This window comes from Cherax quadricarinatus, chromosome 59, assembly GCF_038502225.1.
Source record: "Cherax quadricarinatus isolate ZL_2023a chromosome 59, ASM3850222v1, whole genome shotgun sequence".
Lineage (NCBI taxonomy): Eukaryota > Metazoa > Arthropoda > Malacostraca > Decapoda > Parastacidae > Cherax > Cherax quadricarinatus.
Window position 1 is genome coordinate 17,683,188 of NC_091350.1, and position 72,089 is coordinate 17,755,276.

Genomic DNA, 72,089 nt, shown 5'->3' on the forward strand with positions numbered 1-72,089 from the left:
CATTCTTGTAGGGTTGGATGGTCCTGTGGTTTAAAGCATCATGTGGTTCTCGCTTACCATGAGGCAGGCCAGTACAACATGGGTTCGAATCCTTGGCTAGCGCAATGTTGTTATTGATCAATACCACTCGTTCGTGGTTACAATAATATATATATTTATATATATATATATATATATATATATATATATATATATATATATATATATATATATATATATATATATATATATAGTTTTTTCTAAATCTTTTAATCAACGACTAACTTCAGAATCTTGCCCAAAATTTCCACCAACTGCCAAATTCTGCCAAGGAGATGGAGGTCTGCTCTTGAAAAAAAAAACATGACCGACATTTTACTGATTAACACAAGTTTTACGTGATTAACTTGAACTGCTTTTCAGGTGCTGGGTCTGCCTTAACTAGTAGAGAATCTGGCAACTTAAGAGAAAGTAGTTTGTGTGGGTGTAGTTACTTGTTATCAAAGGCACTTGTCGATAGGCACTCTGCCTGTGTTGGTGTTTTGTGTATGTGTGTGTGTGTGTGTTGCAGGGGTCGAGTCACAGCTCCTAGTTCTGCATCTTTGCTGACTGTACCATTCTGGGCTCTGCCATACTTATTCTTAAAGCTGGAGGAAAGGGAGGAAGAGAAAGCTAGAGCAGGAACAAACGAAAATGAAAAGATGAAGAAATACGCCTAGATGAAAGAAAACAAGAGACGTAAGATCAGGTGGCAGAACTTGGGAAAGACAAAATCAGTAAATATAGATAGAACATTTGCAGATACTATACAAAATGTATGTGCCTATATGGCAGAGCTTGCTGGAATAAACAACAGAAAATGTGCGAACGTGTTGAGAAAGGGAAGTTGTCTCTTTAACAAAGAGTGCAGGTACTCCACCCAGTGATGTGAAAAACTTCAACATAGTTCACTGTTCAGAATGTTATGACCTGAACTGCCTAGACCATCATGTAAAAGGAACGCGGCGCTACAGAGAAAGCAAAGAAAGAGAAAACGAACAGCAGTCTTTTTTAGACATAAAGAGAAACGATCGGACCAAAAAAGGGGCAAAGAGAGGAAATGCTACAGTTGGTAGAGATGGGCAGCACAGTGGGACTTACCAAACCAGGCATCAGCTCATCAGGGCCGAATACACAAACGCAAAGTCAGTACTGGAGAAACCAGGGGTATGTAGACCAGGGGCCATACCAGATATTACATCACCAGTGGTACTAACGAAAAAGTAGTAGTAAACAGAGCAAGATCCAGCATCAGCGAGGTAAAAAGCTCAGTGTCCCGAGGCACTGTCCTGGCACCTCTGCTGTTTCTCATCCTCATAGCAGACATAGATAAAAACACCCGTCACACTTTTGTATCATCATTTGCAGATGACTCTAAAATAAGCATGAAAGTCACTACGGTAGAAGACACTGAAAAATTACAGGAAGACATAAGCAGGGTTTTCCAGTGGGCAGTGGAGAACAACATGACGTTCAATGGTGATAAGTTCCAGCTGCTTAGGTAAGGAAAGAATGAAGAACTCAAAAGGAACACTATATACAAAACTCAAGAGGGTCACCAAATAGAACGAAAGGAACAGGTAAAAGACCTAGGAATAATTATGTCAGCTGACCTTTCTTTTAAAGACCATAACAAGACAAAGATCACGACAACCAGGAAGATGACGGGGTGGATATTGAGAACTTTCAAAACAAGGGAAATAATACCGATGGTGACATTCTTCAAATCGCTAGTGCTCCCTCACTTAGAATATTGTTCAGTGCTAATGGCCCCGTTCAGGGCAGGAGAAATATCGGAGCTGTAACAAATAGAGAGATCGTTTACAGCTCACATTGAGCCAGTAAAGCAACTGAACTACTGGGATCGCCTTCAAGCCTTGAACATGTACTCATTGGAGCGGAGGAGAGAGATATATTTGATAATATATACCTGGAATGTACTCGAGGGTCTGGTCCCAAATTTGCACACTGCCATAACAACATACTGGAGTGAGAGATATGGGAGGAAACGCAATATAAACCCAGTGAGGAGCAGGGGTGTTGTGGGAACAATAAGGGAACACTGTATCAACATTCGGGTCCCAAACTATTCAATATCTTACCAGAAGATATCAGAAACACTGCTGGAACAAGTGTAGAAGCCTTCAAGAGGAAACTGGACAAGTATTTTCACCAGGTGCCAGATCAACCAGGCTGTGATGGATATGTGGGACAGCGGGCCACCAGCAGCAAGAGCCTGGTTGACCAGGCAAGCACCAGACGAGCCTGGCCCATGGCCGGGCTCCGAGAGTAGTGAAACTCTCGAAACTCTTCGAAGGTATATCAAAGGTGCGAATGAAGGGAGCATCCACCACACCTCAACTACCTCATTCCAGTTTTTAACCACTCGAGAATAAGTATTTTCTGACTTCTACTTCGCGCTTGCGTATTTAGCTTGTCTCTACCCCCGATATTCCTGCTGGTCTTCACTCGAGCAACCTGACTTATTGATGCCTATTTCGGAAACGGTTGTTTACAGAAGGCCTGGGGTACTTGCAAAGGCAAACGCTGAAAGTAGTTTTTTGAGTACCTATATATATTCTTACTAATATTTACAGTGTGTGCAAGAGAACATGGTAGACAGATACTCTACTTGTAAGTGCTGTACTGAGAGAGCAAAATTGAGTATACTTATAGCCATTGGCTCAGACTCGTACGGAGTGACCTATGTGTGTAATCAGAGTTACCTAGGTGCAGGTATGAAGTTGGAAAGTCTGGAGTTCAACCCCCCCTCACCCTGAATAGCTGACGTTTATAACTTATCAGCTATTCACATTATGTGTACATGCATAGGGCCAAACGACTGTACGGCAAACTATCAGGCTCTGACTGATTATAAAGGACATGCAAGATGTAACTCTGATGCAGCCTAATTACACGTGACGTACTCGGTGCACGCCATAATACCTCTCAGAAATTTACATTTTTGTGATCATATCATTCTTTGGTCTTAGGCCTACCGTACATTATAAGCAATCTGTTTAGCATATTTTCATCAGTATACTTAAAGTTGACATGTGAACCTAAGAATGGAGGAACCTGCCCATACCTGGCAGGTCCTCTCAGATTCACAAATTCTCATATTTCCTAGAGTTAGATAAGCTAAATCAGCAAAAAATGTAAACACACACACCATTAGTAGTGTGGAAGTGACGTTGAAGAAACACCATGAAGTGGTCTTCCTTATGTTTCACGGAGCCCAGATGCTCTACGCGCAGTTCTATCGATCGTTAAGTAACCTCTGAGAGAGGAGACTTCCGCGGCCGCAGTCGCTAATTACCAGGGGGATTCCTGTGATTTGTGAGGAAAGTCGTTGCCTGGGTTATTGATGAGCCCCACTGGCCACAACTCTGTTACTGGGACCTCCCTCCATAAAACCCTGATTCACACCCACAACTCCTAACTCACACCCACAACCACTTCCTCACACCCACAACCCCTAACTCACACCCACAACCCCTAACTCACACCCACAACCACTTCCTCACACCCACAACCCCTAACTCACACCCACAAACACTTCCTCACAGTAATAAATAACTTGAAAATTAACCTCACCGTTTCATCTTTTTCAAGATTGACATGTTTGGTCGTGTTGCTCCGGAGGTTCACTTTGTGAGTTTAATTAAAATAAAACATTTTCAGTAGGATATTGTTCGGATGTCTCCCTCACCCCTCAGTGTCTCCCTCAACCCTCAGTGCCTCCCTCACCCCTCAGTGCCTCCCTCATCCCTCAGTGCCTCCCTCACCCCTCAGTGTCTCCCTCACCCCTCAGTGTCTTTCTCACCCCTCAGTGTCTCCCTCACCCCTCAGTGCCTCCCTCACCCCTCAGTGCCTCCCTCACCCATCAGTGTCTCCCTCACCCTTCAGTGTCTCCCTCACCCCTCAGTGTCTCCCTCACCATCAGTGTCTCCCTCACCCTTCAGTGTCTCCCTCACCCCTCAGTGTCTCCCTCACCATCAGTGTCTCCCTCACCCTTCAGTGTCTCCCTCACCCCTCAGTGTCTCCCTCACCCATCAGTGTCTCCCTCACCCTTCAGTGTCTCCCTCACCCCTCAGTGTCTCCCTCACCATCAGTGTCTCCCTCACCCTTCAGTGTCTCCCTCACCCCTCAGTGTCTCCCTCACCCTTCAGTGTCTCCCTCACCCCTCAGTGTCACCCTCACCCCTCAGTGTCTCCCTCACCCCTCAGTATCTCCCTCACCCTTCAGTGTCTCCCTCACCCCTCTGTGTCTCCCTCACCCCTCAGTGTCTCCCTCACCCCTCAGTGTCTCCCTCACCCATCAGTGTCTCCCTCACCCTTCAGTGTCTCCCTCACCCCTCAGTGTCTCCCTCACCCCTCAGTGCCTCCCTCACCCCTCAGTGCCTCCCTCACCCCTCAGTGTCTCCCTCACCCCTCAGTGTCTCCCTCACCCCTCAGTGCCTCCCTCACCCCTCAGTGCCTCCCTCACCCCTCAGTGTCTCCCTCACCCCTCAGTGTCTCCCTCACCCCTCAGTGCCTCCCTCACCCCACAGTGTCTCCCTCACACCTCAGTGTCTCCCTCACCCTTCAGTGTCTCCCTCAGCCCTCAGTGTCTCCCTCACCCCTCAGTGTCTCCCTCACCCCACAGTGTCTCACTCACCCCTCAGTTTCTCCCTCACTCCTCAGTGTCTCCCTCACCCCACAATGTCTCCCTCACCCCTCAGTGTCTCCCTCACCCCTCAGTGTCTCCCTCACACCTCAGTGTCTCCCTCACCCCTCAGTGTCTCCCTCACCGTTCAGTGTCTCCCTCACCCTTCAGTGTCTCCCTCACCCCACAGAGTCTCCCTCACCCATCAGTGTCTCCCTCACCCCTCAGTGTCTCCCTCACCCCTCAGCGTCTCCCTCACCCCTCAGTGTCTCCCTCACCCCACAGTGTCTCCCTCACCCCTCAGTGTCTCCCTCACCCCTCAGTGCCTCCCTCACCCCTCAGTGTCTCCCTCACCCCTCAGTGTCTCCCTCACCCCACAGTGTCTCCCTCACCCCTCAGTGTCTCCCTCACCCCTCAGTGCCTCCCTCACCCCTCAGTGTCTCCCTCACCCCTCTGTGTCTCCCTCACCCCACAGTGTCTCCCTCACCCCTCAGTGTCTCCCTCACCCCTCAGTGTCTCCCTCACCCCTCAGTGTCTTCCTCAGCCCTCAGTGTCTCCCTCAGCCCTCAGTGTCTCCCTCAGCCCTCAGTGTCTCCCTCACCCCTCAAGTGTCTCCCTCACCCCTCAGTGTCTCCCTCACACCTCAATGTCTCCCTCACCCCTCTGTCTCCCTCACCCCTCAGTGTCTCCCTCACCCCTCAGTGTCTCCCTCACCCCACAGTGTCTCACTCACCCCTCAGTGTCTCCCTCACTACTCAATGTCTCCCTCACCCCACAATGTCTCCCTCACCCCTCAGTGTCTCCCTCACCCCTCAGTGTCTCCCTCACCCCTCAAGTGTCTCACTCACCCCACAGTGTCTCCCTCACCCCACAGTGTCTCCCTCACACCACAGTGTCTCCCTCATCCCTCAGTGTCTCCCTCACCCCTCAGTGTCTCCATCACCCCACAGTGTCTCCCTCACCCCTCTGTGTCTCACTCACCCCTCAGTGTCTCCCTCACACCACAGTGTCTCCATCAAACCTCAGTGTCTCCCTCACCCCACAATGTCTCCCTCACCCCTCAGTGTCTCCCTCACACCACAGTGTCTCCCTCATCCCTCAGTGTCTCCCTCACCCCTCAGTGTCTCCCTTACCCCACAGTGTCTCCCTCACCCCTCAGTGTCTCCCTCACCCCTCAGTGTCTCCCTTACCCCACAGTGTCTCCCTTACCCCACAGTGTCTCCCTCACCCCTCAGTGTCTCCCTCACCCCTCAGTGTCTCCCTTACCCCACAGTGTCTCCCTCACCCCTCAGTGTCTCACTCACCCCTCAGTATCTCCCTCACACCACAGTGTCTCCCTCACACCTCAGTGTCTCCCTCACCCCACAATGTCTCCCTCACCCCTCAGTGTCTCGCTCACCCCACAGTGTCTCCCTCACCCCTCAGTGTCTCCCTCACCCTACAATGTCTCCCTCACCCCACAGTGTCAGTGACCCCTCAGTGACTTCCTCCCCTCAGTGTCTCCCTCACCCCTCAGTGTCTCCCTCACCTCACAGTGTCTCCCTCACCCCTCAGTGTCTCCCTCACCCCTCAGTCTCTCCCTCACCCCACAGTGTCTCACTCACCCCTCACTCCTCAGTGTCTCCCTCACCTCACAATGTCTCCCTCACCCCTCAGTGTCTCCCTCACCCTTCAGTGTCTCACTCACCCCTCAGTGCCTCCCTCACCCCTCAGTGTCTCCCTCACCCTTCATTGTCTCCCTCACCCTTCAGTGTCTCCCTCACCCCACAGAGTCTCCCTCACCCCTCAGTGTCTCCCTCACCCCACAGTGTCTCCATCACCCCACAGTGTCTCCCTCACCCCTCAGTGTCTCCCTCACCCCTCAGTGTCTCCCTCACCCCTCAGTGTCTCCCTCACCCCTCAGTGTCTCCCTCACCCCTCAGTGTCTCCCTCACCCCTCAGTGTCTCCCTCACCCCTCAGTGTCTCCCTCACCCCACAGTGTCTCCCTCACCCCTCAGTGTCTCCCTCACCCCTCAGTGTCTCCCTCACCCCTCAGTGTCTCCCTCAGTGTCCCCTCACCCTTCAGTGTCCCTCCCTCAGTGTCTCCCTCCCTCAGTGTCTCCCTCACCCCTCTGTCTCCCTCGCCCCTCAGTGTCTCCCTCACCCCTCAGTGTCTCCCTCACCCCACAGTGTCTCACTCACCCCTCAGTGTCTCCCTCACCCCACAATGTCTCCCTCACCCCTCAGTGTCTCCCTCACCCCTCAGTGTCTCCTTCACCCCTCAGTGTCTCACTCACCCCACAGTGTCTCCCTCACCCCACAGTGTCTCCCTCACACCTCAGTGTCTCGCTCAGCCCTCAGTGTCTCACTCACCCCTCAGTGTCTCCCTCACTTCACAGTGTCTCCCTCAACCCTCCGTGTCTCCCTCACACCACAGTGTGTCCCTCATCCCTCAGTGTCTCCCTCACCCCTCAGTGTCTCCCTCACACCACAGTGTCTCCATCACACCTCAGTGTCTCCCTCACCCCACAATGTCTCCCTCACCCCTCAGTGTCTCCCTCACACCACAGTGTCTCCCTCATCCCTCAGTGTCTCCCTCACCCCTCAGTGTCTCCCTCACCCCTCAGTGTCTCCCTCACCCCACAGTGTCTCCCTCACCCCTCAGTGTCTCCCTCACCCTACAATGTCTCCCTCACCCCACAGTGTCTACCTCACCCCTCAGTGTCTCCCTCACCCCTCAGTGACTTCCTCACACCACAGTGTCTCCCTCATCCCTCAGTGTCTCCCTCACCCCTCAGTGTCTCCCTCACCCCTCAGTGTCTCCCTCACCCCTCAGTGTCTCCCTCACCCCTCAGTGTCTCCCTCACCCCACAGTGTCTACCTCACCCCTCTGTGTCTCCCTCACCCCACAGTGTCTCCCTCACCCCACAGTGTCTCCCTCACCCCACAGTGTCTCCCTCACCCCTCAGTGCCTCCTTCACCCCACAGTGTCTCCCTCACCCCTCAGTGTCTCGCTCACCCCACAGTGTCTCCCTCACCCCTGAGTGTCTCCCTCACCCTACAATGTCTCCCTCACCCCACAGTGTCTCCCTCACCCCTCAGTGTCTCCCTCACCCCTCAGTGTCTCCCACACCCCCTCACAATATCATAATTGCTTTCACACGAGCGCTGGATGTTAGTGTGTGAGGCTGAGTGCAGGTTTTAGTGGCACTCGAGAAGTTCACTCGCAGCTTTCCTCTATATTATTGCAAGGTTATTCAGCAGCCTGGTGAAAGGGTTTGTCGTGCTCTCATTGTAGGTTCCACAAGCATTCTCTGCTGGTAACCAGGGTCGTGGCTCCATTACCACCTGAACAATACCTTGTTCCTCGCTTCCAGCTACTATTCAAAATTGTGCTCAAGATTTTCTACTTCTTTTTCTTCTCCCCGGGCGTTTATTTTTCGTGGGAGGTGAGAGCAGGGGCTGTAGTAGGGGGAATAAGATTAATGCTTGTGGCAGGAGACTAATGAGTTGAGACTAGAAATGAGCTCATAGGCACGTTTGAGACGATGAGCTTTGCTTTGAATTGGGAAAGGGTTTTAGTAGAGGGGAAGTTACTTTAACTGAGAGAGCAGTGCTTTACAAGAAGTTATCGTAGAAATGAAGACACGGAGAATTAAATTGTATTTTGAATCTGAAGCGGATTCCAGACTTTATGCAGTCACCCTTGACAACTGTAAAATTGACATGTTTACAGGAATACAAATGATTTTGGTACCCAAGATATTGCTACAATATTTAGAAATATTGTTTAAGTATAGCTGAGAATCAGGAGTAATTTCCAATAACGTAATATAGTATTTTTTTGAAGGTCCAGTTGAATTTGACAAAGTTCCAAGTACTCTACGGAAAGATGAAATGTAGCGCTGACACATGTGAATAGGGGTAAAAGTGCGACAATGGGGAAAAAATGGGAGTGACGTGGAGTGTAATTTGGAATCATGAGCATTTGAGTGGGCAACGCTGGATGGGCTGTGAGGATCAATAGAGAGTAGTAAAAACTTGTATATGACAACATAACATGGTTCAGCATTACACTAGATGAAGTAAGATTCACAAGCGAAACCGTTTATACCAGAGATGTATTTATCAGAGAGGATGCTGGGGTATACAACGAGGAGAAACAGTGATGCCTTATGGCATGGAGAACCATTGGAGCTAAGGGACTGAACACTTTCATTCAGGACTAATAGACAGAACACCTTCAGTCAATGCTAAGAGATTGAACACCTTTAATCAAGGCTAAGATATTGAACACTTTCAGTAAAGGCTAATAGACAGAACACCTTCAGTTAATGCTAAGAGACCGAACACCTTCAATCAAGGCTAAGAGACTGAACGCCTTCAGTCAATGGTAATATATTAAACACCTTCAGTCAATGGTAATATATTAAACACCTTCAGTCAATGGTAATATATTAAACACCTTGAGTCAATGGTAATATATTAAACACCTTCAGACAAGGCTTGACCTTCCTGGTATGTATACAAATATTATGCCTGGGCATGACAGTGGCTATCTTGCTCCAATCAAATTATATGTGAACACACATTGTAGCCTTAGCAAAGAAATAACTTTGTATTATATTATTATTATTATTAGTATTATTAGGTGGGCATGGTACAGTGGTTAGAACACTAACCTTCTAGTTTCAGGACTAACTTACCATGGGTTCAAACTCCACTCTCCTCTGAGAGTTGTTTACGATTTCAAGAGTCAAAATGTTGTGTGCCCCCCTTGACTACAATATAGGTTCTTCACAATGGGTGCTTGACCACACTCCATCCAGCACCACTGTCAAGGATTCCTTCCACGGAACAGGAATAAGCCTCTTTCATTTCCTAACCAGGTCCAACAAGGAAATCTGCCAGAATGGAATAAGCATGCCACCACTTGAGAGCTTTCCTACCGTACCAGCTGTTGTCCTCGGGGAAAGCCGCTCTAGTTGTCCCTGAACTTGGTATATTGCAGCCTATGACAGAGCACCTAGATGGCAAAAGAAAGAAGGGGTTGATTGGAGCAGGCACTCGCAAGACAGCTTAGTTAAAGTGTACAGAGCTGTCCAGCTGTAAATATCTCAGAGAAAGACACTGAAAAACAATCTACATGCATATATAGATCCTGCAACCAAAATTTTAATATAACATATTGATCAAGCTTGTTAAATTTTACGTCATAATTGTCTTGTGCTTTTTCACTGCTCTGTCTACGACGCACAGTGCTAATGCAAGCATTGGTCTCCCAACTTTTTTCTTATTTTTCACAATTTAATTTTAGTGATTAGGTGGCTAAAAATATTTTAAAACGTTAACTCTTGCAAATCCAAGCTCATTAGATATAAAATTTCATGGTCCCCAGAAAATATTTCATAGGTATCACAAAGTGCTGCAGAAAATTTGGTGCTTTTATCCGGAATATCCCTAAGCTTTGGTAAAGCTACTTGACTATATGGTATGTTAAATTACGTGGTTTCTTGGTAGTTTATTATTACCGTTGATGGAGATATTGTTATGAAGAAACGTTTGTAATTACCGTAGACAATGTGTATGTCTTCCATTGCAAACACAGTGTTAAAGATTTATATCTCAATATAATGTTTTATGACCCGCCCCCATTCCTAGCTTGAGAATATGTGCCTGTCTGTAGGGAAATATCTGAAAAATGAGTTCCAATTTTAATAAACATTGCAAAGTGGTCAGATATTTGCCAGACGAGGCGGTGGGTGCAGCAACGTATTGCAACAGTATTGAAGGAAATGCAGATGTAGAGCTAGTAGCTTTTATTGTAACAACGAGTTGCTCTGTGTAGATAGAGCATTATTGTCAATGACGATAAAACTCTTCATAGAGCGAAACCTTTTTAATATAAAACCTGCTTCGCACCTTTCTTTTCTTCATTCGGACCATAAGATATTAGATGCTTCTGTAATCCAAGTTAAAATAACAAGATGATTTTTATAATTGCTGGGTACGTTTAAGGACCTTGGGGAAATTTGATGGCAGTCATTTGATGTTAGCCATTGGATTTTTTTTTAATGATTTGGCTTATTTTAACTTATGCTGATAAATTCTGTAATTGTTTATACAGTTTGAGTTTAGATTTTGCCTGGGAATGTTAAAATATATGCGTGTATAATACCTATTTATTGAAGAAGGAAAAAACGTTGCAGAATAATTTTTACTGGGACAACATTTCGCTTCATCAAGTCACTACTCGTAGAAAATGTTGTTTGTTACGATGCTTAAGGTTTTAGGAGTAGTGTGGTTGTTGATTTCTGTTCGTAATGCTTGCTCATTATGATTTTCTTAAGTACCTTGTATGAAGTATGCAAGGAACGTGTTGTTGCTGGTCATTCTCTCTAAGAATACAAAAATGATGGGTCGTCTAAGTAAATGCTTAATGTTGCTGCTGTGTCTTACAAGCCAGATCCAGGTATCTGTTGACAAGTCTGATCTAGAGGTCGGACTGCCAACAATAGTGAAGACAACACACACGTTGCAGATGTTTTGGGGGACAACATTTCGCTCTCTGTAGACTTGATAACGCTCTACACAGAGCACAAAAAGTTTTTCCAGCAGGTATATTTTTCTTTTTCACTGTTGTCTGCACTAAGAAAGTTGTATCCAACTCTGTTTACTGACAAACTTGCTGAATGACCCCTATATGTCCATAGCTCTCTGAATATTACATCTTAAAAAGAGCAATTAAAAAAAACGTTGATACATAGCAGCGAGTGTCAATGAATATATTTCTTGTCGAGTTGCTGGCTTGTGTGGAGGAATCCACTAGAAATTATTAACCTTGTTCCCATCGTTTTGGGATAGAAAAAAAGTCAAGTCATTGATGTACCTTTGTGAAAAACTACCGTAACTGTCAATATTTATTTTTTCAGAACACTTCCTCTGCCAGCATGAAAAAAAATCACAGATGTAATACTTTTACTACAATAAAAATAGTTTTACCGACCATAAAATTTCTCGCTGGAACCACCGGGTAAACCACCAACAAAAAATGCCGATCTGTTATAAATTTGGACAGATTTTTTTCCGTAAATAAATTTTGTTTTAGTGATTAACAATATAACTTAGCCTTAACGTGGGTTTCCTGTAGATTTGTATTTATCCAGGAAGTTGGAGCATAGTAGTAAATACCAGCAGCACTAGCATCAGCACTAGCACCAGCATCAGCACTAGCATCAACACTGGCACCAGCATCAGCACTAGCACCAGCATCAGCACTAGCATCAACACTGGCACCAGCATCAGCACTAGCACCAGCATCAGCACTAGCATCAACACTGGCACCAGCATCAGCACTAGCATCAACACTGGCACCAGCATCAGCACTAGCACCAGCATCAGCACTAGCACCAGCATCAGCACAAGCATCAACACTGGCACCAGCATCAGCACTAGCACCAGCATCAGCACTAGCATCAACACTGGCACCAGCATCAGCACTAGCACCAGCATCAGCACTAGCATCAACACTGGCACCAGCATCAGCACTAGCACCAGCATCAGCACTAGCATCAACACTGGCACCAGCATCAGCACTAGCATCAACACTGGCACCAGCATCAGCACTAGCACCAGCATCAGCACTAGCATCAACACTGGCACCAGCATCAGCACTAGCACCAGCATCAGCACTAGCACCAGCATCAGCACTAGCATCAACACTGGCACCAGCATCAACACTGGCACTAGCATCAGCACTAGCACCAGCATCAGCACTAGCATCAACACTGGCACCAGCATCAGCACTAGCATCAACACTGGCACCAGCATCAGCACCAGCATCAGCACAAGCATCAGCACTAGCACCAGCATCAGCACTAGCATCAAGACTGGCACCAGCATCAGCACTAGCACCAGCATCAGCACTAGCATCAACACTGGCACCAGCATCAGCACTAGCATCAACACTGGCACCAGCATCAGCACTAGCACCAGCATCAGCACTAGCATCAACACTGGCACCAGCATCAGCACTAGCATCAACACTGGCACCAGCATCAGCACTAGCACCAGCATCAGCACTAGCACCAGCATCAGCACTAGCACCAGCATCAGCACTAGCATCAACACTGGCACCAGCATCAGCACTAGCACCAGCATCAGCACTAGCACCAGCATCAGCACTAGCATCAGTATCAGCACTAGCATCAACACTGGCACCAGCATCAGCACTAGCACCAGCATCAGCACTAGCACCAGCATCAGCACTAGCACCAGCATCAGCACTAGCATCAGTATCAGCACTAGCATCAACACTGGCACCAGCATCAGCACTAGCACCAGCATCAGCACTAGCATCAGTATCAGCACTAGCATCAACACTGGCACCAGCATCAGCACTAGCATCAGTATCAGCACTAGTACCAGCGGCAGCACTAGTACCAGCGGCAGCACTAGTACCAGCGGCAGCACTAGCATCAGTATCAGCACTAGCACCAGCGGCAGCACTAGCATCAGTATCAGCACTAGTACCAGCGGCAGCACTAGCATCAACACAAGCACCAGCATCAGCACCACCAGTACTAGCACCACCACCACCACCAGCACCACCACAAAAATCACCATCACTACCACCGCCGCCGCCAAAACCACCACTAGCACCACCACCATCACCACCACTACCAACGTCACCAGCAACACCACCCGTCCACCAACACCACCACCCGTCCACCAACAACACCATCACCACCAACAACACCACCAACAACACCACCAACATCACCACCGACATCACCACCACCACCAACAACAACATCAACACCACTCGTCCACCACCACCAACACCATCCGCCCACCACCTCCAACATCACCAACACCACCCGTCCATCACCATCACCAACATCAACACCACCCGTCCACCACCAACACTACCCGTCGACAACTACCACCAAGAACATCACCACCCGTCCACCACCACCAACACCATCCGCCCACCACCTCCAACATCACCATCAACACCACCCGTCCACCACCACCACCAACATCACCAGCACTATCCGTCCACCACCACCAACACCACCCGTCCATCATCACCACCCGTCCACCACCAACACCACCCGTGTACCACCTCCAAGAACATCACCACCCGTCCACCACCACCATCACCACCACCATCACCACCATCACCACCACCACCATCACCACCAACACCACCATCACCATCATCACCACCATCACCACCAACACCACCACCAACACCACCACCAACACCACCTGTCCACCAACATCACCACCGCCACCACCACCCATCATCAACCGCACCTGCTGCGTTGTTAGGTGACGTGGCTGTTGACGTGAAAATTTGATGAATCCAGATACATAGAGAAGCATTGAGGATATACGGTTTAAATTAGGTTAACTGTGTCCTCACTACCTAGCTAGTATCATTATACCCTCAGTTCCTAGCTACTGTCATCATACCCTCAATACCTAGCTACTGCCATCATACCCTCAGTACCTAGCTAATGTCATCATATCCTCAGTACCTAGCTAGTGTTATTATACCCTCAGTACCTAGCTAATGTCATCATATCCTCAGTACCTAGCCAGTGTTACCATACCCTCAGTACCTACCTGGAGGAGTCTACCTGGAGGTTATTCCGGGGATCAACGCCCCCGCGGCCCGGTCCACGACCAGGCCTCCGGGTGGATCAGGGCCTAATCAACCAGGCTGTTACTGCTGGCCGCACGCAGCCCAACGTACGAACCACAGCCCGGCTGATCCGACACTGACTTTAGGTATCTGTCCAGCTCTCTCTTGAAGGCAGCCAGGGGATTATTGGCAATTCCCCTTATGCTTGGTGGGAGGCTGTTGAACAGTCTTGGGGCCCCGGACACTTATGGTGTTTACTCTTAGTGTACCAGTGGCGCCTCTACTTTTAATTGGGGACACTTTGCATCGCCGGCCCAGTCTTTTACTTTCGTAGGGAGTGATTTCTGTGTGCAGATTCGGGACCATTCCTTCCAGGATTTTCCAAGTGTAGATTAAGATATATATCTCTCTCTCTTTCCTGCATTCCAACGAGTACAAGTCAGGTGCTTCCAAGCGTTCCCAATAGTTAAGGTGCTTGACAGAACTTATAAGTGCAGTAAAGATTCTCTGTACTCTCTCTAGATCTGCGATTTCACCTGCTTCAAACGGAGATGTTAATGTACAGCAGTACTCCAGACTAGAGAGAGCAAGTGATTTGAAAAGGATCATCATTGGCTTGGCATCTCTCGTTTTGAACGTTCTCATTATCCATCCTATCATTTTCTTTGCACTTGTGATCGTGGCACTGTTGTGATCCTTGAAAGTGAGATCCTCAGACATTACCAATCCAAGGTCCCTTACATTATTTTTCCGCTCTATTGTATGGCCAGAGTTTGTAGTATACTCTGTTCTAGTTATTATCTCCTCCAGTTTCCCATAACGGAGTAGCTGGAATTTGTCCTCATTGAACATCATATTGTTTTCCGTTGCCCACTGGAAAACTTTGTTTATATCTTCTTGGAGGCTAACCGTGTCCTCAATAGATGACAGCCTCATGCAGATCCTAGTATCGTCTGCAAAGGAACGGTGCTATGGGTTACATCTCTGTCTATGTCTGATATGAGGATGAGGGACAGGATGGGAGCGAGTACTGTGCCTTGTGGAACAGAGCTCTTCACTATGGCGGCCTCCGATTTAACTCTGTTGACCACTACTCTTTGTGTTCAGTTGGTTAGGAAGTTGAAGATCCATCTCCCCACTTTGCCAGTTATTCCTTTAGCACGTATTTTGTGCGCTATTACGCCATGATCGCACTTGTCAAACGCTTTTCCAAAGTCTGTGTATATTACATCTGCATTCTGATTTTCTTCCAGTGCATCCAAGGCCATATCATAGTGATCCAGTAGCTGTGAGAGGCAGGAGCGATCTGCCTTGAACCCATGTTGCCCTGGATTGTGCAGTTTTTGGGAATCCAGGTGGTTTGCAATCCTGCTTCTTAGCACTCTTCCAAAGATTTTTATGATGTGGGACGTTAGAGCTTTTGGTCTATAGTTCTTAGCTAATGCTTTGCTGCCACCTTTATGGAGTGGGACTGTATCCGTTGTTTTAAGTGACTGTGGAATTTCACCCATGTCCAAGCTCCTCCTCCATAGTGTACTTAGGGCAGGTGAGAGGGGTTTCTTGCAGTTCTTAATGAACACAGAGTTCCACGAGTCTGGGCCTGGGGCTGAGTGCATGGGCATGTTGTCAATGGATTTTTCAAAGTCTATCGGAGTTAGGGTAATTTCGGAAATCTGGCATACATTTATGGAGTTTTGAGGCTTATTCATGAAGAAATCATTTGGGTCGTCGATCCTCAGTGGCTCACTAAACAGAGTCGTACTGGGATTTCAGTATTTCACTCATTTACTTATTGTCATCTGTGTAAGTCCCATCCTGTCTTGAGTAAGGGCCCGATACTAGATGTGGTATTTGCCTTGCTTTTGGCATATGAAAAGAAATATTTCGAATTTCTTTCAATTTCTCTATTAACTTTAAGCTCCTCCTGTCTCTCCTGGTTCCTGTAAGAATCTTTTAACTTAAGTTCGATAGTTTCCACTTCCCTGGTCAGCGCCTCCTTCCGTGTATCAGATATTCTAGCGTTCCTGAGGAGCTCAGTGATTCTTCGTCGTCTTCTCTAGAGGGAGCGTCTTCAGTTTACTCCTGCTCTTCTTCTTTCTTAGGGGAACATGCCTAGAACATGCTTCAGCTGCCAGGAAGTTGATCCTTTCAAGGCACTGGTTTGGATCCATGTCATTTAAGATATCTTCCCAACATGTTTCATTTAAGACATGGTTTACCTGGTCCCAGTTGATGTTCTTGTTGTTGAAGTTGCATTTTGTGAAGACACCTTCACAGGTACATGGATTTTGCTGATCAGGACCCCTATGCATGTACGTCTGGACTTTGATTAGATTGTGATCGGAATTAGTTGTTTTTGATATTGTTATGTCTCTTACCAGGTCCTCAATACTTGTGAAGATATGGTCAAGTGTGTTTTCTAGTCTTGTTGGTTTCACTATCTGCTGGCTTAAGGTGTATTTATCGCAGAGACTTAGTAGCTCGTGTGTGTGTGTGACCTTTCATCTGCGCTACCTCCGGGGATTGTTTCTGCTATAACATTATTCGTTACATTCTTCCATTTTGTATGCCTTAGGTTGAAATCACCAAGCAGTAAGATGTTTGGGGATGGAGCTGGAAGGTTTTCCAGAAAGTAATCAATTTTCAGTAGCTGTTCCTTGAACTGTTTTAAGGTTGCATCTGGTGGCTTATATACAACCACGATGACTAGTTTTCGATTCTCGATCTTTATTGATAGAACCAGCTACATCATTTGTGGTGTTCAGCAACTCCGTGCAGATGAGCGACTCTTTGACATACAGGTCAACCTCCCCTTGTTGCCTGTTCTTTCTGTCGCATCCATATTTCGCTGTGAAAGTGATCTTTTGTGTAGGTCTCTGTGAAGGCTACAAACATTGCATTAGACTCCTCTAGAAGTCCACTGATAAAAGGTATTTTGTTGGTGGATGGCTTAAGGCCCTGTATATTAGCAAATATGAATGAGCTTGTATTATGTGTTTGTTGGGGGGATTTTGTTATTGGCATCAGTAGTTGTAGTTCTGGAGGGCCATGGGTGACCACTGGCTGTGCCTCCAGTCCAACAAGGCTCCAAGGTGGTGGACTGTTTTTATTTCCTTCCATTTTCTTTTTCCATTTTCTGCCACTAAAAAATCACCTGGAGTTGGATTTTCGTAGCTACTATTGTCTTGTGGGGTCTGTGCCTCCTGGTCCCTTTTAGATGGTATGCAGGGCAGTTGATATTGTAACACCGCTTTTGGAGTACCGAGGAGTGACACATTTTTGGGTGAAAGAAAGTACAAGAAGAAGAACAACACACTCCTTTAGACATGAGGTCACTACATTTTTTGGGATGCTCAAAGTTGCATGTCTCCTTTTTTTCCTGATATTCCATGCTTACAAATGCCCCAAGCATAGTATTTGCACAATTTCACTTTTGGTTGGATAGAATTGTTGGGAGGTGTGTTATCAATTTCTGCAGGTTCTGGGACTGCACTATAATCCTCAGTATCCAAGGCAGGGCCACCCCGTCCTGGATTCCGTCTACTTTTCTCAATAGAGGAAGAAGGAGGAGACTCCCCTACATATGTACTGTGGGCTATGGTCTTGTGCAGTGATGGTTGTATATTTAAGGTTTTAGTGGTGGCTGTGGTAGGGCCCCTAGTAGAGTCTGGACTGGAAATAAGACTGAGACTGAGTCAGCACTGGGGCTGGGGACTGAGCCTGGGCTAGCACCAGCACTGTGGGTATTAGTGCTATGACTGGGGGATGGGTCTGGTTTAGCACTATGTAGGTGACTAGATAGTTTCGAGTCATCTGTTGTGGTATGGGCATTCTGCATTTTTTGGTTCACTCCTCTCTCTTTTTCCCATGTTTTATATATTTTTGGTGGACTATCCAAGAGGTCATCTTTGTTTTCTTGATTATTTTTATCATTTATTACTCTCCTGCCCAAATTCTATATCTTCGTTGCACAACCAGAAACACCTGGCTAGTTCGAGGTCATTTTTTGAGGCTGTATTTAGTCTTCTACAAAAGATACGAAGTTTGAAAGAGCAGAGGTTGCATGTGATTCTGGATTTCCTTCCAAGGATTTTTTTTACATGTCCCACAGGTATGCAGTGTCATATCCTCAGTACCTAGCTAGTGCAATCATGCATTTAGTACCTAGTTAATGTCATCACACCCCTAATACCTAGCTAGTGTCATCATACCCTCAGTACTTAGCTAGTTCCCAAACCCTCAGTACCTAGTTAGTTCCCCAAACCCTCAGTACCTAGTTAGTCCCCCAAACCCTCAGTACCTAGTTAGTGCCCCAAACCTCAGTACCTACCTATTGTGAGAGAAGAACGTTTCGCTCTGTTAACATTGAAGCTCAACAGAGAGCAGAATATATTATTAATGACTGATAAATAAGTCACATGTGCAACACCTGAGTTTATTATGAAGCTGCTGCTTGGCGAAACGTCTTCCTAAGACACCCAGGTGTTGTACGTGTCTTATTCGTCTCCAGGGCGAAACGGGTTACAATAAAAGTTTGTTGTGCCACGTGTCTTTCATTTCTGTTGTTGCTTTCACACTTCTTTGTTCCGTCCATTTCTAACCCCTTCCTTGTCGTTATTCATATTCTTCCACTCCTTGTTTCTTTTCTAAATCTAATACTTTCCCGCTCCCTATTCTGGTGCGGGTTTGACCCTCCGTATCAGGTTAGCTGGCTCGATCCTCCATGTTAGGTTAGTGGAATATCAATCACTCCGTTACAGTGTGAGTGGCAGCAGGGGGCCCTGATGGATGGTCTCTCTCTCGCTCTCTCTCTCTCTCTCTCTCTCTCTCTCTCTCTCTCCCCCTCTCCCCCTCTCCCCCCTCTCTCTCCCCTCTCTCTCCCCTCTCTCTCCCCTCTCTCTCCCCTCTCTTTTTTTTTTTTTTTTTTTTTTTTTTTTATTTTTTTTTTTTTTACACATGGTTTGACAAGGTTAAGGATCCCTAGCTTTATTGACAAGCTATTTACAGGTTAAGGATTCCTAACTTTATTGACAAGCTAAGAGCTGTTACCTACATCAGCTCATTTGAAAGCATTTTTATTGTTATGAGACATACAAGTAGGGAACAGGATGAAGTTGGAGCCATCTGTGGGCCAGCATTTTCATTTGATCAACTGACGTTATCTCGTTGACATCATTATGCTGAACGAATGTGTTCCATACTCGAGTCATCCTGGGTATGTATGATCTCAGATGGAGTGATGTTCTGGAGAAGGGTACAGCCAGAGTGAAGTTGCTGCTTTCTGCCCGTCTTGTGGCATAAAAGCTTGTTTCGCGCTGTCCTCGAAGTGGATCCAAGTGTGGTATTTTGACAATATTGGCCTTGTACATAACAGTAAGGCCACCCACATCCCTCCTATGTTGAAGGCTCTGCTGAAATGACAGATCCATCCAGGATGGGTCCAGGCGAGAGATGAGACGCCTTGCTCTGTTCTCTACTCTGTCAAGCAGTCGCAGATGAGAGGGGGGACAGGCAAACCAAGAAAGTGGAGCATACTCAAGGTGTGAGCGTACTTGTGCCTCGTACAGTATCTTGCAACCCCTACTGTCAAGCAGATGCGAGATACGGCGAAGTGCTGTAAGCTTCCTGGCTGCCTTGTTTGCAAGATTTACAACATGGTTCTTCATGGTTAGTTTGGAGTCAAATTTCACCCCAAGGATATCAACTTCTTCTCCAGGTGCCAACGTCCTCCCATTCATCCTTACTACTGCACCAGCATTACCATCATGGTGCCTAGAGACGATCATCATTTGCGTTTTCTCAGGTGCAAATGTTACTTGCCATCTATTTCCCCAAGCTGATATAGCTCTCAGCTGGTGATTGATGTAGCTTAGAGCAGCTGGCATTTCTTCTCTTGGATAAGTGAATGTCAGTGTACAGTCGTCTGCATATGCATGTGATTCTGGGATGAGATGAAGAAGGTCGTTGAAGTAGACATTCCATAACAGTGGACCCAGCACACTTCCTTGTGGAACGCTTGCCCCAATAGGATGTCTTGCTGATTCCGTTCCATTGAGGACTACACTTAGAGATCTACCATGAAGGTAATCACTGAGGAGACATAGCGTAGAGCCTGCAATTCCCAGTGCTTGAAGTTTTGCTAAGAGGCCCTGGTGCCACACCCGGTCGAAAGCGCCAGCAATGTCCAGTGCTACCACACAGCTGACTTTGGATTCATCCAGTGACTGGTGCCACTTAGTGGAGAGGTTTAACAACAGATCAGCAGCAGAGTAACCTTTCCTGAAGCCATATTGACGATCACAAAGTAGTGAGTGGTAGTCAAAAAGATCTGTCATTTGTCTTGAGATTATTGTCTCAAGGATCTTACCAGTGATTGACAGGAGTGACACTGGTCTGTAGTTGCTGATTTCTGCTCTGCTCTTCTTTTTGTGAACAGGGACTACATTTGCCTCTTTCCATGGAGAGGGCCATTTGCACTGTACTAGGCAGTGCTGAAAGATGCGAGTTAGAGGTGCTGCTAGCTGGTCTGCACATCTTCTCAACAATCTTGGGCTCAACTTGTCTGGGCCCACAGCCTTTTCTTGGTCAAGTGATTTAAGAAGGAAATGCACCTCCTCCTGCCTTATTGTCACCCCTGACAGTTTTGATACAGTTCTTGCAGCTAGCCAAGGAGGGTCCCTTGCTGGATCAGGAACTTGCATTTTGGTAGCAAAGTGTTCAGCAAAGAGGTCCGCTTTCTCTTGACTACTAGTAGAGGTGGTCCCATCCTGTCGATTTAGAGGTGGAATAAGTTCATCAGGCAGATAACCTTGTCTGTCCTTGACCAGGGACCACCAGGTTTTGGAGCCTACCCTACCTGATGCTAACTTTCTTTTAGTGTCCAACTCCCATTTAGCAATGGCCCACTTTTGAACATCACCCATATGCATACAGGCTTGCATGTGCAAGTTCCTGTTATAGGTGGTAGGATGTCTCTTATACCTTCGCCATGCTTTGTACTTAGCAGTAGCAGCCTCTCTACAACGAAAGCCAAACCAAGGCTGATCTGTAGGCTTTGTCACATATTGCCGGTGAGGAATGTGTTCTTGTTGCAGATTAAGGATGTGCCCAGTGAAGGCTTTCACTTGGTTGTCAACATCCCCCTGGAGAAGAGCATTCCAGTCGGTGGTGGCGAGCTCAGAGCAAAGGGCTGGCCAATTACCTCTTTCCCATAGCCAGGTTGTGCGTGTGGACTCCTCACCCCGTTCTGTTGGGATCTTAAGTGTGGTAAAAACAGCCTTGTGGTCAGACGATCCAACGTACCCGAGGGTTGACAAGTGACTATGCCTTCTGCCAGATCACTCACTACTGGGTCAAGGGAGGAGCCAGAGATATGAGTAGGGGAAATCAACAAAGTTTCTCATGTCAAACACTGCAAGAAGGTCATCAAAGTCCCTCTGTATAAGGTGCTGGTTGAGGTCACCAACAATTATAATATGTTGACAGTTGTGTTGTAGCAGAAGAGTCAATATTTTCCATTAGGAAGTTGATAGGGTCTGCATGTTGCCACTGAGGTCTGTTCCCCCTTCTCCTTCTCTCTCTCTCTCTCTCTCTCTCTCTCTCTCTCTCTCTCTCTCTCTCTCTCTCTCTATCTCTCTCTCTCTCTCTCTCTCTCTCTCTCCCTCTCTCTCTCTCTCTCTCTCTCTCTCTCTCTCTCTCTCTCTCTCTCTCTCCCTCTCTCTCTCTCTCTCTCTCTCTCTCTCTCTCACTCTCTCTCTCCCCTCACCCTCTCTCTCTCTCTCTCTCTCTCTCCCTCTCCCCCCTCTCTCCCCCTCTCTCTCTCTCTCTCTCTCTCTCTCTCTCTCTCTCTCCCCCTCTCTCTCCCCTCTCCCCTCTCTCTCTCTCTCCCTCCCCCTCTCCCCTCCCCTCTCTCTCTCTCTCTCTTTCTCTCTCTCTCTCTCTCTCTCTCTCTGTCTGTCTGTCTCTCTCTCTCTCTCTCTCTCAATCCCCCCCTCTCTGTCTCTCCACGCAGTGGTCCACATGGTCTCCCATACTGTGTGTTGGTCCCCTGTGGACCCCACGCACCACATACTGGTCATAGCAGCATAGCTCGGTCAGGAGTTTTATGACTCTGGTCGCTGGTTCTATCCCCACCCGTGGTATGGTTCATAGTGGTATAGTGTGGACTTTGTCCCGCCTTAGTGTAGTATGGCCCCGTGTGGCCTTTGAACCAACATAGTGATGTAGCTTGGTCCTTGAACCATCGTAGTGATGTAGTATGGCCCTTGAACCATCGTAGTGATGTAGTGTGGCCTTTGAACCATCGTAGTGATGTAGTGTGGCCTTTGAACCATCGTAGTGATGTAGTGTGGCCTTCCCACACCACTGTGCCTCACATTTCGTTCCATTTAAAATTTTCAACCCATCATTGGTTAAGATTTGACCTCGAGATATTCCGTTTGAATTGCTCTTCAATTTTCAGTAATATATATATATATATATATATATATATATATATATATATATATATATATATATATATATATATATATATATATATATATATGCAGAACTAACCACTGTGAAAGAATAGTGAAACTCCAAGTTTTTTCGTTTTGACTCACTCACATCATCATGGAACTATGTAATTCTTTGATAATGTGAGAAGTCACAGCGCTTGGAGGAATTTCACTATTCTTTCACAGTGGTTTGTTTGCATATTCTGAAATCACCTGTTTACTGTGATCTTATTGCATATATATATATATATATATATATATATATATATATATATTATATAAAATATATATATATATATATATCAATATCACTGCGACTAGCCAAGGACTCGAGCCCCTGCTGCTTTAGCCTGCCTCATGGTGGGCGAAAACTCATGACGTTTTTACCCACGGGAAAAAACAATCTTTAAGAGTAGCGCACCCAGCGGAACTGGATGTTGTAGTCGCTACCCAAAGACATACGTTGGTGTGAATGACTCTAGGCTAATTTCATTCTAGTCCCTGTTTGGTGCACTAGTACAACGAGCAGTATTTTATATTATTGTGCCCACGAACAAATGGTATTGATCAATAACAACACTGCGACTAGCCAAGGACTCGAACCCATGCTGCTTGGGTTCGAGTCCTTGGCTAGTCGCAGTGTTGTTATTGATCAATACCACTTGTTCGTGGGCACAGTAATATATATATATATATATATATATATATATATATATATATATATATATATATATATATATATATATATATATCCCGGAGCAGCTGGCTTCTGATAAGTTATTTCACCAAATCCTGTCACATGCACTGAACTTCGAAAGAGATTTTGGAATGATTAACAGCTCATAAGGGGGCGAAATTATTTACAAACATTATCTCTCAGTCCACAGCAGGATTCGATCCTGTTCCCTCTGTATGATGACAGCGCTGACAGTATTGAGCTATCATAATTATAATTATTTAGAGTTCTCTCACTATAATGATCAAGGGAGGTATCTCTCACTATTATGATCAAGGGAAGTATCTCTCACTATAATAATCAAGGGAAGTATCTCTCACTATAATGATCAAGGGAGGTATCTCTTACTGTAATGATCAAGGGAAGTATCTCTCACTATAATAATCAAGGGAAGTATCTCTCACTATAATGATCAAGGGAGGTATCTCTTACTGTAATGATCAAGGGAAGTATCTCTCACTATAATAATCGAGGGAAGTATCTCTCACTATAATGATCAAGGGAGGTATCTCTTACTGTAATGATCAAGGGAAGTATCTCTCACTATAATAATCGAGGGAAGTATCTCTCACTATAATGATCAAGGGAGGTATCTCTTACTGTAATGATCAAGGGAAGTATCTCTCACTATAATAATCAAGGGAAGTATCTCTCACTATAATGATCAAGGGAGGTATCTCTTACTGTAATGATCAAGGGAAGTATCTCTCACTATAATAATCAAGGGAGGTATCTGTCACTATTATGATCAAGGGAGGTGTTTCTCACTGTAATGATCAAGGGATGCATCTCTTGAGTCTTACCGTAGTATATCCGAAAATGTATTTTAATTATGAATAGTAAAACACATGCCTGCTATCTCTCTCTCTCTCTCTTTATCTATCTCTGTCTCCCTTTTCTTCCCTACTCCCTTACCCCCCCACAAGATTATATTGGCTTCTCTATGATGGGAGATGTATCGCTTCCATTATGTCTGGTCCAGTAATGTGACCCCGACCTGTGCGGCTCCCTACACTATGCTGTCTCGTGTCTTATTGAAGCAAACTAGTCATCTGCTGTTTCAGGTGGCCATCTTCTCGTTTACGCAGCAAAAGTTGCTGCTGTTGTTGCAGCACCATTACCACCCATTCGTCAATAGCAGCAGCGGCCACAGCAGTAGTGGCAGCAGTTCATTACGTTAATGATCGATGTTTATGATCTGTGAATCTTGCTTGGTTAAGACCTTCGTCACTTCAGCATTACATACTTGTAGGATCACAGTCGGTACTCCTGATAAAACCATGTCATAGAAGTGCTGCTTGTAAAATCATCCTCTTGTAAGCTCTCTGGTTGAGTGCATGCAACGTTGAGCATGCTCTACGCATTACGCATAGACTGCAGTTCAAGTCCCCATCCATTCATATATATATATATATATATATATATATATATATATATATATATATATATATATATATATATATATATATATATATATATATGTATATATATATATATATGTATATATATGTATGTATATATATAATGTCGTGCCGAATATGTAAAACTGGTCAATTAGCAAGAACTCATTTAAAATTAAGTCCTTTCTAAAATTTTCTCTTATACGTTTAAAGATATATTTTTTTCATTAATGTTAATGTAAAAATTTATGATTTTGCACCTAAAGGAACTTAGAAAACTTACCTAACCTTATTATAACAAGAGCAATTTATTTTAGCCTAACCCAACTAAATATATTTTAGATTTGTTTACAATAATTTAATACTAAACAAACACAGTGAAATATATTTTTTTCGTTAGGTTCAGAATGATTTTGACGAAATTATTGCATACACAAATTTTCACTTGTCCTATATGGCAAGATGAGCGTTGCTATTTAAGCCAAGATCGCAAGTTCTGCCTATTAGCCACGGCATATATATATGTATATATATATGTATATATATATATATATATATATATATATATATATATATATATATATATATATATATATATATATATGCAAGACTCAGCTAGAGGAGTAAGAAGAATGTGAACAGTGTTCACATTGTCTTGTATTAATGTTTCAGATTACCTTATCTTCTACTGTCTCTAGAACATTTCTGTAACGATTCTCAGCTATCTTATTTATCTAATGCATCGTTACAGTTAGAGTAAGTGACTTGATAAACTACATTTGAGAGGGACTGGTTTAACCCTGGCTTGGTAATTTCTCACTCCGCTCTTAGTCGGCACACTAGTGCAGCGGAAAACTTTCTAATCCAGCAGACGAGTACTCCGACAAGAGCCCACTAACTTGTCTTGGTTACGATCGCTTCTTTGCCAATTCCAGGTGCGGCCACGAACCTTCCTTTACAGTCCCCTGATGGCCACTTTGTTACCTGGCTTAAGATAAGACTAAGTAGAGACCTAATGTGGTCCAGGAGTAGTAACTGGACTGCACACGAATTAAGGCTTGAATGTGAAGGGATTTTAAACTGAATTATGATACAGGGATGGTCCTTGGAATGTGGTCCATGGAAAGGAACGGGAATGTTGTGAAAGAATATGAATTGTAATGTGGTGTAGAGAGGGAAATAAGAATGTTGCACAATAATGGGCTCTAAGTCTGGTAGTTATCTAGTAACTTACGATTAATTTCATTGACAGAATATAAGTTTCTCTTATAGCTGTGTGTGTGTTTGTGTATAGCGGTTCTTTAGGTTCTAACAGATGTACACATATGTACATGTGCTCAAATTGTCATATGTATTATATAACTAAAAATCATTTCGTCACAAAATACGAGCAAGTTCATTACTCCTCTGTACCTGCGTTACGTTACCCCCCCCTCCCCTTCCCCAATCATTGACAAAGTACCAGTCTCTGTACCTAAATTAAATACTCGCAGGTTATTCACAAAGTACCATCACGTATACCTAAGTAAAATAACCTCATTCATTCACCCTGTTTAAATATTCTTTTTTTTTCCTTTCAGGTGAGTGTTATGGTCAAGTTTTCCAGGTGTCCAGCATGGGTAGGTTTTAAAATGTAGTTACAAATTTTTGCACTTTCGGGATTGAGGTATTGATAAGTCACTCTGGCTTCGTTATGGTATAGGTATTAATGGCGGATAAAGTATAGTGACTAAAATAAATATCCAGTGTGAAGAAACATTTGAATTTCAGGTGAATCTAAAATAAAATTATAGAATAAATCACTAAATACTTTTTAAAAAAGAATAAATTGAGCTTTTATACGCCTATTCCCTATAGTGCGACTTTTTTTTTCCGAATGGAATTAAAAAAGTGCATCTACAATAAAACAGAACGTACTACGAAGGCCTTTTCGTATGCTGTTCAATTTTGGATGCACTACTTCAATCGCATGTACAAAAACGCCGCAGTGTATAGAGGAACTTTGTGAGAGAGGTTATGCCATAAAAAAAATTCAGTTCACTGGAAAATCATTGTTATAAATAATTTGTCGTCGTCACTGATGAAGATACCAGAGTGGAGGTCCAGTAGCAGCAGGAGACTCGACCAGACGTGTACAGGCAGTTGCACTCTGGTAAACAACACTTGTGCACAGTTCACAACATTTATTGAGGTAAAGTTTATTGTCTTAAACTGTACACAAGTGTCCTTATCTGCAGTTTCTTGGCATCATTATGCCAGATACAACCAGGAGTTAAGAGGCGCCTCAGTTTAAAGGTCTCCTAATATCATGTTTATTTTTCCCCTATAATCTACCTTTTCCATAATTACTATCGCATTTGCTTTGTCTGATTTCTTAAGGTAAAGTCTAGGATCTTTCCTTAATTCATGGTATAACTTAACAAATTTTTGAGGACTCAGGCCTCTCCAACACAGTTGTCCTCAAAGATTTGTTAAGGTATACCATGAATTAGAGTTCACCTTACGAAAGCAAAGCAAATGCGATAGTAATAATGGACAAGGTAGATTATAGGAGAAAAATAGCATATTAGAAAACACGGAAACTGATGTGCGTCTTAAACTGCTGACTCTCGAGGGCAGGATAGTGCTGTTTACCGGGAATATGACATCCGTGTGTATGGACGTGGACAAAATAATTTTTGATAGTCTTGAAACAAGTGTTCCAACAGTATTTCCGAAACCCAAAATCATACATTGATTCCTGAATGAAAGTAGTGACGAGAAACTCTCTCTTTAATGAAAACATGGTATGTGGTATACTGGTCTTGTTACCCGGCACGTGGTATGTGGTATACTGGTCTTGTTACCCGACACGTGGTATGTGGTATACTGGTCTTGTTACCCGACACGTGGTATGTGTTATACTGGTCTTGTTACCCGGCACGTGGTATGTGGTATACTGGTCTTGTTACCCGGCACGTGGTATGTGGTATACTGGTCTTGTTACCCGGCACGTGGTATGTGGTATACTGGTCTTGTTACCCGGCACGTGGTATGTGTTATACTGGTCTTGTTACCCGACACGTGGTATGTGGTATACTGGTCTTGTTACCCGGCACGTGGTATGTGGTATACTGGTCTTGTTACCCGGCACGTGGTATGTGGTATACTGGTCTTGTTACCCGACACGTGGTATGTGGTATACTGGTCTTGTTACCCGACACGTGGTATGTGTTATACTGGTCTTGTTACCCGACACGTGGTATGTGGTATACTGGTCTTGTTACCCGGCACGTGGTATGTGTTATACTGGTCTTGTTACCCGACACGTGGTATGTGGTATACTGGTCTTGTTACCCGACACGTGGTATGTGTTATACTGGTCTTGTTACCCGACACGTGGTATGTGGTATACTGGTCTTGTTACCCGGCACGTGGTATGTGTTATACTGGTCTTGTTACCCGACACGTGGTATGTGGTATACTGGTCTTGTTACCCGACACGTGGTATGTGGTATACTGGTCTTGTTACCCGACACGTGGTATGTGTTATACTGGTCTTGTTACCCGACACGTGGTATGTGTTATACTGGTCTTGTTACCCGACACGTGGTATGTGGTATACTGGTCTTGTTACCCGACACGTGGTATGTGGTATACTGGTCTTGTTACCCGACACGTGGTATGTGTTATACTGGTCTTGTTACCCGACACGTGGTATGTGGTATACTGGTCTTGTTACCCGACACGTGGTATGTGGTATACTGGTCTTGTTACCCGGCACGTGGTATGTGTTATACTGGTCTTGTTACCCGACACGTGGTATGTGGTATACTGGTCTTGTTACCCGACACGTGGTATGTGTTATACTGGTCTTGTTACCCGACACGTGGTATGTGTTATACTGGTCTTGTTACCCGACACGTGGTATGTGGTATACTGGTCTTGTTACCCGACACGTGGTATGTGTTATACTGGTCTTGTTACCCGACACGTGGTATGTGGTATACTGGTCTTGTTACCCGACACGTGGTATGTGGTATACTGGTCTTGTTACCCGACACGTGGTATGTGGTATACTGGTCTTGTTACCCGACACGTGGTATGTGTTATACTGGTCTTGTTACCCGACACGTGGTATGTGTTATACTGGTCTTGTTACCCGACACGTGGTATGTGGTATACTGGTCTTGTTACCCGGCACGTGGTATGTGGTATACTGGTCTTGTTACCCGACACGTGGTATGTGGTATACTGGTCTTGTTACCCGACACGTGGTATGTGGTATACTGGTCTTGTTACCCGACACGTGGTATGTGGTATACTGGTCTTGTTACCCGGCACGTGGTATGTGTTATACTGGTCTTGTTACCCGACACGTGGTATGTGGTATACTGGTCTTGTTACCCGGCACGTGGTATGTGGTATACTGGTCTTGTTACCCGACACGTGGTATGTGGTATACTGGTCTTGTTACCCGACACGTGGTATGTGGTATACTGGTCTTGTTACCCGACACGTGGTATGTGGTATACTGGTCTTGTTACCCGGCACGTGGTATGTGGTATACTGGTCTTGTTACCCGACACGTGGTATGTGGTATACTGGTCTTGTTACCCGACACGTGGTATGTGTTATACTGGTCTTGTTACCCGACACGTGGTATGTGTTATACTGGTCTTGTTACCCGACACGTGGTATGTGTTATACTGGTCTTGTTACCCGACACGTGGTATGTGGTATACTGGTCTTGTTACCCGACACGTGGTATGTGGTATACTGGTCTTGTTACCCGACACGTGGTATGTGGTATACTGGTCTTGTTACCCGACACGTGGTATGTGGTATACTGGTCTTGTTACCCGACACGTGGTATGTGGTATACTGGTCTTGTTACCCGACACGTGGTATGTGGTATACTGGTCTTGTTACCCGACACGTGGTATGTGGTATACTGGTCTTGTTACCCGACACGTGGTATGTGGTATACTGGTCTTGTTACCCGACACGTGGTATGTGTTATACTGGTCTTGTTACCCGACATTTGGTATGTGGTATACTGGTCTTGTTACCCGACACGTGCTATGTGGTATACTGGTCTTGTTACCCGACACGTGGTATGTGGTATACTGGTCTTGTTACCCGACACGTGGTATGTGGTATACTGATCTTGTTACTCAACACGTAGTATGTGGCATACTGATCTTGTTACCCGACACATAATATGTGGCATACTGGTCTTGACCGACACATGGTATGTGGCATACTGGTCTTGACCGACACATGGTATGTGTCATTCTGGTCTTGACCGACACATGGTATGTGGCATACTGGTCTTGACCGACACATGGTATGTGTCATACTGGTCTTGACCGACACATGGTATGTGGCATACTGGTCTTGACCGACACATGGTATGTGGCATACTGGTCTTGACCGACACATGGTATGTGGCATACTGGTCTTGACCGACACATGGTATGTGGCATACTGGTCTTGACCGACACATGGTATGTGGCATACTGGTCTTGACCGACACATGGTATGTGGCATACTGGTCTTGACCGACACATGGTATGTGGCATACTGGTCTTGACCGACACATGGTATGTGGCATACTGGTCTTGACCGACACATGGTATGTGTCATACTGGTCTTGACCGACACATGGTATGTGTCATACTGGTCTTGACCGACACATGGTATGTGGCATACTGGTCTTGACCGACACATGGTATGTGTCATACTGGTCTTGACCGACACATGGTATGTGGCATACTGGTCTTGACCGACACATGGTATGTGGCATACTGGTCTTGACCGACACATGGTATGTGGCATACTGGTCTTGACCGACACATGGTATGTGGCATACTGGTCTTGACCGACACATGGTATGTGGCATACTGGTCTTGACCGACACATGGTATGTGGCATACTGGTCTTGACCGACACATGGTATGTGGCATACTGGTCTTGACCGACACATGGTATGTGTCATACTGGTCTTGACCGACACATGGTATGTGGCATACTGGTCTTGACCGACACATGGTATGTGGCATACTGGTCTTGACCGACACATGGTATGTGGCATACTGGTCTTGACCGACACATGGTATGTGGCATACTGGTCTTGACCGACACATGGTATGTGTCATACTGGTCTTGACCGACACATGGTATGTGGCATACTGGTCTTGACCGACACATGGTATGTGTCATACTGGTCTTGACCGACACATGGTATGTGGCATACTGGTCTTGACCGACACATGGTATGTGGCATACTGGTCTTGACCGACACATGGTATGTGTCATACTGGTCTTGACCGACACATGGTATGTGGCATACTGGTCTTGACCGACACATGGTATGTGGCATACTGGTCTTGACCGACACATGGTATGTGGCATACTGGTCTTGACCGACACATGGTATGTGTCATACTGGTCTTGACCGACACATGGTATGTGGCATACTGGTCTTGACCGACACATGGTATGAGCCATACTGAACTTGTTGACCGATGTTTCGTAATACTAAAACATTTTTGGTACCCGGATAGTATTGCGGTCACGTCTCCGAATAGTAGATAAAAAAGACAGATGCAGCATAATGTCATTCTTTATTGACACCATTTTCGCACACACATTGGTTTAATCAAATCACAGAGAGATCACTTCGTAAATAATGTAGGCCAGTGCTCTCTCACGGCCTATGACAGACACCCACCAGTCCGCCAGTGACCTAAGAACAGGTATTAAGTAAGCTTTGGATCATAAACCAGTCCTGCGACCATGCAAAAGTAGAACGTGAACTTTTTGAGTGAAAATGGTCGACTAGGTGGTAGTCGACTGATAATGGTCTAAGCCTTAAATATGATTGGACTTGGAACTGAGCTGAGGTAGAATAACAGGTCTTAGAATGTAAATGGAACTGTGCAGAGTATAGAACTTGTTCCGCTACCAGAAACAGACGCTACAAGAAATGGATACGTCATCTAAATAAAGGGTGCTTAAAACACCAGGAGGAAACGCATCAATAAGGGATTAAGAGAGACAATAAACAGTCTCATCCTGACTCTTGTAGTGATTGTTGTAGACCATGAACTAGTTCACGAACCACAGCAAATTAAACCACACAATGGAGGTGATAAAAGTAACTAGACTGCACAGTGGAGGTACTAAAAGTAACTAGACTGCACAGTGGAGGTGCTGAAAGTAACTAGACTGCACAGTGGAGGTACTAAAAGTAACTAGACTGCACAGTGGAGGTGCTGAAAGTAACTAGACTGCACAGTGGAGGTACTAAAAGTAACTAGACTGCACAGTGGAGGTACTAAAATTAACTAGACTGCACAGTGGAAATGCTAAAAGTAACTAGACTGCACAGTGGAGGTGCTGAAAGTAACTACTTTGCATAATGGAGCTGCACTAAAAAGTAACTGGACGAAACAGAGGAGTCGCTAAAATATGTACTTCAGTTAGTGTGTTGAGTAAAGTGTGTCCATGTGACGGAACAGATTTCAGAGACATTGTCATGTAAATAAATGGGGATCATTTACATGACGAATTCAACGTATCACAGAGCTTTGCTCTGAGCACAGAATTGGACCTAGACACATGCAGTTAAATGATGCTCAAATTTTGTATCTGGTGATGTATATTTTTTGAGGGGGTTTTGTGCTGTTTGTTTCAGTATATGAGTAAATACTAGTAAAAAAAATATGCGAGTTTTTCCTGCCACAGGGACGGTTTTTTTTTCCCAGCAGTAAACATGCTAAGAAAATACGAACGAGAATGTGTTTCTCTTCTTTCTGAGGAGTACGGACTTAATTTTTTAAGGATAAATGTACATGAAGAGGAAGTTTATTTTAATGTGCTTTAACATGTACCAGGATGTTAAAAACAGAATATTTTAAGATCGTCTGTTTAGTTATTAACACTATCACAGTCTGTCCAGTTATTATCACTATTACAGTCTTTCCAGTTATTATCATTGTTACAGTTTGTCCAGTTATTATCACTTACAGTCTGTCCGGTTATTATCACTATTACAGTCTGTCCAGTTATCAATACTATTACAGTCTATCCAGTTATTATCACTGTTACAGTCTGTCCAGTTATTATCACTATTACAGTCTGTCCAGTTATCAATGTTATTACAGTCTGTCCAGTTATTATCACTGTTACAGTCTGTCCAATTATCACTGTTATTACAGTCTGTCCAGTTATCATTGTTATTGCAGTCTGTCCAGTTATCACTGTTATTACAGTCTGTCCAGTTATCATCACTGTTACAGTCTGTCCAGTTATTATCACTATTACAGTCTGTCCAGTTATCAATGTTATTACAGTCTGTCCAGTTATTATCACTGTTACAGTCTATCCAATTATCACTGTTATTACAGTCTGTCCAGTTATCATTGTTATTGCAGTCTGTCCAGTTATTATCACTGTTACAGACTGTCCAGTTATCATTGTTATTACAGTCTGTCCAGTTATCACTGTTATTACAGTCTGTCCAGTTATTATCACTGTTACAGTCTGTCCAGTTATTATCACTATTACAGTCTGTCTGGTTATTATCACTATCACTGTCTGTCCAGTTATCACTGTTATTACAAGCTCTCCAGTTATCACTGTTATTACAAGCTCTCCAGTTATCACTGTTATTACAGTCTGCCCAGTTATTACTGTTATTACAGTCTGTCCAGTTATCACTATCATAGTCTATCTAGTTATTATCACTAACACAGTCTGTCCAGTTATCACTATCACAGAGTTTATAGTGTAATCATTATCACAAGTTCATCGTTTCTTCCTCACGGTCACAAAGTTGATTTCCGCCAACATCACTATCACAGTCCACCCAGTCATCATCACTATCGCAGTCCACCCAGTCATCATCACTATCACAGTCCACCCAGTCATCATCACTATCACAGTCCACCCAGTCATCATCACTATCACAGTCCACCCAGTCATCATCACTATCACAGTCCACCCAGTCATCATCACTATCACAGTCCACCCAGTCATCATCACTATCACAGTCCACCCAGTCATCATCACTATCGCAGTCCACCCAGTCATCATCACTATCGCAGTCCACCCAGTCATCATCACTATCGCAGTCCACCCAGTCATCATCACTATCGCAGTCCACCCAGTCATCATCACTATCGCAGTCCACCCAGTCATCATCACTATCGCAGTCCACCCAGTCATCATCACTATCGCAGTCCACCCAGTCATCATCACTATCGCAGTCCACCCAGTCATCATCACTATCGCAGTCCACCCAGTCATCATCACTATCGCAGTCCACCCAGTCATCATCACTATCGCAGTCCACCCAGTCTTCATCACTGTTACAGTCCACCCAGCCATCACTATCACAGTCCACACAGTCATCATCACTATCATAGTTCACCAAGTCATCATCACTATCACAGTCCACCCAGTCGTCATCACTATCACAGCCTACCCAGTTATCATCACTATCACAATCCACCCAGTCATCACTATCGCAGTCCACCCAGTCATCATCACTATTATAGTCCACCCAGTCATCATCACTATCACAATCCACCCAGTCATCACCACTATCGCATTCCACCCAGTCATCATCACTATCACAGTCCACCCAGTCACCATCACTATCGCAGTCCACCCAGTCACCATCACTATCGCAGTCCACCCAGTCATCATCACTATCGCAGTCCACCCAGTCATCATCACTGTCGCAGTCCACCCAGCCATCATCACTGTTACAGTCCACCCAGTCATCATCACTATCACAGTCCACCCAGTCATCATCACTGTTACAGTCCACCCAATCATCACTATCACAGCCTACCCAGTCATCATCACTCACAGTCCACCCAGTCATCATCACTATCACAGTCCACACAGTCATTATCACTATCACAGCCTACCCAGTCATCATCACTCACAGTCCACCCAGTCATCATCACTATCACAGTCCACCCAGTCATCATCACTATCACAGTCCACACAGTCATCATCACTATCACAGTCCACACAAGTCATCATCACTATCACAGTCCACCCAGTCATCACTATCACAGTCCACCCAGTCATCATCACTATCACAGTCCACACAGTCATCATCACTATCACAGCCTACCCAGTCATCATCACTATCACAGTCCACCCAGTCATCATCACTATCACAGCCCACCCAGTTATCATCACTATCACAGTTCATCAAGTCATCATCACTATCACAGTCCACACAAGTCATCATCACTATCACAGTCCACCCAGTCATCATCACTATCACAGTTCACCCAGTCATCATCACTATCACAGTTCACCCGGTCATCATCACTATCACAGCCTACCCAGTCATCATCACTATCACAGTCCACCCAGTCATCATCACTATCACAGCCCACCCAGTTATCATCACTATCACAGTTCATCAAGTCATCATCACTATCACAGTCCACCCAGTCAGCATCACTATCACAGTCCACCCAGTCATTATCACTATCACAGTCCACGCAGTCATCATCACTATCACAGCCCACCCAGTCATCATCTCTATCACAATCCACCCAGTCATCATTACTATCACAGTCCACACAGTCATCATCACTATCACAGTCCACCCAGTCATCCTCACTATCACAGTCCTCCCAGTCATCATCACTATCACAGTCCACCCAGTCATCATCACTATCACAGTCCACCCAGTCATCATCACTATCACAGTCCACCCAGTCATCATCACTATCACAGTCCACCCAGTCATCATCACTATCACAGTCCACCCAGTCATCATCACTATCACAGTCCACCCAGTCATCATCACTATCACAGTCTACACAGTCATCATCACTATCACAGTCCACCCAGTCATCATCACTATCACAGTCCACACAGTCATCATCACTATCACATGAATCTTGTATCGTCAGCATATAAGATGTCGTGCATATGATTGTTCCATATACTCGAGCTGTGTGAAAATACAGCGAGACGTGTGCAATATTTGTCGAAATTAGGAGAATCTTCGCACCGAAGCTTTAGAAAGTAAATCGTAACGCAGATGTGTTCTTCACTGGATTTTGCGAATGTATTTCACAGATGTAACCCTGGAGTGATAAACTGTAAAATGAGGTCAGTAGGTTCAACATGAAAAGTTGGAAAATGGATATTCTCATTTATAACAGAACACACAGAAACAAAATGTTCAGTATCACTATGACTGTCTCATCCTCATAACAGATAAAGGAAAGAACACTAGCCAATGTTTCGTAGTCATCCTTTACGGACGATACCAAATTACTCTAAGTATAAAAGTTACCTTAGAAAAAGAGAAAAATTGCTATCAGATTTCAGCAACTTTTCAGTGGGCAAACGAGAATAAATTATGTTCTTCGGTGGCAAATTCCAACAGCTTAGACATTGAAAGAATGAAGAACTCTGAACTAGCACAGGTAAATGTAGACAGGGCATGTGATAAAAAGAAAAGAACTGGTAAAAGAAAATGATAAAAAATATATTACATAACCTACCAGAGAACACAACGCAACACAGAGCAGGAAATCGTTAGGATGTATTACGAGAACTCTGACAACAGAAAGAAGTCACGCCAATTACGGCAGTATTCAAATCACTTGTGATCTCATGACTGGGATAGTGTTCTGTGCTCAAGGCTCACAGAAACTTTCAACGCAGGACAGATATCGAAGTCAGAAAATGTGCTGAAGTCGTTTACGTCTGAATAGAATCAGTAAAATTTGTAAAGTATTGGAAACGCTTCGCAGCACTTGAAAGTACATTCTGGAACGTAGAGAGAGAGAGAGATCTGATAATATATGCACATAGACATTACTAAGTGATCAGGTCCTCAAGCTGCACACTATCATAACTTACTGGAGTTTGAAATACGGACAGTAATGTAGACTATATTAAGTGAAAATCAAGGGTGCCACAGACATCTTTGGTTCACGACTGCGTATTAAACCTGATACAGATATCAAAGCTATTACTGAGACGAAGGGAGACATTTTTAATAAGAAATTGGACTGCTATATGTTGGAAGTGTCAGATCATATCAGGCAGTGATGGCTGTGTAGGCCTGAGGACTACTAGCAACAACAGCCGATTACACAGTCAGCAAGGATGCCTAACCTCAGTTGGGGCCGTAATGAAGAGGAACCCTCGAGCCCTCTCCCAGGTATGTCGCCTATACTCCAGCGGCTGCTGAGTTACTTAGCGGGTCATTATATGACTATAACCCGTGTCAAGAGGCATTTTTTCTTACGAAAAAAAATACCCCTACGAGCAGTGAGGTGATGGGCACGTAGTAGCATACCGACATGATAATAAATCATGTACCGCCAGAGATCCTATCATCTGTTGTATATTAAGACACTTTATTTGTTGTACAGTCAGCCCATTTTATTAGCACACAGATATGAGAGCAGTACGCGTCTGTCCTTTTTTTATATCAAAGTTTTATAATGTTTCCCTGTTATACTTTATAATAACTGAAAAGAAATGTTTTCAATTCATTATCCACTATTTTCAATTTGGATTTTGCCGACGAAGCGGCTAGTCTTTGTGCATCCCATATCCATCACGTGGACGGTAGCGCAAGATCATATGGATATACAAAAGGCCTAGGAACTAGGCTCCAGAAGGGATAACAGGAGTACATCTTAATTTTTATATGCATTTGATATATCTGTGTTTCTGCCAGACTTCCAGAAGTACTTGTAGCCAGCCTAGGCCTGGCTACTATAACATCAATTTGTTAACATGACTCACGAAATCGTAATGACACGATTAACATTGCAAGTTGCTGCATCAATTTACTTATCTACGTCCATGTTATAGTGGGTAATAGATTTACTCAGGTTCTAACGGCATTCCTATAACATTGTTTCATTATTTACTTTTCTCCTAATATTATTCCTAATGCTAGACACAAACACACCCCAAGGTTATATTCTACATTTTCCTTCGGTTTACTTTTTTTTTTGGCTAAATAATCAACTTTATCTTGAAGGAGTAATCCAATGTGTGATGGAATCTACAATATTTATTTATTAATTACTTTTTTCCGGACTTTTTAATATCTGTATCTAACGTATCCATTGAGCATGTTCGTAAGAGTCGTTATTCGAGTCAAGAACCTTCATTGATGACAGAATCAGTAATAATCATAGTCAAGCTCAGTGTCATAAGTTAGCTTTAGCCCCATTAGGATGGCAGCAATTCAGTTTGCAGTGTAGACACCAAGTTATTAATTCTTATGCCTTCCTCATGATAGTTCTTATTATTCTTATCTAGCGAGGTCGCAACAAGACTAGATGCAGCCCTACCAATAAGCTTCTGCTTAGATCCATCATTGTATATAACCTGGTAAATTATTACTAACAGTTAAGCGAGAAACTCCTTGAGCAGTTGCCTTTGCAAGTGATTTAAGGAAGGGATTGCAGGTATGTAATATTAAATAAACACAACTTCCTTGGAGGGATGAAATGCCCTTGTTGTCTACAGTGATAAAGTTCATGCAGTTTATAAAACTAAATATAATTGCATGTTTTCACAACCCATTTAGATTTGTGTATTTACTCTAGATTTACTTGTAGATTTGTGTTGACAGTGTCTGGTTCATTATTTAACATTCTAATATTAATTACAGTATTAAGCTCAATAATCCTATCGCAGATACTAGGAACACCAAGCTCCTTCATCTACTCATTGGCATCGCCAAGATACGTTGTTCTTCTGCCTAACAGAGTTCGGCAGGACGTGGGCATTTTGCTCTAATTTTCATCAGTATTCGGCACTTCGAGACGATTCTCTATCGACTAAGAATCAGGAGGAAACCTTACCCATAGCCACCGTCTTGCAAGTGTTCTTAATGACTCTGGGTGTACAGCTGATTGTGTAGCACGTTTAAATTGTTTGTCCACGGCTTCGACTTTTTCTCTAAAGTCATGGTTCTTTTGTTTACTGAGGAACCTGGATGTACCTCGGAGAATTGAACAGAGAATCTTGTAATATTGGCAGTTTGTTTTCTTTAACTGATGCTTTATTTTAAGGTAGTACGATAGTATTTGTGTTTGTTGTGTATTTTGTTAGTACTTTTCATTGTTGTCACTTGGATGTTGTGTGTACGTTGTATTTATTAACAAGAACGCGGAGAGATCTAGTACGTAAGAACGCTCTTCAGCTCTCAACACTTCTTACCTATAGAAGGGTATTAATACTGAGTCTTTGTAGGTTTTAAAGTTCTGTCCCAGATGGTATTGGAGACGTAGCGCAAAGCCTGCTATTGATGAAAAAGACATTTGCAAATGTCATTCATCAACTTGTAAGTAATGTATACCATCAGTGATGATGCTGACTTACAGTGAACAAAGACGGTTGCAGAGTGGAATTTGTTTGTGACGTTTCACCTGTGGACAGGATATCCACAGGCGAAGAGTCTTAATGAAGTTCCTCTCTGCAACTGTGTTTTCTTTATCGCTCCACAAGGCTATGATTTGCGTAAAACGTTGGTAAAAAAAGTGTAGATGTGTGTATTAATCACCGTCAGACGAGGGTTGAAATACCAAGTAACTGAAAAGTTTTCATTAGCGCAGTATTAAGATATTGTGTTACTGAAAGTTTTAGAATTTACGGTGTACGAGTGTGTCAAAAGTAGATCATTATAATTGTAATGAATATTTGCTTAGTCGTAAATTATACAATTATATGACTGAGTGAAGAAGAAATGTAGAACTGGTTTATAATGGTACGGCGTCGGCTCTACATAGAGCCAAACGTTGTGTCAACAAAATATTGTTCTGTAGTGTCTTTACTTCTGTGGGCACTGCCACATACGGGTCACTCATATACGACTGGTCCAGGTGCTCTTAATGGCAGTCCACGATGATGCCTCTGGAACATTTTGGTCTACCTGGAGGGTATTCCGGGGATCAGCGCCCTCGCGGCCCTGTCCACGACCAGCTCACCCCCCCCCCCAGGTGGATCAGGGGCCGATCAACCAGGCTGTTACTGCTGGCTGCACGTAGTCCAGCGTACGGAGCATAGCACGGCTGTTCCGGCACCGACTTTAAGTATCTGTCCAGCTCCCTCTTGAAGGCAGCCAGGGGCCTATTGGTAATTTCCCTTATGCATGGTGGGAGGCAGTTGAACAGTCTTGGGCCCCAGACGCTTATGGTGTACCAATGGCGCCCCTACTTTTCGTTGGGGGTATTTTGCACCGCCTGCCCAGTCTTTTACAGTGTTATGTGGGTATCTTTATTCTGGAAATGTTTCGCAAATCAGTGCCTTCTTCAGTCCAATGCAGAGAAAGTTGGAAGATGAGGAGTTTGAGGTAATCAGTCCAGAATAAAGATACCCATACGGTGCACAAGTATCTCATTTATCAACATGTTGGTTTTATAAATCCATTATTCACATCCCTCTTTAAGTATCTGTATGATCTGGGGTCTTTCATTCTTATCCTCTTCATAAATCTAGAACGCTATTTCCTTTATTCTTGTTTTGTGTTTAAACAAAATATATTTTAACTAGTTTGATCTGAATGGTTGAGGCTGGTTGTTGCTTCCGGCTGGTCAGTAACGAGCGAGGCTGGTCATGTGTGGTCAGTAACGAGCGAGGCTGGTCATGTGTGGTCAGTAACCAGCGAGGCTGGTCATGTGTGGTCAGTAACCAGCGAGGCTGGTCATGTTTGGTCAGTAACGAGCGAGGCTGGTCATGTGTGGTCAGTAACCAGCGAGGCTGGTCATGTGTGGTCAGTAACCAGCGAGGCTGGTCATGTGTGGTCAGTAACCAGCGAGGCTGGTCATGTGTGGTCAGTAACGAGCGAGGCTGGTCATGTTTGGTCAGTAACAGTAACCAGCGAGGCATGTGTGGTCATGTGTGGTCAGTAACAGTAACCAGCAGGCTGGTCATGTGTGGTCAGTAACCAGCGAGGCTGGTCATGTGTGGGTCATGTCATGTGGTCAGTAAGCAGCGAGGCTGGTCATGTGTGGTCAGTAAGCAGCGATGCTGGTCATGTGTGGTCAGTAACCAGCGATGCTGGTCATGTGTGGTCAGTAAGCAGCGATGCTGGTCATGTGTGGTCAGTAAGCAGCGATGCTGGTCATGTGTGGTCAGTAAGCAGCGATGCTGGTCATGTGTGGTCAGTAACGAGCGAGGCTGGTCATGTGTGGTCAGTAACGAGCGAGGCTGGTCATGTGTGGTCAGTAACCAGCGAGGCTGGTCATGTGTGGTCAGTAACCAGCGAGGCTGGTCATGTGTGGTCAGTAACCAGCGAGGCTGGTCATGTGTGGTCAGTAACCAGCGAGGCTGGTCATGTGTGGTCAGTAACCAGCGAGGCTGGTCATGTTTGGTCAGTAACGAGCGAGGCTGGTCATGTGTGGTCAGTAACCAGCGAGGCTGGTCATGTGTGGTCAGTAACCAGCGAGGCTGGTCATGTGTGGTCAGTAACCAGCGAGGCTGGTCATGTTTGGTCAGTAACGAGCGAGGCTGGTCATGTGTGGTCAGTAACGAGCGAGGCTGGTCATGTGTGGTCAGTAACCAGCGAGGCAGGTCATGTGTGGTCAGTAAGCAGCGATGCTGGTCATATGTGGTCAGTAAGCAGCGATGCTGGTCATGTGTGGTCAGTAACCAGCGAGGCAGGTCATGTGTGGTCAGTAACCAGCGAGGCAGGTAATGTGTGGTCAGTAACCAGCGATGCTGGTCATGTGTGGTCAGCAAGCAGCGATGCTGGTCATGTGTGGTCAGTAACCAGCGAGGCAGGTCATGTGTGGTCAGTAACCAGCGATGCTGGTCATGTGTGGTCAGTAAGCAGCGATGCTGGTCGTGTGTGGTCAGTAACCAGCGATGCTGGTCATGTGTGGTCAGTAACCAGCGATGCTGGTCGTGTGTGGTCAGTAAGCAGCGATGCTGGTCATATGTGTTGGGAACAAGTGGTTTGCGTTGTTTGTGACTCTTTGCACTTGTGAAGAGGCCATCGTAAGAGAGATACATTTATGTTATTATTGGCTAAGAAAACGGTGAATTTTCATAGGTCTAGGCAAGATAAAAAGGTTGTGTATACACGCACTTGCTCAAGATGTATGTACCGTGAGGTGTATACCATTGTTTAGATATGCTGAGAGTTTACTGTAGTCCCTATTTTAGGTATTAAATTTTCTTGACTGGTGGTAAACATGTGACATGCAGTCTTAATGACCTTCGTATAGTCGATAGACTTTAAACCCAAATAACCAATCAACCATTTGCTCTCATTCACGTAATTTTGGCTATTTAACTCGGTCTTTGTAATCATTTTGGATCCTCGTCTCCTTATCGTCAAGCCTCTGAGATGGAGCCTTGGGACCCAGAGTAATACCACTGCTTATAATCTTGAAGCATCTCTGCTACGCCGTAAGATTCCTCTCCATATATTGTTAATTACTGAAGTGTAGGTGTACTCCTGCAACTCGTAATTTATTTTATAAATATGTACAAAATTTAACGAGGCGTTAAAACAATGATTTGCCCTCAAGGGGATTTGACAAAGCAATGCAAACGTTAGGTGAGCACAGTGAGTGTATAGAGCGGAGATTGGTGGAGTGATGGTTGTGGTTGTGGTGGTAGTAGCAGCAGTAATAGTAACAGAATCAGCAGCAGTAGCTGTCCTCTTTAACTTCGGGTGACCTGAGGTGACCTGGCAGAGAAATTTCTCCTCCGGAATTTAGGTCATGCATTCAAATGTCTTGTTTTACATGCGGTTGTGGCAAGAAGTAGCTACGCACGTTCCAGGTCGGATATGAGATTAAACATCCCTGTCATTTAGGGGTAATGTGGCCAAACGTCAGTGACTTTCTCTAAAGATAAAGATTTTTCTTTAGGATTCGGTGAAACACTTCTTAAGGATTCCATAAAATAACTTATAAAATTTTGCAAACTGATATTGGGATCATACAATATTTTTTTTTTGAATTCTGTAACAAGAGAGCAGGAAAGAGTCTTTGATCCTAGGAAAAGTTATTCAACCGTGATGGAGAGTCTTCTGTTGTACCATCTTTCATAAAAGTTTGGAGGAAGGAGTGGGACGAGATGGGGTTATGATGCTGTGATCTTGTGCAAAGTAAATATTCCACTGGAATTTGAGCAAACGTAGCGCGTGCTAAGTGTAAAACTATGTTAATATGATGAAACATATGCCTCACCCTCCTCTTCCATGTTTTTACTTTAAATTGCACTTAACATTTTCCTGCACTTTTTTAGATTTTGGTGTTTACTAAATGGCATTTGTTATATTTATAATGAAAACCAGACATTAACAAAAGTGGACTTTCTGTGTTTATTTAGATACTTTTCTTTCATGTATCTATTTTCAGGTATCTATATACTGCATTAATTAGTGATATTTCTGAAATGTTCTTCTCTTTCCTTCGAAAACTTTTTTTATAGATTATTGGAACAAATATTTAGAATAATACGAAATAAATTAAAGGTTAGTTTTTTCTTTCAGTATGTGTTATGTATACAACAAATCAAACTTTCTTTTCCAGAACACAAAAGATTTCCATAGAACCTGTAGTTTTTTACCCAGCTAAATTCATATCCCTATGGTAGGGGTACTACCAACCACCAGGATGCGCACAACAACACTTGTCTAACATCCAGGTACCTATCTAATTCTGTGTGGACAGGGGTAATAGGTGAACGGAAATTTGCTTCCGTCCCTACCTGCCCCAGGATTAAATATAGGTCTTGCATTTATGAGCTGAAGACTCTTAACACTGAGGTTATTACAGAAGAATTGACAGGGAAACGAATGGAGGTGGTGTGTGTGGGATGGGGGGAGGGGTTGGCAGGTCCTACGCTGTACCAAACACCCAGGTTCCACTAGCAGTCTTATTACCGTCACTTGTATAACAACCACCACCACTCTTTCTGATGCTACTCTACACCTCAATTCGATTCCCCTACATTTTTCTTGTCATTCATTGATTGTTTATTATGACTTTACCTTGTTTATATTGGAAGTTCACTATTTTTTTCAAAATAGTTATTCTGTTTATATTGTGGTATTACCACCTTTTACTGTGTTCTTATATATATATATATATATATATATATATATATATATATATATATATATATATATATATATATATATATATATATATATATATATATATATATATATATATATATATATATATATATATATATATATATATATATATATATATATATATAGAGAGAGAGAGAGAGAGAGAGAGAGAGAGAGAGAGAGAGAGAATGAATATGGGTGACTGAAAATGAATGAGTATTACTGGAATATTATTTGTTAATTATTAATTTCGTGTCATCTTGCAAACATTTCTTGTGACGTAATAAGCAGTTGATAATTTGCACAACCACCACCGCAACACTCAGCTACAGTGTTTAATATATAATTTATAAGCAGAGTGGTGGAGGTAGTAGTGTTAAGGGAGTGCCAGTGAACACACAACACACTTTTTATATACACAATTCTTTACTTGGGTTTGGTGAATTTTGAAAGGAATTCTTTGCCTTTACTCTGAGCGGACCTTTGTCAACACCACCGCTGCCTTGCACATCTTTTAAGTTAGTTAAGGCTTGTTTCTTATATTCTTAGGTTAGTTAAGGCCTGTTTCTTATATTCTTAGGTTAGTTAAGGCCTGTTTCTTATATTCTTAGGTTAGTTAAGGCCTGTTTCTTATATTCTTAGGTTAGTTAAGGCCGGTTTCTTATATTCTTAGGTTAGTTAAGGCCTGTTTCTTATATTCTTTGGTTAGTTAATTAAGGCTTGTTTCCTACATTCTTATAATGACCCACCACTAGCTTTTGGTAATCTGGCTTACTGGTCCACCCTTCCAAAAATTGCACTAGATGTTACTACATATATTTTGTATGTGTTACAAGCTGTACAGGGAAAAAGTAATAGCAGCAACACTCAGCAACACAAGAGGGGTCTCATGCACACCTGGAGTTTACCTGGAGAGAGTTTCGGGGGTCAACGCCCCCGCGGCCCGGTCTGTGACCAGGCCTCCTGGTGGATCAGCGCCTGATCAACCAGGCTGTTGCTGCTGGCTGCACGCAAACCAACGTACGAGCCACAGCCCGGCTGATCAGGAACTGCCTTTAGGTGCTTGTCCAGTGCCAGCTTGAAGACTGCCAGGGGTCTGTTGGTAATCCCCCTTATGTGTGCTGGGAGGCAGTTGAACAGTCTCGGTCCCCTGACACTTATTGTATGGTCTCTTAACGTGCTAGTGACACCCCTGCTTTTCATTGGGGGGATGGTGCATCGTCTGCCAAGTCTTTTGCTTTCGTAGTGAGTGATTTTCGTGTGCAAGTTCGGTACTAGTCCCTCTAGGATTTTCCAGGTGTATATAATCATGTATCTCTCCCTCCTGCGTTCCAGGGAATACAGGTTTAGAAACCTCAAGCGCTCCCAGTAATTGAGGTGTTTTATCTCCGTTATGCGCGCCGTGAAAGTTCTCTGTACATTTTCTAGGTCGGCAATTTCACCTACCTTGAAAGGTGCTGTTAGAGTGCAGCAATATTCCAGCCTAGATAGAACAAGTGACCTGAAGAGTGTCATCATGGGCTTGGCCTCCCTAGTTTTGAAGGTTCTCATTATCCATCCTGTCATTTTTCTAGCAGATGCGATTGATACAATGTTATGGTCCTTGAAGGTGAGATCCTCCGACATAATCACTCCCAGGTCTTTGACGTTGGTGTTTCGCTCTATTTTGTGGCCAGAATTTGTTTTGTACTCTGATGAAGATTTAATTTCCTCATGTTTACCATATCTGAGTAATTGAAATTTCTCATCGTTGAACTTCATATTGTTTTCTGCAGCCCACTGAAAGATTTGGTTGATGTCCGCCTGGAGCCTTGCAGTGTCTGCAATGGAAGACACTGTCATGCAGATTCGGGTGTCATCTGCAAAGGAAGACACGGTGCTGTGGCTGACATCCTTGTCTATGTCGGATATGAGGATGAGGAACAAGATGGGAGCTAGTACTGTGCCTTGTGGAACAGAGCTTTTCACCGTAGCTGCCTCGGACTTTACTCTGTTGACGACTACTCTCTGTGTAGTGAGGGGTGTCGTACACGCCATTAACACAAGAGGGGTCTCGTGCACGTCAGCAACACAAAAGGGGTCTTTTCCACGCCAGCAACGCAATAGGGGTCTCGTACACGCCAGCAACACAAGAGGGGTCTCGTGCACGTCAGTAACACCTCTTTCATAATCGGGAAATGGTGATTTTTCAATTATCTTAATGCGAAGAAAAATGAATCCGCCGCCTCGTGCCTCCAAGTTGACGCTGTTTGTAGTGATTTATGTTCAGGTGGAAGTGAGTTGGGGAGAAAGAGAGGGGAGGGGAGGGAACTGGGTGGAGAGGATGGTTTGGGGAGTTAGGACAGGGTTATGGAGAGGATATTTGGGGAGGAAGGCTAGAGGTGTGGAGAGGATGGTTGGGGAGTTAGGACAAGGTTATCGTAAGGATATTTGGGGAGGAAGGCTAGAGGTGTGGAGAAGATGGTTGGGGAGGAAAGATGGGGACTTTAGAGGGAAGAAGAATAAAGAAGAGGGGTTCAGCAAGGGCGGTTGGGGAAGGAGGAGGAGGAGGGTTTAGGTAGAGGGAAAGGAAAGGAGGGGTTGGAGTGAGGAAAGAAAGGTGGAGAAGGTAGGGGAGAGGTAAGACTAGGAAAGGGAAAGTTCTTTACCTTGCTTGTTACTTGATGGGATTTGTTTGCAGAAATTATAAGGAAAACCTCGATAATATGAGAGGTGGAAGATTGTGTGTACTACAACGTGTCTGTGGGAGGTGAGGGACTTGATGAGTGGGGGACGTGATGGGTGGGAGACATAATGGGTGGAGGACATGTATGGGGGACATGAAAGGTGAGGGACGTGATGGCATGAGGGACGTGATTAATGAGAGTCATGATGGGTTAGGGACGTAGAAGAGAAGAATTGTAAGGGACGCGGATGAAGGGAGAAGGATGTTGAGGCAAGGGTGAGAGAGAGTGAGGGAAGAGGGAGGGAGGGGTAGGTAGATATTGGAAGAGATATAGAAGACAGTTATGAGGTGTTTGTTGGGGTGTAGTGTGTTACAGTGTTGGAGAGGAGCACAGTAGGTGTATAACAGTGTAGCAGCAGTGTTACACAGTAGTACAGTAATGTTAACTTATAGGTGTATAACAGTGTAGCAGCAGTGTTACACAGTGGTACAGTAATATTAACTTTCAGGCGTATAACAGTGTAGCAGCAGTGTTACACAGTAGTACAGTATGTTAACTTGCAGGTGTATAAGTGTAGCAGCAGTGTTATACAGTAGTACAGTAATGTTAACTTGCAGGTGTATAACAGTGTAGCAGCAGTGTTACACAGTAGTACAGTAATGTTAACTTGCAGGTGTATAACAGTGTAGCAGCAGTGTTACACAGTAGTACAGTAATGTTAACTTACAGGTGTATAACAGTGTAGCAGCAGTGGCAGCCAACCTACAACGTCTAATACACTCAAGACTGATTAAACTCCAACAAATTACTAAATCTCCCAGCAACGTGACCTTTAATTAGACTACTACTAGTCGTCGTCGTCTTTTTCTTCTGCTTCTGCTTCTTCTAGTAAGCGCTGAACCGGTAGGAGTCATACAGCCTGTGGAATGATAGGTGCTTAGGTTTGATCTCATGAATGGCAGTAGAACTCTTAGCTCCTCGGATTAAGAGCTCTTCATCAGTATCGAGACACTTAAAAAATGAAAATCACACTACCGTGGCTGGAACAATTCTGCCCTAGACCATTGTCAAGCCAGAATTCAGTGAGAAAAGTCCGAGAATGTTTAAGGATGGACCGAAACTTCATCAAGGCACTTTCTATTTAAAGGGTATCCCAGTGAAATACCCTATCACGAGGCTTAATACCCCAGGGCACAGTGTGACCCTGTCACGAGGTTTAATACCCCAAGGCACATTGTGACCCTGTCACGAGGTTTAATACCCCAGGGTACAGTGTGACCCTGTCACGAGGTTTAATACCCCAGGGTACAGTGTGACCCTGTCACGAGGTTTAATACCCCAGGGTACAGTATGAACTTGTCGTAAGGTTAAACTGAAAGAGTGAAGAGAAAAATCTAAATGGAGGTAAACTTTCAGGCGAGTGACTGTGCAAAAGTTCTGTCGCAATTCACATTACTGTTCACTATAACTTTATGGTAAATACCAGCGGAAGTAGCGGGGGTGAATGTTCAGAAATAACTGGAGCAAGCAGCGCCTTGTGACACTACCAACTTGTTACCTTCGTCCGTAGTGGCAGCAGTAACAGTAGCAGTAGTAGCTCTCAGCATCACAGGAAGAGTTTGGTACTGCTTGCCCTGGTCAGTGGTGGCAATAACAGCATTCAGCAATACAGGCAGTTAACCTAGACAATAATAGCATCAGCAGCAGCTCTCAACAACACAGGCAGTTAACATGGTCAATAATGTCAGCACCAGCACTAGCAGCTCTGAGCATCATAGGCAGGACTTGTAATTGGAGATATAAAAAGGACGTAAAAAGCCCTTCCATCATCTGTTATACAGAGAGCTTTATATCTCCAAAAGCAAGACTTATATGATTTATTAAAAGTGTGAATACTTGGTACCTGTATTAAAGTAGTTCCATAAGATTTTGCAGTACCGTAAACTAACTCATCTTTGCATTTGTCAGCCACATTGCACATCTCTGCACAAACGTATTGATAACTCTGTGAAATAAAATCATTATCTCCTAAGTGAACAATATATCTTCCTATATTAAAGAGGATCTAAAAGCCTACAAAAGCCTTAATGCGTCCCGGTACTTTGGGGCTGGGTAACAATCCTGTGTCAGTGCCAAGTATTTGGTGCTATGGCACACCATCTCATAATCTCACCGTGCTCTGGTGATAGGATGGTTCCTACCATAGGGCTGTGAATGGTACATCACTTGTACAAACTCCGGCATGACTGCAGGAGGCAGTGACATGCCATCATCTGGCAAAGACCCGTGTCAGTACTGGTGAGTATATTATCAACACATAATGACTAAACATGACACATCAATATTTGTGCCCCCAGCAGCTTTAAATAACAACCAACAGCAATAGCTTTGTTAGGCATTCCCGAAGTGGTTTCCTGATTCATTTTCCTGTTAAATGTTTATTAACAGTTGGAATTCCGACTATTTCTTCAGTGATAGTTTGCATATGCAGACATGTATACATTTGCACACGTAAACACATATATAGACATACATTATATTTTGGTGTGTTAGCAGCTTATGGCCGGACAGCAGTATTCTTGTTGCGTATAGTTGTCCGGACTTACAGGATACGGAGATAGCTTTCTCGGATCGCTGAGATACACAGTTATTTAATACATGAGGATGCAGTAAACCCTCGATTTAACGTCCAATATGTCCGGAAAAAAGGTAAGCAACGTAAGTAGTCACTGAGCTAGTCATCATGTCCCAGATCCGCGTCAGGTAACATGGCAAATACCACCACCTACCCATTAGCCAGGTACCTGAGGCAAGTCTCTAGGCTGATACCTCAGAGGAGTCTTCAGACTAGTAGTGAAGGAAGGTCTCCAGACTAGTAGTGAAGGTCTCCAGGCCAGTACTGAAGGTCTCCAGGCCAGTACTGAAGGTCCCCAGGCTAGTAATGAAGGTCCCCAGGCTAGTACTGAGGGAAGGTCACCAGGCTAGTACTGAAGGAAGGTCTACAAACTAGTACGAAGGTATCCAGGCTAGTATTGAAGGAAGGTCTCCAGGATAGTACTGAAGGTCCCTAGACTAGTACTGAAGGAAGGTCTTCAGACTAGTACTGAGGGGTCTCAAGGATAGTACTGAAGGTCCCCAGGCTAGTAGTGAAGGTCCCCAGGCTAGTACTAAAGGTCTCCAGGCTAGTACTGAAGAAAGTTCTTCAGACTAGTACTGAAGGAAGATCTCCAGATTAGCACTGAAGGCAGATCTCCAGGCTAGTACTGAAGGAAGGTCTTCAGACTAGGACTGAAGGAAGGTCTCAGACTAGTATTGAAGGCAGGTTTCCAGATTATAACTGAAGACAGGTCTCCACGCTAGTACTGAAGGAAGGTCTCCAGAATAGCTCTGAAGAAAGGTATCCATGCTAGTACTGAAGGCAGGTCTCCAGACTAGTACTGAAGGAAGGTCTCCAGACTAATACTGAAGGAAGATCTCAGACTAGTATTGAAGGCAGGTTTCCAGATTATAACTGAAGACAGGTCTCCACGCTAGTACTGAAGGAAGGTCTCCAGACTAGTACTGAAGGAAGGTCTCCAGACTAGTACTGAAGGAAGGTCTCCAGACTAGTACTGAAGGAAGGTCTCCAGACTAATACTGAAGGAAGGCCTCAAGACTAGTACTGAAGGAAGGTCTCCAGACTAGTACTGAAGGTAGGTCTCCAGACTAGTACTGAAGGAAGGTCTCCAGACTAGTACTGAAGACAGGTCTACAGTCTAGAACTGACGGAAGGTCTCCAGACTAGTGTTGAAGGCAGGTCTCCAGACTAGTACTGAAGGCAGGTCTCCAGGCTAGTACTGAAGGCAGGTCTCCAGGCTAGTACTGAAGGCAGGTCTCCAGGCTAGTACTGAAGGCATGTCTCCAGACTAGTACTGAAGGCATATCTCCAGACTAGTTCTGAAGGCAGGTCTCCAGGCTAGTACTGAAGGAAAGTTTCGAGATTAGTATTGAAGGCAGGTCTCCAGGCTAGTACTGAACGCAGGTCTCCAGGCTAGTACTGAAGGCAGGTCTGCAGACTAGTGTTGAAGGAAGGTCTCCAGACTAGTGTTGAAGGAAGGTCTCCAGACTAGTACTGAAGGCAGGTCTCCAGGCTAGTACTGAAGGCAGGTCTCCAGGCTAGTACTGAAGGCAGGTCTCCAGGCTAGTACTGAAGGCAGGTTTCCAGACTAGTGCTGAAGGAAGGTCTGCAGACTAGTGTTGAAGGAAGGTCTCCAGACTAGTGTTGAAGGAAGGTCTCCAGACTAGTACTGAAGGCAGGTCTCCAGGCTAGTAATGAAGGCAGGTCTCCAGGCTAGTTCTGAAGGCAGGTCAAGGGGCTAGTACTGAAGGCAGGTCTCCAGGCTAGTACTGAAGGAAGGTTTCGAGACTAGTACTGAAGGCAGGTCTCCAGGCTAATACTGAAGGCAGGTCTCCAGGCTAGTACTGAAAGCAGGTTTCCAGACTAGTACTGAAGGAAGGTCTCCAGACTATTACTGAAGGCAGGTTTCCAGGCTAGTACTGAAGGAAGGTCTCCAGGCTAGAACTGAAGGCAGGTCTCCAGGCTAGTACTGAAGGCAGGTCTCCAGACTAGTACTGAAGACATATCTCCAGGCTAGTATTGAAGGAAGGTTTCCAGGCTAGTACTGCAGGAAGGTTTCCAGACTAGTACTGAAGGCAGGTCTCCAGACTAGTACTGAAGACATGTCTCCAGGCTAGTATTGAAGGAAGGTCTCCAGACTAGTACTGAAGGCAGGTCTCCAGGCTAGTACTGAAGGCAGGTCTCCAGGCTAGTACTGAAGGCATGTCTCCAGACTAGTTCTGAAGGCAGGTCAAGGGGCTAGTACTGAAAACAGGTCTCCAGGCTAGTGCTGAAGGAAGGTTTCGAGACTAGTACTGAAGGCAGATCTCCAGGCTAATACTGAAGGCAGGTCTCCAGGCTAGTACTGAAGGCAGGTTTCCAGACTAGTACTGAAGGAAGGTCTCCAGACTATTACTGAAGGCAGGTTTCCAGGCTAATACTGAAGGAAGGTCTCCAGGCTAGAACTGAAGGCAGGTCTCCAGGCTAGTACTGAAGGCAGGTCTCCAGACTAGTACTGAAGGAAGGTCTCCAGGCTAGAACTGAAGGCAGGTCTCCAGGCTAGTACTGCAGGAAGGTTTTCAGACTAGTACTGAAGGCTTCCAGACTAGTACTGAAGGCAGGTCTCCAGACTAGTACTGAAGGTAGGTCTCCAGGCTAGTACTGAAAACAGGTCTCCAGGCTAGTACTGAAGGCAGGTCTCCAGGCTAGTACTGAAGGCAGGTCTCCAGGCTAGTAATGAAGGCAGGTCTCCAGGCTAGTAATGAAGGCAGGTAGGTCTCCAGGCTAGTACTGAAAGCAGGTCTCCAGGCTAGTACTGAAGGCAGGTCTCCAGGCTAGTAATGAAGGCAGGTAGGTCTCCAGGCTAGTAACGAAGGCAGGTAGGTCTCCAGGCTAGTACTGAAAGCAGGTCTCCAGGCTAGTACTGAAGGCAGGTCTCCAGGCTAGTAAAGAAGGCAGGTCTCCAGGCTAGTAATGAAGGCAGGTAGGTCTCCAGACTAGTACTGAAGGCAGGTCTCCAGGCTAGTAATGAAGGCAGGTAGGTCTCCAGACTAGTACTGAAGGCAGGTCTCCACGACCAGTCAACCTGAGAGCTACTAAGATATAGTTGAATGTCAATGAAGTGGAAAATAACCAGAAACGTTCAGTTGCCGAGAAAACTGCATCCTTGCTCCCCTTCCTCATCCCCCCATCATTCCTCTGCTTCTTTCCCTGCCATAACCCCTTTCTTTCCCCTTTTTCACCTCTCTTCATTACCATTCACTACCTCTTTCTTTCCCCTCCCCTACCCTTTTCGTCCCCCCCTCTACTCCTTTCTTCTCCTCAAACTCTTTTTGTGTCCCTACCTTTCACCTTTCTTATCACTTACTAGGTCAAAGTATACTACTACTAATTACTGCTGTTAATACTTAATACTACTACTACTTACTACTACTGATTTTTCCTACTAACTGCTACTACTACTACTACTACTTCGTCTTCTTCTTCGTCGTTGTCGTCGTCTTCTTCTTCTTCTTCTTCTTCTTCTTCTTCTTCTTCTTCTTCTTCTTCTTCTTCTTCTTCTTCTTCTTCTTCTTCTTCTTCTTCTTACACTTACCTGCTGTTTCACTTCCCTAACTCTGTTTCGGAAGGCTCCTGACTCGCATAATGACAAACATGCTCATTGGAGAAGCCAGAGATAATCAAAACTCCTGGAAAAAGAAATTAATAGACAATTGTTATGAATTCCATCACATATTGGGTTACTCCTTAATGATAGATACAAAAAATGAGAGGCAGAGGTTTAGAGCAAACCGTCATATTGACAAGTAACATTACGAACTTATGAAGTCCTTTCCTCAAGAGGGAACTTATAATAAGTTCATTTCCTGATCAGCCGGGCTGTGGGGCCTACGTTGGACTGCCAACTGATAGCAGTAACAACCTGATTGATCAGGCCATCAACTTGGAGGCCTGGTCTGGGACCGGGGGGGGGGTCGATGACGCCCGGAATCGACTCTAGGTAGGGAGACAAATTTTGCTCTGCATAGAGATCTACACAGAGCGAAACGTTTTCAGAATAAAAACTTTTTTTTAAGCTCTCGCCCCTTTCCTTACCTCTCTCTGCCCCTCCTTCCCTACCTCCATGTCCATCTCCCCTACCTCAGTGCCTTTCCCTCCCTGAGTGGCACTTCCCCCCCCACCCCACCCTCCCCTCGCACCTTCCCACGGGAGAGAGAAAGGGCTGAGAGATCATGGAGGCTGCAGAACAGTGTTGGCTGCCGACCCTAGTGCACGTCCTGGCTTCCTCGCTCACCACACCTCGCAGCTCCACTGCTGGAGTTACTGCGTTCTTTCTCATCTTCTTGTGTTAGTGTGGTGTTACAGCGCTGCTACTAATCTTCCTGTGTTACCTGTGCTGTTACAGCGCTCATACTTATCTTCGTGTAAGACTTGTCGTGTCAGGAAACACTTGTGTTTCCTGACAAGCCTTACTTAACCTTGTGTGTTCGTGTGCTGTTATAACAGCGCTCTTACTCATCCTCGTGTGTTAGTGTGAAATTACAGAACTGCTACTGATCTTCGTCTGTTAGTGTGCTGTTACATCACTGTTACTGATCTTCGTGTGTTAGTGTGCTGTTTATAGCGCTCTTCGTGTGTTACTGTGCTTTTTACATCACTGTTACTGACTTCCGTTTATTAGTGTGCTGTTAAAGGTGCTGATCCTGAACGTGTATTCTTGTGCTGTTTCATATAATATGCGGAGTTATGTTTTCCTCTGATACTAAGAGAGCTCTTTAGTATATAATTGAAATCGTGATTCTCCGCATACATATTTCAGTGCTTTACGAAATAAATATATGGAAAATTCACACTAAGAAAAATTATTGTGCTTGATGTCGCCCAGCGATTGTGGAGAGCTAGAAATTGAAAAGTTAGATAGCTACAGATTGAAATATATGCTTTTGATGTGTTATTCAAATGTGCGCCTGTCAAAATCCACGATACATGTGTAAAAAATATTTTATCTGATCCAAGTTTTTGTGTGTGTGTTGGAAGGTGCTGAAGAGAAGCTTCCTACCTTGATACACTGGGTCGGGAGGTTCACTTCTGGAAATGAGTGCCTGGAAACCCTCACGTCTTGGGCGCTGGCAAATACTTTTTGCGTGGTATTTTTCGCTGCCTCGAGCCAGCAATGACCGCTTCAGGAAGTGTGATTCAAGTAAGAAGCAACAATGAAGGATTCTTTTTACAAACTAAAAGCCTCGCTATATATATATATATATATATATATATATATATATATATATATATATATATATATATATATATATATATATATATATATATATATATATATATGGTCATTATTGTCATTGCAGAATAGACATAGATCGTTTATATTTTACGATGAAATATGGAAATACAGTCCAGTCAAACTCTTGAATATAATTGTTATATTATTATATTTAAGAGCGTCATTCAAGACATATATTGTCCTGAAGTGTTTGTGTTGTAATGTGCAGGTAAGTATGGGGGAGGGAGGACTTTATTCGTCAGGAAAATATCCTGAGATATGTCTTCGTCACTGATGAGTCGCTCACAACGTCTCTGATCCCATGGCGGGACAGAGATTTACCACCGCTGGGTTAACGGTGCGTTCCTTGAGAAAATGCACATTGCGCCATGCGTATATTATCTGTATATCTCATATTTTTTCCCTTCCATTCAAACCTCTAGGACACACTGCGTCTGCTGCACATTTTGCAGTTACATCTATATCAGGTTTTGAGAATGTTGCGTCGTCTACCTGTGATGCGCGTAATATCCTTCATATATATTGCCATTGAAACAAAGTTTTTAGTTTCTCATTTTTGTGCAAGCCTTTCAAGATATTTTACAAATGATAGTGAGGAGTCTGCTCCTTCCATTGAGCTCTGCTGCTGTTCTTAATATTTCAAGTATAGGGCAAGAATTCCATATTAGATTTGGCTGCTCATGCTTTATTTGTGGATACGAGTTCTGTGGTTAAACTACATTATTGTAATGATTAACACACACACACACACACACACACACACACACACACACACACACATCCCTTGAAACTGGGCAACTACCTGAGGTATGGAAGACGGCAAATGTAGTTCCCATTTTTAAAAAAGGAGACAGAAAAGAGGCACTAAATTACAGATCAGTGTCATTGACGTGTATAGTATGCAAAGTCATGAATAAGGTTATCAGGAGAGTGGTGGAGCACCTGGAACGGAACAAGATTATAAACGATAACCAGCACGGATTCATGGAAGGTAAATCCTGTGTCACAAACCTTCTGGAGTTCTATGACAAAGTTACGGAAGTACGACACGAGAGAGAGGGGTGGGTTGATTGCATTTTCTTGGACTGCAAGAAGGCCTTCGACACAGTTCCTCACAAGGGACTAGTGCAGAAACTAGAGGATCAGGCGCATGTAACAGGAAGGGCACCGCAATGGATCAGAGAATATCTGACGGAGACAACAACAAGTCATGGTATGGGATGAGGTATGACAGTGGGCACCTGTGACGATCAGGGTCCCACAGAGGTCGGTCCTAGGACCAGTGCTATTTCTGGTATATGTGAATGACATGATGGAAGGGATAGACTCAGAGGTGTCCCTGTTCGCAGATGATGCGAAGTTAATGAGGAGAATTAAATCAAATGAGAACCAGGCAGGACTGACTTCAGAGAGACCTGGACAGGCTGGACACGTGGTCCAGCAACTGGCTTCTTGAATTCAACCCTGCCAAATGCAAAGTCAAGAACGGAGAAAGGCAAAGAAGACCGCAGACAGAGTATAGAATAGGTGGCCAAGAACTGCAAATCTCGCTCAAGGAGAAAGATCTTGGGGTGACCACGAGCATGTCTCCGGAGGTACACATCAACCAGATAACTGCTGCAGCATACGGGCGCCTGGCAAACCTGAGAATAGCGTTCCGATACCTTAGTAAGGAATCGTTCAAGACACTGTACACTGTGTACATCAGGCCCATACTGGAGTATGCAGCACCAGTTTCGAACCCACACCTGGTCAAACACGTCAAGAAATTAGAGAAAGTGCAAAGGTTTGCAACAAGGCCAGTTCCGGAGCTCAGGGGTATGTCCTACGAAGAAAGGTTGAGGGAAATTGGACTGACGACATTGGAGGACAGGCGGGTCAGGGAAGACATGATAACGACATGCAAAATACTGCGAGGAATAGATAAGGTAGACAGAGACAGGTTGTTCCAGAGAGGGGACACAGAAACAAGGGGTCACAATTGGAAGCTGAAGACTCAGACGAGTCAGAGGGATGTTAGGATGTATTTCTTAAGTCATAGAGTCGTCAGGAAGTGGAATAGCCTAGCAAGTGATGTAGTGGAGGCAGGAACCATACATAGCTTTAAGACGAGGTATGACAATGCTCCTGAAGCAGAGAGAGGACCTAGTAGCGATCAGTGAAGAGGCGGGGCCAGGAGCCGAGTCTCGACCCCTGCAACCACAATTAGGTGAGTACACACACACACACACACACACACACACACACACACACACACACCTACACACACACCGACACACACACCGACACACACACACACACACACACACACCTACACACACACACACACACACACACACCTACACACACACACACACACACCTACACACACACACACACACACACACACACACACACACACACCTACACACACACACACACACACACACACACACACACACACACACACACACACACACACACACACACACACACTCACACATATATATATATATATATATATATATATATATATATATATATATATATATATATATATATATATATATAAAGAGAGGGTTAGAGTTATTAAAGTTAGAATTAGAGGCATCAGGAAGATGGAGAGAATGTTTTGAGGAATGTTAAATGTTGATGAAGATAAGGAAGCCGTGATTTCGTGTATAGGGCAAGGAGGAATAACATCTTGTAGGAGTGAGGAGAAGCGAGTTGTGAGTGTGGGGGAAGTTCGTTAGGCAGTGGGCAGAATGAAAGGGGGTAAGACAGCTGGGATTGATGGGATAAAGATAGAAATGTTAAAAGCAAGTGGGGATATAGTTCTGGAGTGGTTGATGCTTTTTTTTAATAAAAATATGGAAGAGGGTAAGGTATCTAGGGGTTGGCAGAGAGCATGCATAGTTCCTTTCTATAAAGGCAAAGAGGACAAAAGAGAGTGTAAAAATTATAGGGGAATAAGTCTGTTGAGTATACCTGGTAAAGTGTATGGTAGAGTTATTATTGAAAGAATTAAGAGAAAGACGGAGAGCAGGATAGCAAATGAACAAGGAGGCTTTAGGAAGGGTAGGGTGTGTGTAGACCAAGTATTTACAGTGAAACATATAGGGGAACAGTATTTAGATAAGGCTAAAGAGGTTTTTGTGGCATTTATGGATTTAGGAAAGGCATATGACAGGGTGGATATGGGGACAGTGTGGCTTTTGTTGCAAATGTATGGAATAGGCGGTATGTTACTGAAAGTGGTGAAAACTTTTTACAAGGATAGTGAGGCTCAGATTAGAGTATGTAGGAGAGAGGGAGATTATTTCCCAGTAAAAGCTGGCCTTAGACAAGGATGTGTGATGTCACCATGGTTGTTCAATATATTTATAGGTGGGGTTGTAAGAAAAGTGAATTCTCGGGTGTTAGCAAGAGGCGTGGGGTTAAAAGATAAGGAATCTAACACAAAGTGGGAGTTGTCACAGTTGCTCTTTGCTGATGACACTGTGCTTTTGGGGAATTCTGAAGAGAAGTTGCAGAGGTTGGTGGATGAGTTTGGTAAGGTATATAAAAAGAAGTAAATTAAAAGTGAATATAGGAAAGAGTAAGGTGATGGGGATAACAAAAAAATTAAGTAACGAAAGATTGGATATCAGATTGGAGGGAGAGAGTATGGAGGAGGTGAATGTATTCAAATATTTAGGAGTGGACGTGTCAGCAGATGAGTCTATGAAGGATGAGGTGAATTATAGAATTGACGAGGGGAAATAGATGATTGGTGCACTGAGGAGTCTGTGGAGACAAAGAACTTTCCCCATGGAAGCAAAGAGGGGAATGTATGAGAGTATAGTTACACCAACTCTCTTATATGGGTGTGAAGCATGGGTGGTGAATGTTGCAACAAGCAGAAGGCTGGAGGCAGTGGAGATGTCGTGTCTGAGGGCAATGTGTGGTGTGAATATAATGCAGAAAATTCGTAGTTTGGAAATTAGGAGGAGGTGTGGGATTATCAGAACTATTATCCAGAGGGCTGAGAGGGGTTGTTGAGGTGGTTCGGACATGTAGAGAGGTTGTAGTGTATAAATCTGTAGTGGAAGGAAGGCGGATTAGAGGCCGGCCTAAGAAAGGTTGGAGGGAGTGGGTAACGGAGGTTTTGTGTGCGAGGGACTTGGACTTCCAGCAAGCATGCGTGAGCGTGTTATGTAGGAATGAATGGAGACAAATGGTTTTTAGGACTTGACGTGCTGTTGGAGTGTGAGCAGGGTAATATTTATGAAGGGATTGAAGGAAACCGGCAAGAAGAACTTGAGTCCTACATTACATTACATTACAGTTTTATAACTGTAATTTAATGTACATTATAACTGTAATGTTTTATAACTTTAATGTTTAATAACTGTAATGTAATAAACATTACAGTTTTATAACTGAAATGTAAGCGCGCCTCTGGCAAGACAGTGATGGAGTGAATGATGGTGAAGATTTTTCTTTTATGGGCCAACCCTACTTTGGTGGGAAACGGCCGATATGTTATATATATATATATATATATATATATATATATATATATATATATATATATATATATATATATATATATATATATATATACAGGATGGGGTCTACCTCTGGTGCAAATTGGCAAATTATGGGAGCCACAGCCTCGGAGAAGTGAATAAAAAGGCTTCGAGGAAGTATATTTGGATTTCTTCCTGAAGATATTTGAATATTCCACTTCAATAACATACCACCACTACCACCCACCTGAGAGACACCACATCCACCACCCACCTGAGAGACACCACATCCACCACCCACCTGAGAGACACCACATCCACCACCCACCTGAGAGACACCACATCCACCACCCACCTGAGAGACACCACATCCACCACCCACCTGAGAGACACCACATCCACCACCCACCTGAGAGACACCATCACCACCACCCATCTGAGACCACCATCCACCTGAGAGAGAGACCACCACCATCCACCTGAGAGAGAGAGAGACCACCACCATCCACCTGAGAGAAAGAGAGAGACCACCACCATCCACCTGAGAGAAAGAGAGAGACCACCACCATCCACCTGAGAGAGAGAGAGACCACCACCATCCACCTGAGAGAGAGACCACCACCATCCACCTGAGAAACACCACCACCCACCTGAGAGATTCCACCACCACCCACCTGAGAGGCACCACCACCACATATCTAAGAGGCACCACCATCACCCACCTGAGAGACACCACCACCCATCTGAGAGACACCACCACCCATCTGAGAGATTCCACCACCACCATCATCCTCCTGAAAGACACCGCCACCCACCTGAGAAACCACCACCACATATCTAAGAGACACCACCATCACCCACCTCAGAGACACCACCACCACCACCACCCACCTGAGACCATCATCCACCTGAGAGAGACCACCACCACCCACCTGAGAGACACCACGACCACCCACCTGAGACACCACCATCACCCACCTGAGACACCACCACCACCCACCTGAGACACCACCACCACCCACCTGAGAGGCACCACCACCGCCCATCTGAGAGCCACCACCACCGCCCATCTGAGAGCCACCACCACCACCCACATCAGAGAGACCACCAGCACCCACCTGAGAGAGACCACCACCCACCTGAGAGACACCACCACCCGCCTCAGAGACACCATCACCACCCACCTGAAAGACACCACCACCACCCACCTGAGAGTCACCACCACCCACCTGAGAGGCACCACCACCCACCTGAGATAGACCACCACCCACCTGAGAGACACCACCACCCGCCTGAGACACCACCACCACCCACCTGAGAGAGACCACCACCACCCACCTGAGAGACACCACCACCACCCACCTGAGACACCCACCATCCACCTGAGAGGCACCACCACCACCCATCTGAGAGGCATCACCACCACCCATCTGAGAGGCACCATCACCACCCACCTGAGAGACACCTCCAACCACCTGAGAGAGACCACCACCCACCTGAGAGACACCACCACCCATCTGAGAGGCACCACCACCACGCTTCTGAGAGGCACCACCACCACCCTCCTGAGAGACTACCACCACCCACCTGAGAGACACCACCACCACCCACCTGAGACACCTCCACCATCCACCTGAGAGGCACCACCACCCACCTGAGAGAGACCACCACCCACCTGAGAGATTCCACCACCACCATCACCCACCTGAGAACCACCACCCACCTGAGAACCACCACCCACCTGAGAGACCACCACCACCCACCTGAGAGACACCACGACCACCCACCTGAGACACCACCACCCACCTGAGAGACACCACCACCACCCATCTGAGAGGCACCACCACCACCCATCTGAGAGGCACCACCACCACCCACCTGAGAGAGACCACCACAACCCTCCTGAGAGACACCACCATCACCCACCTCAGAGACACCACCACCACCCACTTGAAAGACACCACCACCACCCACCTGAGAAGCACCACCACAACCCACCTGAGAAGCACCACCACCACCCACCTGAAAGACACCTCCACCTACCTGAGAGGCACCACCACCCACCTGAGAGAGACCACCACCCACCTGCGAGATTCCACCACCACCATCACCCACCTGAGAAACACCACCACCCACCTGAGACCATCATCCACCTGAGAGAGACCACCACCACCCACCTGAGACCATCATCCACCTGAGAGAGACCACCACCACCCACCTGAGACACCACCACCTCCCACCTGAGACACCACCACCACCCATCTGAGAGGCACCACCACCACCACCACCCACCTGAGAGAGACCACCACCACCCACCTGAGAGAGACCACCACAACCCTCCTGAGAGACACCACCATCACCCACCTCAGAAACACCACCACCACCCACCTGAGACACCACCACCCACTTGAAAGACACCACCACCACCACCATCCACCTGAGAAGCACCACCACCACCCACCTGAGAAGCACCACCACCACCCACCTGAGACGCCACCACCACCTACCTGAGAGACCACCACCCACCTGAGAGACGGCAACACCACCCACCTGAGAGAGACCACCACCACTACCCACCTGAGAGACCACCACCCACCTGAGAGACACCACCACCACCCACCTGAGAGGCACCACCACCGCCCATCTGAGAGGCACCACCACCCATCTAAGACACCACCACCACCCACCTGACACACCACCACCACCCACCTGACACACCACCACCACTCACCTGAGAGTAACCACCACCACCCATCTTAGAGGCACCACCACCACTCGCCTGAGAGACACCACCACCCACCTGAGAGAGACCACCACCCACCTGAGAGACACCACCACCACCCACCTGAGAGGCACCACCACCGCCCATCTGAGAGGCACCACCACCCATCTAAGACACCACCACCACCCACCTGACACACCACCACCACCCACCTGACACACCACCACCACCCATCTGAGAGGCATCACCACCACCCATCTGAGAGGCACCATCACCACCCACCTGAGAGACACCTCCAACCACCTGAGAGAGACCACCACCCACCTGAGAGACACCACCACCCATCTGAGAGGCACCACCACCACGCTTCTGAGAGGCACCACCACCACCCTCCTGAGAGACTACCACCACCCACCTGAGAGACACCACCACCACCCACCTGAGACACCTCCACCATCCACCTGAGAGGCACCACCACCCACCTGAGAGATTCCACCACCACCATCACCCACCTGAGAACCACCACCCACCTGAGAACCACCACCCACCTGAGAGACCACCACCACCCACCTGAGAGACACCACGACCACCCACCTGAGACACCACCACCCACCTGAGAGACACCACCACCACCCATCTGAGAGGCACCACCACCACCCATCTGAGAGGCACCACCACCACCCACCTGAGAGAGACCACCACAACCCTCCTGAGAGACACCACCATCACCCACCTCAGAGACACCACCACCACCCACTTGAAAGACACCACCACCACCCACCTGAGAAGCACCACCACAACCCACCTGAGAAGCACCACCACCACCCACCTGAAAGACACCTCCACCTACCTGAGAGGCACCACCACCCACCTGAGAGAGACCACCACCCACCTGCGAGATTCCACCACCACCATCACCCACCTGAGAAACACCACCACCCACCTGAGACCATCATCCACCTGAGAGAGACCACCACCACCCACCTGAGACCATCATCCACCTGAGAGAGACCACCACCACCCACCTGAGACACCACCACCTCCCACCTGAGACACCACCACCACCCATCTGAGAGGCACCACCACCACCACCACCCACCTGAGAGAGACCACCACCACCCACCTGAGAGAGACCACCACAACCCTCCTGAGAGACACCACCATCACCCACCTCAGAAACACCACCACCACCCACCTGAGACACCACCACCCACTTGAAAGACACCACCACCACCACCATCCACCTGAGAAGCACCACCACCACCCACCTGAGAAGCACCACCACCACCCACCTGAGACGCCACCACCACCTACCTGAGAGACCACCACCCACCTGAGAGACGGCAACACCACCCACCTGAGAGAGACCACCACCACTACCCACCTGAGAGACCACCACCCACCTGAGAGACACCACCACCACCCACCTGAGAGGCACCACCACCGCCCATCTGAGAGGCACCACCACCCATCTAAGACACCACCACCACCCACCTGACACACCACCACCACCCACCTGACACACCACCACCACTCACCTGAGAGTAACCACCACCACCCATCTTAGAGGCACCACCACCACTCGCCTGAGAGACACCACCACCCACCTGAGAGAGACCACCACCCACCTGAGAGACACCACCACCACCCACCTGAGAGGCACCACCACCGCCCATCTGAGAGGCACCACCACCCATCTAAGACACCACCACCACCCACCTGACACACCACCACCACCCACCTGACACACCACCACCACCCATCTGAGAGGCATCACCACCACCCATCTGAGAGGCACCATCACCACCCACCTGAGAGACACCTCCAACCACCTGAGAGAGACCACCACCCACCTGAGAGACACCACCACCCATCTGAGAGGCACCACCACCACGCTTCTGAGAGGCACCACCACCACCCTCCTGAGAGACTACCACCACCCACCTGAGAGACACCACCACCACCCACCTGAGACACCTCCACCATCCACCTGAGAGGCACCACCACCCACCTGAGAGAGACCACCACCCACCTGAGAGATTCCACCACCACCATCACCCACCTGAGAACCACCACCCACCTGAGAGACCACCACCACCCACCTGAGAGACACCACGACCACCCACCTGAGACACCACCACCCACCTGAGAGACACCACCACCACCCATCTGAGAGGCACCACCACCACCCATCTGAGAGGCACCACCACCACCCACCTGAGAGAGACCACCACAACCCTCCTGAGAGACACCACCATCACCCACCTCAGAGACACCACCACCACCCACTTGAAAGACACCACCACCACCCACCTGAGAAGCACCACCACAACCCACCTGAGAAGCACCACCACCACCCACCTGAAAGACACCTCCACCTACCTGAGAGGCACCACCACCCACCTGAGAGAGACCACCACCCACCTGCGAGATTCCACCACCACCATCACCCACCTGAGAAACACCACCACCCACCTGAGACCATCATCCACCTGAGAGAGACCACCACCACCCACCTGAGACCATCATCCACCTGAGAGAGACCACCACCACCCACCTGAGACACCACCACCTCCCACCTGAGACACCACCACCACCCATCTGAGAGGCACCACCACCACCACCACCCACCTGAGAGAGACCACCACCACCCACCTGAGAGAGACCACCACAACCCTCCTGAGAGACACCACCATCACCCACCTCAGAAACACCACCACCACCCACCTGAGACACCACCACCCACTTGAAAGACACCACCACCACCACCATCCACCTGAGAAGCACCACCACCACCCACCTGAGAAGCACCACCACCACCCACCTGAGACGCCACCACCACCTACCTGAGAGACCACCACCCACCTGAGAGACAGCAACACCACCCACCTGAGAGAGACCACCACCACTACCCACCTGAGAGACCACCACCCACCTGAGAGACACCACCACCACCCACCTGAGAGGCACCACCACCGCCCATCTGAGAGGCACCACCACCCATCTAAGACACCACCACCACCCACCTGACACACCACCACCACCCACCTGACACACCACCACCACTCACCTGAGAGTAACCACCACCACCCATCTTAGAGGCACCACCACCACTCGCCTGAGAGACACCACCACCCACCTGAGAGAGACCATAACACCCACCTGAGAGACACCACCACCACCCACCTGAGAGGCACCACCACCCACCTGAGAGACACCACCACCCACCTGAGAGACATATCCACCAGTCTCGTGGATTACATTTTCTGCCTCAGATCCATAATCAGTCATATTCCTGATTCTCCGATTATTTTATCATCCCCTATCTTGGATTATATTTCCCGCTACTGATCTCTGGATTATTTTACGGGTTACTGACCAAATTTTTTTTTCTGATTACATTATATTTTTTCCATGAAATGGATTCCTGAATTATTTTTTTAGAATTGTATTATATACTTCTGGGTATATTATTTTTGTTAACATGGGCTTAATGTTTTTTGGGGGGGATTGACTATTTTTTTCCATAAGTTTTATTTTGCTCCTTGTGCTTGGAATGTTTCTACACGAACGAGCAAGTAGATCGATTGAAACTGATCTCTGGCTTGACTATGATAGTCACTCGTCAGATTGACTTTAATGTGTTAGTATAATCTAGATCTTGTCGGCAGGTTCATACAAATTATCGGTTATTATAGTGACAGGTCTTGTATTGATATACTCTTGTATGGAAGTTAATGCAAATTATAGGCAATGACAGTGTCAATTACCACTGGAACAATAACACCAAGATGGAACAACTCACGCTTAGGAGAGAAAACTTGTGACGACGTTTCGGTCCGATATGAACCATTGTCAAGTCACAAACTTGTCTTGATAATTGTCCAGGACGGAGCGAAACATCGACATCAGTTTCTTGGTCTCCAAAGTGCGGGCTACTTGTGAATCATTTTATGTTGAGGTTTAGGCAAATTATAAGTTATCCACCCTGACAGGTATTAGTATAATCGTTATGGAGGTTCATACAAATTATATATTATCCACAGTGACAGGTGTTAGTATAATCTTGTGTGCTGGTTCATACATAGTATAAAGTGTCATGTGTCAGGTGTTAGTCAAGGTTAACAGTAGCACGTGTTGCCTTGGTATAATCTTGAATACAGGTTCATATAAATTATAGGTTATCTGCGGTGACTAGTGTTGTGTTCACGTGAAGAGTTTCTCTCCTTTCTCACCTTCAACATTTCTCTCATTTGCTGGTCATTGTGTAAACATGAATGGCACTTGTACAAGTGTTTACCTTCATGGAGAGAGATAAGTAGTGTTGCTTTGATACCGGTGAAGGGCTCTTGATTTAAGGAACTAGAGATCAGTGGTGCAGCCAGGATCTCAATCCGGGATGGCTTAAGCCCCCCTCCCATATTGAAATCCTGGCTTAATTCCCCTCCCAGGTTGAAATCCTATCTTAAGCCAGGATTTCAATCTGAGTGGGGCTTAAACATCATAAAATGCTGGAAAAGTCAAAGGACTCGGTTTTAAAAACATGTTTTTCAGTTTCTAAAACTATCGTGTTATTTTTGCGGTCACTGGTCAGTATAAGGCAGTGAAAAAGTTATCTATTAACTGAAAATAAAAAGAAAAAGTATTTGCATCTCGGGCGATGCTGGTCTGTCTTTTCTCCCCGTGACTGTGTCACCGCTCACCAGACCTTCCATGGATCAAACTTCTTTACCTCTCATTCCCTTGGTGCTGTGTAACCCGTGCGGGCTGGCTATTTCTCGTAAATAAACTTTAGAAAAAAGTATGTTATTTCTTATACAATCACAGTGTTCAGTTAGGACTGGCATCGTGTAGCATTGTACCACTGCAGTAGATTGTCTTCTGTCACTGTTATTGTAGCCTTCTGTCTGTGTTACTGTAGCCCTCTGTCAATGTTACTGAAGTCTTCTGTTAGTATTACTGTAGTCTTCTACCATTGTTAATGTAGCCTCCTGTCATTGTTACTGTAGCCTCCTGTCATTGTTACTGTAGCTATCATTGTTACTGTAGCCTCCTGTTTTTGTTACTGTAGCCTCCTGTTATTGTTACTGTAGTCTTCTATCAGTGTTACTGTAGCCTCCTGTCATCGTTACTGTAACCTTCTATCAGTGTTACTGTAGCCTCCTGTCATCGTTACTGTAACCTATCAGTGTTACTGTAGCTTTCTGAGTGTGTTACTGTAACCTGCTGTCAGTGTCTTACAGCCATAATGCCACAAATTAGCCAACTTGTCTTGCGGCCTCGGCTTTGTCTTTCTCATCCACGAGGCAAACTAACATATTTACAACGTAAAGCATCCAAACTTTTTTGTGTTGTTCTTGGAAACTTCTACTAGTGAGCTGCATAGCTTGTACTTGTTGATTATTCAGTGTTGTGTGTGTGTGTGTGTGTGTGTGTGTGTGTTAGTGTGTGTGTGTGTGTGTGTACTCACCTAGTTGAACTCACCTGTGTGTGTGTGTTTGTGTGTGTGTGTGTGTGTGTATTTGTGTGTGTGTGTGTGTGTTTGTGTGTGTGTGTGTGTTTGTGTGTGTGTGTTTGCGTGTGTGTGTGTGTGTGTACTCACCTAATTGTACTCACCTAATTGTGGTTGCAGGAGTCGAGACACACCTCCTGGCCCAGCCTCTTCACTGATCGCTACTAGGTCCTCTCTCTCTCTCTCTGCTTCCAGAGCTTTGTCATACCTCGTCTTAAAGCTATGTATGGTTCCTGCCTCCACTACATCACTTGTTAGGCTATTCCACTTCCTGAAGACTCTATGAAGAAATACTTCCTAACATACCTATGACTCGTCTGAGTCTTCAGCTTCCAATTGTGACCCCTTGTTTCTGTGTCCCCTCTCTGGAACAACCTGTCTCTGTCTACCTTATCTATTCCACGCAGTATTTTGTATGTCGTTATCATGTCTCCCCTGACCCGCGTGTCCTCCAATGTTGTCAGCCCGATTTCCCTCAACCTTTCTTCTTAGGACATTCCCCTGAGCTCCGGAACTAGCCTTGTTGCAAACCTTTGCACTTTCTCTAATTTCTTAACGTGTTTGACCAGGTGTGGGTTCGAAACTGGTGCTGCATACTCCAGTATGGGCCTGATGTACACAGTGTACAGTGTCTTGAACGATTCCTTACTAAGGTATCGGAACGCTATTCTCAGGTTTGCCAGGCTCCCGTATGCTGCAGCAGTTATCTGGTTGATGTGTGCCTCCGGAGACGTGTTCAGTGTTATACTCACGCCAAGATCTTTATCCTTGAGCGAGGTTTGCAGTCCTTGGCCACCTAGCCTATACTCTGTCTGCGGTCTTCTTTGCCCTTCTCCGATCTTCTTGACTTTGCATTTGGCAGGGTTGAATTCGAGAAGCCAGTTGCTGGACTACGTGTCCAACCTGTTCAGGTCTCTTTGAAGGCCTGCCTGATCCTCATCTGATTTAATTCTCCTCATTAATTTCACATCATCTGCGAACAGGGACACCTCTGAGTCTATCCCATCCATCGTGTCATTCACATATACCAGAAATAGCACTGGTCCTAGGACCGACTCCTGTGGGACCCCGCTCGTCACAGGCGCCCACTGTGATACCTCATCACGTACCATGACTCGTTGTTGCCTCCCTGCCAGGGATTCTCTGATCCATTAAGTGCCCTTCCCGTTATACGCACCTGATCCTCTAGTTTCTGCACTAATCTCTTGTGAGGAACTGTGTCAAAGGCCTTATTGCAGTCCAAGAAAATGTAATCAACCCACCCCTCTCTCTCGTCACTTACTTCTGTTACTTTATCATAAAACTCCAGAAGGTTTGTGTGTGTGTGTGTGTGTGTGTGTGTGTGTGTTTCTGTATCAGAGCTTTGGCTAAAAGTGTGCTTTTGTGCTGGATATCTGGAGTAATTTAAATATAGATTCATTGGTGGCTTAGTGGCGCTACCACTAAGCCAGCAATGAATCTACATTATGGCTATTATGTCTACCATGAGACGGGTAGACATAATGGCCATGTTTTCATATACCTGATGCTCCCATTCGTCTAGAAGTGAGTACTGACACATTACATAGGGCTGGGCTTTGAAATGTGTTGACGTAGCGTGACAGTGTAACCGTTAATAAATTCAACTATATATAAAAAATATTATCACACACGCACTTATTTTGTTTTCAGTATGGTTATTTTCAACCTGAGGTAATTTGTTTTCAGTATGGTTATTTTCAACCTGAGGTAATTTGTTTTCAGTATGGTTATTTTCAACCTGAGGTAATTTGCTCTTCTACCATAGTGTCATAGACATATTTAATAGCCCGAAACTTTGTATATAAAATAGATGTTTCTGGCGATGTAATAGTAAACTTTTAAAGATATCGCCAGGCAGTTTATTTTAAAATGATTTCTACAGTTTAACTGAGACTTTATTTCGGAAATAAGTGAATAAATTCTTAAATTATATGTTAAATTACGTGTAAGCGAGAAACAATTTGCATGACTAATCCAACACACAAAAACAACAAGCTGTGAGTTATAAGGTTGAAAATCAGCAAACTACTCGTTATTGATCTGAAAGTCAAAGGCACGTGAATACCAACAACCATCTTGTTTACATTCAAACACGGCGAATTTTTCTTTTGTGCTGCGTGAAAATTCTCTTTGTTTTAAAACGTGTAGCCCTAAGTGGTTGGCTGACAAGCTCTGCACGTTGTTTGCAGAGGAACGAGGGTGGGATAACAAGAAAGAGAGGAATGAATAGATGGCACCCTTGTGTGAATGTATTTATATAATTGTAGTATTACTACAATAAAAAAAATAAAGAAAAATAAACCTGAGAACTTTAGTGTACTCTTTTGCATACTTTTAGTGAGAACCCACGAAAGTGCTCGGTTTTATTTATAGGGAATTACCGCCTCTGGAACTGGGCTGGGGACCCTCATCCTCAGAGAAAAGATTAAATTTGCTTCAGAGAAAGCTCGAGGTTTTCCCTGAAGCTGTAAAAGAGTAAAACAACATAGATAACAACTCAGAGCTACATCTCAAACACTTCGTCAAGCTCCCCGGCGGTGGGCCGCGTGCCCAGAATGCTGCAGGCATTTTCCCTCATCACCTTACTCTTTCCTATATCCACTTTTAATTTCCTTCTTTTATATACCCTACCAAACTCATCAACTAACCTCTGCAACTTCTATTCAGAATCTCCCAAAAGCGCAGTGTCATCACCAAAGAGCAACTGTGACAGCTCCCACTTTGTTAGATTCTTTATCTTTTAATCCCACACCTCTTGCCAACACCCGAGCATTCACTTCTCATACAACTCCATCTATAAATATATTGAACAGCCATGGTGGCATCACATATCCCCGTGTAAGGCCTACTTTTACTGGGAAATAATCTCCCTCTCGCCTACATACTCTAACCTGAGCCTCACCATCCTCGTAAAGACTTCACTGCTTTCAGTAACCTACTTCCTATTCATACATTTGCAACATCTGCCACATTGCCCCCGTCCCCCTATCCAGCCTATTATACGCTTTTTCCAAATCTATAAATGCCAAAAAAACCTCTTTACCCATCTCTAAATACTGTTCACCTATATGTTATACTGCAAACACTTGATCTATACACCTCCTACCCTTCGTAAAGCCTCCTTTTTCATCTGCTATCCTACTCTCCGTCTTACTCTTAACTCTACCATACATTTTTCCAGGTATACTCAACAGACATTCCCCTATAATTTTTACACTTTTTTTTGTCCCCTTTGCCTTTATACAAAGGAACTATGCATGCTCTCTGCCAATCCCAAGGTACCTTACTCTCTTCCATACATTTATTAAATTAAAACACTAACCACTCGAAAACTATATCCCCGCCTGCTTTTATCATTTCTGTCTTTATCCCATCAATCCCAGCTGCTTTACCCCCTTTCATTCTACACACTGCCCCATGCACTTCCCCCACACTCACAACTGGCTCTACCTCACTTCTATAAGATGTTATTCCTACATAAAAATATATATATATATATATATATATATATATATATATATATATATATATATATATATATATATGTCGTGCCGAATATGTAAAACTGGTCATTTAGCAAGAACTCATTTAAAATTAGGTCCTTTCTGAAATTTTCGCTTACACGTTTGAAGATATATTTTTTTCATTAATGTTAATGCAAAATTTTTTAATTTTGCACCAAAAGAATCTTAGAAAACTTACCTAACCTTATTATAACAAGAACAATTTATTTTAGCCTAACCCAACTAAATATATTTTAAATACGTTTACAGTAATTTAGTACTAAACAAACACAATCAAATATATTTTTTTCGTTAGGTTCAGAATGATTTTGGCGAAATTATTGCATACACAAATTTTCACTTGTCCTATATGGCAAGATGAACGTTGCTATTTAAGCCAAGATCGCAAGTTCTGCCTATTCGGCACGACATATATATATATATATATATATATATATATATATATATATATATATATATATATATATATATATATATATATATATATATATATATATATATCGTACCGAATACGTAAAACTTGCGATTTTGGCTTAAATAGCAGCGCTCGTCTTGCCGAATACGGTAAGCGAAAATTTGTGTATGTAATAATTTTGCAAAAATCATTCTGAACCTAACGAGAAAAAATGTATGCTTATGCTTGTTTATTAATAAAATATTGTAAGCTTATCTAAAATATATATTTAGTTAGATTAGGCTAAATTAAATTCCGCTTGTTATAATAAGGTTAGATAAGTTTTCTAAGGTGCTTTTGGTACAAAATTGTTAATTTTTACATTAACATAATTTAAAAAAAATATATCTTTAAACGTATAAGAGAAAATTTTAGAGAAGACTTAATTTTAAATGAGTTCTTACTAATTGACCAGTTTTACCTATTCGGCACGACATATATATATATATATATATATATATATATATATATATATATATATATATATATATATATATATATATATATATATATATATGTCGTGGCGAATAGGCAGAATTTGCGATCTTAGGACAAGTGAAAATTTATGTATGCAATAATTTCGCCAAAATCATTCTGAACCTAACGAAAAAAATATATTTCACTGTGTTTGTTTAGTATTAAATTACTGTAAACAAATCTTAAATATATTTAGTTGGGTTAGGCTAAAATAAATTGCTCTTTTTATAATAAGGTTAGATAAGTTTTCTAAGATTCTTTTGGTGCAAAATTAAAAATTTTTACATTAACATTTATGAAAAAAATA